A 72,089-nucleotide genomic window follows, 5' to 3' on the forward strand; every position below is an offset into this window, starting at 1 on the left:
AGCCAAACCTGTTGGCACCTTGATCATAGACTTCCCAGCCTCCAGAACTTGGAGAAATAATTTTCTCCTGTTTGTAAGCCACCTGGTTTATGGTCTTTTCTCATAGCAGCATGAACTGACTAAGAAAGGCAGAAAGGGAATAGGAAGGTAGTTTCAGACAGAGGGAGTAAAAACCTGACCTATTAAAAGGATCTGAAATAGCCCAGTCTGGCTGAATGTGAACTCTTAATGGAACAATGGTGAGAGATGTGTCTGCGAGACCTGGTCAGCCATGATGAGGAGCTTAGGCTCTGTCTTGATATAAACTGAAAAAAGTGTGGCTCTATGTTTCTTAGTTTCTGTATAGAGTTGCATTTGGAGAAGAGCAAGCCAACCAACAAATAATAATTTGATTTAAATCTTTATTGAGATCTCTTAAAGAATGCTAAGAGGAATCCATTTCATGCACATACCACTTCTCAGAAATCCCCCCTTTTCCTCCCTAATTGTCTCACTTCCCACAGCTCCCAAATCCCAAACTGTTTCTCCAGCCCTACTCACTTGGTTTCCTTCCTCTCTCTTTTGCCCCCTGCCCCTCGCCCCTAGCCAATGCTGTGTGAATCTAATGACTAAGTCAGCTTAAAACAACATTAACTCAGAGCTTAAAACATGAGCTTGATAAACCTTTCTCACCCTAACAGCAATTCCTGATTTTACGTGTGTCCAACCAGCCTTGCAAGGGTTGAGTAGGCAGAGCATCTTTGCATTTGGACTTTCTCGAGGCCATCACATATCCTCCTGATGCTTCTACCGTGATCCAGGCAGGGTAGAAATAAAGGTGATCTGAGAAGACCTAACCCAAAAGAAACAAAAATCAGAGCCCAGATCCCCCAGCTGAGCCATTAAACCAAAGGGGCTAGGAAGAGAGTAAATCCAGACATGAGGCCATTGGATAGAAATGGGAAATGACATGAAAGCGAAAACCACTTCAAAATGAAAAAGGTGGAGCCAGGAAAATTTCCCTGTAGTGAGGAGGGTAGCACCAGAATTTTTCCAAGGCAACTGCAGCCTCATGACCTGTGATGGAGGGAAAGAAGGCTGGTGATGGTAGCCAGCCAGCCTGCTGAGTGGCCCGTGATTGTACATTTCAATTCCTGCAGACAGAGAAACAAGGAGAGAGAAAAAAGAAGGGGAAAGGAGGTGAAAGAAGGGAAGGGAGGAAGGCAAGAGGGAAGCCGAAGCAGAAGCAGGAATAGAAACCAGAAAGAGAGAGGCAGCATGTCATTCCGGATTCTACCACAGCTCCATCACAAACTGAGTTCGGGGAACTCTCTCCAAGAGTCCTAACTCCTGATTTTTATCTCTAATAGGTTTTAGTAGGAACAGTTATGGAATGTTTTTTTCCTTTCTAAAAAATCCAAGCAGATTTTATGCTTTTAATAAGCTTTCCTGTTCCTGAACTGCTGTGGATAAACCATGATCCCAGAAGCCAGTTCCAGTTCTTAGTAGACAGGCAGGAAGCGTTCAGTGAGAGATGCTCCCCAAGCACCTCCGAGTCCAGAGGTGTCTTGTAGAAATCCCAGGCTGGACAGCCTTAGGGATATGTGGAACAGACAACCTGAAGGCCAGAACAATCGTGAGAGGGTGTGGACCACACCCCACCAGCCATCCAGCTATCTGTAGGAGCCAGATCCCAAACCGCTGAAGGTAACATTGGTCCTGGATGTGAAAGGATGTTTACTAAGACATGTGTACCCCAACTTCTCAGGCCTTAAGCCAGCCCGAGCTGCTGTGTGTGTGCACAGGTGAGTGCGCGCATACACACACCCTAATATACCCTCATCTGGGATTAGCAACTGGAACCTAGCCTGATAATGTATACACATGGGTGAATCTAGACACCAATGTGGCCTGAGTTGTCTGAGTAACTGGTCTAGGCTTTTCCACTAGTTCTATGGGCCCTGCTGACAGACCCTGAAAGAGCTGGGCCAGCCAGGCCATTTCCTGGACCCCAGTCTCTAAGAGCATGTCAACATTGCCAAGTGGTTAAATGGAAATAACTTCTCACAACAAGAGTATTCTTTTTTTAAAAAAATTTTATTTCCATAGGTTTCTGGGGGACAGGTGGTATTTGGTTACATAAGTAAGTTCTTCAGTGGTGAGCTGTGCAATTTTGGTGCACCCATCACCCGAGCAGTATACACTGCACCCAATTTGTAGTCTTTTATCCCTCACCCCCTTCCCACCCTTTCTCCCTGAGTCCTCAAAGTTCATTGTGTCATTCTTATGCTTTTGCATGCTCATAACTTAGCTCCCACTTATGAGTGAGAATATACTATGTTTGGTTTTCCATTCCTGAGTTACTTCACTTAGACTAACGGTCTACAATACCATCCAGGTTGCTGCAAATGCCATTGGTTCATTCCTTTTTACGGCTGAGTAGTGTTCCATCATTCACATATATATATATATATATATATATATATATATATATATATATATACACACACACACACACACACACACATTCATATATGTACACATTCATATATGTACACATTCATATATGTACACATTCATATATGTACACATTCATATATATACACACATTCATATATATACACATTCATATATATACACACATATATACACATACATACGTATACATATATATACACATATATACATATATCTACACACATACACACACACACACACCAGTTTATTCATTCCTTGATTGATAGACATTTGGGTTGGTTTCACAGTTTTGCAATTATGAATTGTGTTGCTATGAACAAGCATGTACAAGTATCTTTTTTGTATAGTGACTTCTTTTCATCTGGGCAGATACCCAGTAGTGGGATTGCTGGATCAAATGGTAGTTCTACTTTTAGTTCTTTAAGGAATCTCCCCACTGTTTTCCATAGTGGTTGTACTAGTTTACCCTCCCACTAGCAGTGTACAAGTCTTCCCTGATCACCACATCCATGCCAACATCTACTATTTTTTGATTTTTTGATGATGGCCATTATTTTTTTTTTTGAGTTGGAGTCTCACTCTGTCACCTAGGCTGGAGTGCAGTGGTGCAATCTCAGCTCACTGCAAGCTCCGCCTCCCGGGTTTATGCCATTCTCCTGCCTCAGCCTCCTGAGTAGCTGGGACTACAGGCGCCCGCCACCATGCCTGGCTAATTTTTGTATTTTTAGTAGAGACAGGGTTTCACTGTGTTAGCCAGGATGGTCTCGATCTCCTGACCTTGTGATCCACCTGTCTTGGCCTCCCAAAGTGCTGGGATTATAGGCATGAGACACTGCGCCTGGCTGATGATGGCCATTCTTGAAGGAGTAAGGTGGTATTGCATTGTGGTTTTGATTTGCATTGCCCTGATCATTAGTGATGTGTGATTTTCGGAAGATATACAAATGGCCAACAAACATATCAAGAAGAGTATTCTATAAGCTCAGCAGGAAGGCTTTGATAAATAGCTTGAGGGTAAAGGGTGAGGCCTTCCAAGGGACAAACTTGATCAACAATAAATAGCTGCTAAATCTCCTTTTAGAGAAGGTGGGTCCAATGAAACCCAGGGCTCTTGTTTTAGTGAGGGGGGCTTGAGTGTTGGGGGGTAAGAGCAAATTGCTCAGAGAAGCTGAGAGCTGGAAGTACTTTTTTCTTCCTCTGCCTCTCCCTGTCTGGAGTTTAAGCACTCTGTTATGGCCTTGGGTTGCCTTGGCCACCTTCTCTGATGACATTTATATGAACACATTGCATTTATTGAGAAGGCCAACTTTTGTTCTACCTCCTTTCAGGGGGCTTCCCCTCTCCCACCACCTCCACAAAGGGCTCATGAATGCAAGCCCCAACACCAACCAGTTTATTGGCCCTCTCCCCAAGCCCTTGCTGTTGGTGGTCTCCTCGCCTGTTCTTGGCCTCACTGTCCCAGGCTGGGTCTTGGCTCCTGGCTCACTGAGAGCTAGACTTTGCCAGCTCCCGTCCTTTTTGATTTGGGTGACCCTACTCTTCCTGAGTTTTTAAGCTTTGGATTCTTGAAGTTTTATGCTCTGACTATTTGGGTTTTGGGAAGCCTCTGTTGTTTCAGATGAGAGGACTCCACCATGGCTATGAATCATGGAACCTTCTAGAAATAACCGCTTCTCGGTCCTGTTGGGCCTTATACTTTATACTGGGATGTGCAGATCTGAGCATGGGAAAAATTGGGCTGTAGAAGCAAGGCATTTTTTTTTTTGGGTGAGAAGATCCTTTAAACTTGCTGGCAAGGGGTTGAAACAGCACCTCCACTTTCGAGCTCAGAGATAACCCTGTGAAGAACTCATAGTTATCATTGACTGAACACCTAACAATAGTCGGTTCTTGTTATTTGCAGGAGTTGTGTTCTGTAATGTTTCTGCTAATGTTGAATTAGCCAATAATGAACCATTGTTTCTAGAGGAAGTGCAGACCTGTGAGCCTCTAGTCACATGTTCCTCAACTGATCCATACATAACCTTGTCTTGTGTGTGTTTCTGTTTAAAGTCACCTTATTTGGTATGCATTGTTGATTCATTAACATTGAACTCATGGCCAATAGCACTAGAACTCATGCCTGAGTGAAGTTTACCTAACACACATATATTCTCCCTAAGGCACTTCACAGCCTTCCTGCACATAGGAATTCTAGAAAGTGCTTTAACATTACACTTGGTGGCCATTTTACATACTAGAATGACCAAAAAAAAAAAAAAAAAAAAAAAAAAAAGGACTAAATAGACCATGAAAAAGATACTTGTTAGGTGAGTGTGGTAGCTCACATCTGTAACCCCAGCACTTTGGAGAGCTGAGGTGGGTGGATTGCTTGAGCCCAGGACTTCGGGACCAGCCTGGACAACACAGTGAGACTTTGTTTCTACAAAAAATTAAACAATTAGCGAGGTGTGGTGGTGCATGCCTATAGTCCTAGTTATTCAGGATGCTGAGGTGGGAGGATGGCTTGAGCCCAGGAGGTTAAGGCTGCAGTGAGCCATGATTGTGCCACCACTGTACTCCAGCCTGGATGACAGAACCAGACCCTGTCTCAAAAATAAAAAAGGGCATTAGTTTATAGTATGAGAGCTGAAATGAGAAGGCAGAGCATCCCCTTGCTCCATCTCACCTGGGAATGTGCACATCAGGCTTCTCAAAATTGTCACTGCTCTGTGCATGCTTGCAAATGACCGCAAAAAGTGCTTCGGGCATTGATTTTGGGGTTATACATAAATTTAAGCGAGGAGGTGAATTTGCAAATATGGAATTGGTGAGTAATGAGGATTGATTTTATGTGCCAGGCGATGACGGGGAGGTGAGAACCGATGTGACCCGTATTCTGCAGATGTTCTTGGAACTTCTGCATCTGACCCTCCTTTGGGGCTTACTAGAATCCGAGGCCAGAGGGGAGCTTTCTGGCTTCCCAGTCTGTGTTCCAAATGAACCATTTCCAGGGGTTCAGCTCCTCTGAGGGTAGAGGAGTCACCTTCAGCAGGACTCACCTTCGTATTTAAGGTACAGGACACCAGCAGCAGCTCTGTTTGTACTGTACAAAGAATAGCCTCTTGTAATTTGGTTCTTTTTGAACAGTTGCTAATAATTTTGCACTCAATTTCCATTTAAATGGAAACATTAACCTCTGGAGCCTGGAAAGGAGCCTAGAAGGGGCTCATAAGTACAGCTCTTATCTCCATGGCTCAGAGTGTCCCAGGAGTCAATCCAAACATACTTCTAAATCACTCTCAATAGATGAGGGGTTCAATCCTGTTTTGAAAGACCTTTTCCCTCCCTCCCTCCCAGTACAAAGTTCACTTTCTTGTTTACTCACCTGATTCAATGTCTGGAAGTTCTTCCTTAAGTCTAACCTGAAGTTTTTCTGCTGGAACACAAGCCTTCTTTTTCCTGGATCACATGCAGAAGACATTGGAAACCTACCTCCTGAGCTGATAGTGAAGTTCCTAACAAGTTGGGCAAGTGACCCCAGGTGGAGGCTGGAACAAAGCCCAGGGATCATCGAAAATAACATTTTGTCAACCAGCAACAAGAAGAATCCAAATGATCCCACATGAGTCACAAAACATTTTCACAGATATTATTCTGTTTTATTTTTGTAATTCCTCTGTGAAAAAAGTACATCACTTACCTGATTCTACAGATGAGGAAACTGGAGAATAGAGTTAACCTACATCAATTACAGACTGGCAGGGCTGGAGCCCCAGAGCCCCTAGCCTGCGCTCTGCGATGATTATGAAATGCTGAGAGCTGGTCAGCTTCTATGTCAAGAAATTAATGATATCGATGATGTAACCTAGAATTCAGTCACTGGGTATCCCTAAATCCTCCAACTTCCTACTCTAAGATATCAATCAGAATTGGTCTTCACTGCCCCGTCACATGTGGCAGAGAACCCATGCTCCTCCCAGTCTTTGTCCTGGGTGGCCTGCACCCTAAGACCTTGAATGACTTTTTCTTTTTTTTAATTATTGGTTCTCGCCTTGCATTTTGTCTCCTGTGTTGGATCTCCCTGTTTTGCAGATATTATCTTCACTTACGGAGAGGACAAGCAGGGGTCTACAGATGTGAAGTGACACCTGCTTGCTGCGTGTGGTTGGGTAGCTGGGATGCTGCACAAATGTACTGTTGGGAGGGTGGAAATTCAGCCATGCACTGTTTGCCAGATCAGGAACTATGAGGTGCTGCATCCAACCAGAATATTCTCTTATTTCCTTGTGCAAAGGGGTGTCTTCTATTTGCACAAAGACACCTTATAGGCTAGAGGTGGGCCTCAGGAACGTATTCGAGGTCACACATCCACAAAGTCTGTAGCCAGAGTGGAAAGCCAGGTCAGCTTCCATCATCTGGTCTCATGTGCCCTTCTTTCTCCTAGTGCTCAGCTCCTGGAATGGGAGAGGGAGACATAGGGGTGGAGGGGAGAGGGGAAGAACTGCCTCCCTGTTCTCAACTTTCCAATCACCCTCTTCAGCCTACTTATCTTCTGTTTCCAATAATGAAGCAATCTCTTTGGTCAGCACCCCCCACCCCCATTCTTTTCTACCACTTGCAGTATGAGTTCTAAAAATAGCAATAATTAGACAAGTCTGCCCATCATTCCAGGTCTTTCTTGTCTTTGTTTAAATTCTGTTGGTTTTATCTCCTATAATTTCTGACTGATCTGGAGGAGCCTGAGCAGTGTGCAGTGATAACGTGTGCAGACTATGATTAAGTGTGGGTATGTGTGTGTGCATGTGTTCACATATGTATGCGTGCTTATATGTGTACATGCATGTATGTTGCATTGTGCACATGTGCAATGTGTTTGTGCATGTATGTATGTGTGTATGTGTATCCCTAGGTATGTGTATCCCTATGTGTGTGGATGTGTATCTCTCTATATATATCTGTAGTGGGCATGTGTGTGTGTGGTGCATTTACATGTGTGTAGTGGGTTTTGCGATCAGGAGGAGGCAGAAAGGAGTGTGGACCCATTATCTGTTGTTATGCATTGGTTGTCCCTCTGAGGATCCTTGACACACAGGGACCCTCTCCTGGATGTTGGTACCCAGTCAGGTACTTTCCGTTTGCTCCTCCAGATTCTCTCTCCAGCCTTCTCAGCTCTACTCTCTTTCCTGGGGCTGACTTGATGGATCACAGCAATGGTTCCTTGCATTCTAGATTTCTGTCGAGTTTGGCCAAGGAGGAGTGCAGGTGGTCAACTGGAGGAAAAGGGGCATGTAGGGTCAGGGCATTTATTCCCCTGGCCTCTTTCCTGCAGACTTGCCTTGGGCTGGTGGTCTTCCTTGATCACTGCCCCTCTCAAGGAAGCCCTCTCTGCAAGCTTATTTCTTTTGGGTTCTGGTCACTGCCCTTTCCTTTATTCCTCTGGATTAATGCATTCTCCCTTTCCCCCCATGCCCTGCCTACATTTCTGTAAACAGTCTTTCATTAAAACCTCCTCAAGTAGTCCTAATTTGAGTGTGCTATGTGTTTTCTGTTAGAATCCTGACTGATACAAAATTCTCTTGGTCACTGCCATTGGCTAGTTAGATTGTAACCCATATGGTGGTCTCCATTTGTCTCTGTCCTTCAATATCTGCGTCTGGCCCCTACCTCTGTGGAGGAAAAGGTTGGGCAATAAGCTTTACTATTTCTTCAGCTGAGCTATTTGGTACAGGCTGCTTGCTGCTTCTCTGACCAGTGGAGCTGCCATTCTGCTGGGAAGGAGGGCATCCTCTCTCTCCTGCCTGTTGCAAGTATTTCCTCACCTATTTTTCCTAAAGGGTACATCTACTGGATCAGTAAGATGGATTAAGAAGATTTTTACTCAGGAATCAAGTGTTATTACCCTGGTCATTTGTCTACCTCTCTCATTTCCACACTTAGGGCAAAGCCTTGCTGCCAAGCTCTCTGGGATCTTCCACACCGACGCTGCTGGGCCTTCGGTGGATTTCCAGCCTTGACCACAACGTTACTCCTTTCCTCCCTATTTTCTTTTAATGCTTTCTTCCTCTGATGTACTGCTTCCAATTATTTTTCTCCCTAGACATTACCTCTTCCTAAAGAAAGAGCAAAGCCCATGTTCATTTAGCACTTCCTTTTCTTTGGGTAGGTTTCAGTCTTGGTATTGTAGGGGAGGAAAAGCTTTTTCTATATACTCTTATGTCCTGTACCTGGGGATGGGCAAATTAAACTGACAAAAGACAGATCAGCAAGAGAAAAGAAAGAGCTTATTTATGCACACAAAGTGTGCACACATGGACGCCCAGTGATGAGTACTCAGAGATGTGTAACTCAAAGGGATGGTTAGAATTTGGAGCTTATATACCTAATTTAGGAGAAAAGGTAGGGAGAGCAAAGGCTTCTGTGGGAAGGACAAATAGGTTTCTTTAGGAAAGACAAATGGTTTTTAGGAGAACAAATAGGAGGTAAAGTTTAAGATAATGTTTGTTTATGCAGGTGTGGTGGTCTCTCTGTCTTCTTTATGGCCGTACAACTCCCCCGGAGAGGAGATTTATGGTAGATTTATTCTTGGTTTCTCTCCTGGGAATAGACTTGCCCCAAAGAGGGAATTTATGGCAGTTCTTATTTCTCAGAAGTATCTCTGTTGAGTCAGATAAGGGAAGCTCTGAGAAGTCATCTTTCTGTATCTGTTGAATCTCAAATATCTTCAGCTTAAAATAATGTTGATGCCAAGTCTGGGATTCTGAGTGAGTCCACACAGTGTACACTGCAGGTTAGTAGCTTTTCCCTTTGGTCTGCTGTCTACTGGCTCTGTATGGGAAGGATGGACCCTGGCCTCAGTAGCTACTGGTTCCACAGGTAGATGGGGAAGGAAGGGTGAATTCTGGGCCCACGAATGGGAGTAACGTGGTTGTGGTGGCAGTGCTGGGAGAAGAAGGTCCATTTTGAATAATGGCTTGTTCTTCCCTGCTAATGTCTTCTAAGTTAAACACGTCTCCCTACAATAGGGATTAACTTCCTTCCACAACCTTCACTTGGGAAATTATATTCTTCTTAGCAGCTTAATTTCATCTTTATTTCTTGTGAAAATTTTCTTCCTCCTGTTTTGCATTACATGGCAAAGCTCCTTTATATTTCATGATAATTAAGGGTATTTTTTCTAAATCCCTTCTTCCAAATTCTAGGGTGGAGAAATCCATTTTACTCCACTATAAGGGCTAGAGGGCAGAGGGCCTCTGAAGTGAGAACACTTTTGTGATGGTCAATTTTATGTGTCAACTTGACTAAGCTCAGTTGTGTAGTCAAACACCAGTCTAGCTATTGCTGTGAGGGAAGTTTTCGGATGTGAGTAACATTTAAATCAGCAGACTTTGAATAAAGCATATTATCTTCCACAATGTGGGTGGGTGTCATCTCATCAGCTGACAGGCCTTAAGAGCAAAGACTGAGGCTTCTGGAAGAGGAAACAATTTGGTCTTAAGATTGCAACGCAGAAACCCTTCCTGAGGTTCCAACCTGCTGCTGCCTGGAGGAATTCAGGCTCAGGCTGCAACATCAGCTTTTATCTATGTCTTCAGGCTGCTAACAAGTCCTACAACTGTGGACTTTATAGCCACCTGAATTGTGTGAGTCAATTCCTTAAAATAAATCTCTCTCTCTATCTATATCCTATTGGTCTGTTTCTCTGGAGAACACTGACTAATACCCTCTTACTCTCCATTGCCTTCCTCAAAAGAACTCACAGGGTGTGTGTTTCTGCCAAGTCACCTGTCCTAGGAACAGAGAGCTTTGGTTAAGTCTCAGGAACCCGGGAGAAGAGAAGGGGATAAAGTCGGCAGGTATGTGTGGATGAATTCATAACTAAACTTCACACTCCTAAAGATGTAACAACCGTTACCCAAGTAACTTGGAATACCTGGAGGGCAGAGCCACACCCTCTGTATCCTGTCTTGACTTTCAGGAGCCCTCAAATCAGAGTGAGTGTTGGTAGGGGAGAAAGTGGGTGAAAGCAGCAAAGATTGGTGAAGCGTCTGGAGCTGGCTGGAGGCTCGGAGGGGATGCACAGCAGAACGCTCAGGGCCTTTACCTACTGGGAGGAGTGCGACAGAGAGGAGCCCTGCAACTGTTGCTGACTGCAATCGGAAGTGATGAGCAATCTGGTAAAGAGCATTGGAGAGGGAGCTAGTAGTCTGGGTTCCTCACCCAGTCCTCACATGACATTTGGATCTTTTCTATCTCTCTCTCTCTGCAGGGGCTTACACAGCTCTGCACACCCAGCAGACACTGGCAACTGCTACCCAGCTCCAGCTACTTAGAACATGGGAATAGAAACTCTTGATTTGTGCTTTCTTGCATTATCACAGACCAAAGGAACTCAATGCAATTTTTTTAAAAAACCATCTGATTTAGCAAATCCCAAGTGACAGTCATCAGCTAGCCCTCCTCAGTTGGGATAAGGCCTTACTAGGTTCTGGTCAGAGAACAAATGAGACCCAGAGGAGAGAGAAGGTTTACAGTATGGCAGTTTGCCCACATCTGCAGCCTGGAAGGAGTTATGAAAATTCAGCAGGCTGGGAAGACATTGAGACTATCGATTTGTGCAGAGAGTTAGCAAAATGCTGTGCATACTTTATTATTAATGATGACTTTTTCACAAGTTCATGCCTCATTCTGGTGCATCCTCTTCTGTCCTGCTTTCTTCTGCACTCGGTGTGGAAGTCAATGGGGGTGTGGTTCCAAAGGAATGAAAGAGAGGATCAAATTAGCTTGAGACACAGCTCTTTGGTTGGCTGAGGCTAAGCCAGAACTAAAAAAAGGATGCTTTCCTTGGTCTAATCCCAACAAATCCACACTAACATTTTGTTACCAGTGGAGGGTGTCCAGGTTCTTGGCATCTTGAACAAAGAATTGGGCAAAACACACAAAGCAAGGAAAGAATGAAGCAACAAAAGCAGAGATTTATTGAAAATGAAAGTATGCTCCTCAGGGTGGGAGTGGGCCTGAGCATAGGGGCTCAAGAGCCCCGTTACGGATTTTTTGGGGGTTTAAAAACCCTCTATAGGTTTCCATTGGTTACTTAGTGTATGCCCTATGTAAATGAAGAGGATATTTCCTGTCATAGCTGAAGTGTTTCCATTTGATTTAGTTCTAGGAAATGCTTAGGTTTCCTGCCTTCCAGACCCTATTCTCCTTCCTTGATTTGATTTGGATTTGTTCCTCTCTAGGAATTCACCCATGTACACTGAGCACTTAGAACAGTGTCAGGCACATGGAAAATGCTCAAATGTTTGCTGAAGTAATGTCCGAGGTCTAGTGAGGAGTGCGGGAAGAGGCATGGGGAAGATGTGCGACTTGCTCCCTGTGTGTACCTTGGCCGGGTCTCTGAACTTTCTCAATCTCGTTTTCCTTTTCTGTGGGTGTGATGAGAATGACTAGCATCTAAATGCTAGTCATGAAAGATGAGAATGATGATGATAATGATAGCATCTAAACTACAGAACTCAATCTGTGGTAATTCTACTTTCTTTCCCTTTTCTTGGGAAGAGGGTAGAACATTAACTAATATCAAAATTGACCAAACAAGCTGTTGCCCTGTCTACACCATAAAATGTAAGCATCAGTAAATGTTAAATGAAATGCATGAAGGAAAAAATGAATAGGTGAGAAGGGGCCTTATAAATCTTGTAATGCAGGAGTTTGAAAATATTTTTCTTTTAAAGCAGGAGATGTCCCTTATTAAACAAAAGCTCACATGGAAGCCCAGGATATAAAACTAACAAAACCACATCCTGTTGTGATTGAAGTGGATGGGGGTGGGGTGGTGGAATGGCCCTGGGGCATTTCCAGTTCTCTGGTCTCTTTTTAGGGCTTCCCTCCCCCCGCCCAACTCCACCCCCCCCCCAACCACCACACCCTCTCTGGCCCTGGGCTCTGGTTTGCTAGTAAATATTTAACAACTGGCTCTGGGGTTGGGGAGCCCTGATTTGTCGCATTTTCAGATTTCCGTGGTGTGAATATTTCCACTGCTTTAAGCTACTGATGTGGCAAGACTGAAGGTAGAGTTGGGACTGCTGCTCAGAATTACATGCACCATTATACAGTTATTTCACCAAACCTACAATTGCTGTAAACAACCTCAAGGGTATTAAGAATTTGATGTAGTAAATTAATTGAGTGGTAAATTCTGAATACTTACTACCTTTGTTTTTAATATAATTTAATTATAAGTTTATATGCATGTAATTTAATTTTTTATAATGACTTCAATTAAGAACAGGAAAGCAAAATTTTCAAAAATTGAGCAACTGGCTTTTAGGAGCTAGTATCAGCTGGGTCCAGCACACCACTGCCTCTGGGACGTCTCTTTTGAAACCTTGGGTTCCAAAGAATACGCTTTGAATGATTGATGTATAATTCTTAACATTAGAAGGTAGGAAAAATGAGAGGTTATGAGGGTCATAGAACTAGTAGTTATTTTACGCTAGAGCTAGACATTATTCCTTTTCCTGTGGTAGAGAACCTACTCTTCTTGCCTTCTGAGACATGCAATTAAACTATATCTCACAACTCCTCTTCCATCTAGGTGAACCACTTGGTTGAACTCTGGCAAATGGGTTTTGACTATAAATGATGTGCACCACTTCTAGACTTGTCTAGTTACAAAACATCTTGTGTGATCCTCTGTGCTCTTTCCTGATCCCCAGCCATGTGGAAGAAGCCAAGTGAAGGGCTATGGGGATCTAGAAGACGGAGTCGTCACACAATGGAAGAATTGCAGATCTCTGAGTCACCATTTGGACAAGAACCTACTAGGACAGGTGCCTGAACAAGAACACTGGACTTTGTGTGAGTGAGAAACAAACATTTATTGTGTTAAGCCACCGAGATTTTGTGTTGGTTTTTATAGTAGCTGGTGTTGCTTACACTGACTAATACATCTTGAAAGTAAATGATGCAAAACAATTCTACTTATTCACAGGGGGTGGTATTTATAAGGGAAAAGAATAATAGGGTGGTGTCAGTGTTGGGTCCTGATAAGTAAGCAAAAACAAGGAAGGGGCCCCAGGTAGGGAAGAACAATTGTTCCGAGAGACTGTTAATCACAAACAACCTGCTAGCCCCACATCCTGTTCTCAAATACTTTGCTCAGCATGTAGCCCCAGCAGCATGACTTTGTCTGCATATAGACCCTCCAGCATGACTCTATAAAATTTCCCTCCAGCCACTGCCTCTTGGCAGACAGTCCCTTCTCTGCTGTGCTGCCCACTGCTTTCTTACAACGTTATCTTTTTACTTTCTCTAATAAATCTGCCTTTCTTTACCCACAACTGTCTTGAAAAATTATTTTGCTGTTCGTGATGCCAGCCCCAGCCAGTTGACCAACAAGAGTCAGTGGTAGGGGGAGGAATTAAGTCATCCAAAGGATGAAAAACTCTATGGAGTGTAATGAAAGAGCACAGGAGAGCAATCTAGCAGACTAATGAGTCTGGGGGATCTTGCATGAAATGACTGTGGGTGAGAATAATAACAATGATATTAACACAGATGATTGTAGTGGTCAGGACTCTTCAGGCACAAGTAACAGACACCAATTTGAGCCAGCTTATGCTTGGAAAAGGAACCTTATTTTAGGTACACAGGAGCATCTCATGGAGGCCAACGGCAGGAACACAGCTTCTGAAGGGTCTGGAATCAGGACCTGGGAATCACAGGGACCCTGCCACTGTTTCTTGTCTCCATCTTCATGTCTGCTTTGTGGCAGACCACCTTATCAGTGACCACCTCCTGCCCCATAGTGAGTGAAAGGTGGCTATCTCCCAGCTCCTAGATTCACTGTTAAAAGCTTAGCCAGCCACAGACTGAACTGCATCTCTCTTTGGCCTAATTCCACACATACCAAATTAGCTCTCTTTAGATCATAATTCCAGAGTCCATAAAGAGAGACTCTAGTTGGTCTAGCTTGGTCAGGTGTCCACCCTGGTCTAATGTGCTATGACGAGAAGGTCAAGTGTATACAGTATGAACATGGCTGAAAGGGGCCTTCCCTCTAGACAGAGGGAGCCAATTCCCCAAGAAAGTGAGGTCATTGTTGACTCAAGGTGGCTCCTGAATATTTCTGTAGGCAGAAACATCCCACCAGGAAGAGGGAGGAAGGGGCGGGGTTGTATATGCACAATTCTTCTCCCAAACTCACCCACCAGTCAGGTAACTGACTCCATCTCCTTGTGGAGGGGTTAGGGATAGAGGAGAGAAGGTCAGAGTGTTACTCTGGAGAGCTTCCTCCATCCAGAGGGAACCATCATGAATGGGATAGATGGGTACAACCTGCTATCAATAACGTTTAGAAAGTGTCAACCACAGTCCTGACACAGAGTGAACAGTCAGGGTAGGTCAGATCCCTTTCTCTCCCTGCCCCACCCCCAACATTCTCTCTTCTTATCACTTGATTTCTTGCCACTGACAGTGATAGTGCCACAGGGAGCCATATTGAAGCCTGAGGTGAAAGGGAAAATAAATGACAGTAATCTGGTCCTGTCTTGATTTTGTTCTTCATAAAGTACTTGCATTGATTTTGACCCTTAAAATATTGTATTAACATATTCTTTGCCTTGATTACTGAGTATTTGGCACCCTCTTACATTTTGTGCCCAAGTCAAGTGCCTTGCTCACTTCAGCCTGGTACCAGCCCCACTTGTCAGAGGCAGTTGAAAAGTACCCCAGGATACATTTCCTTCCACAACAACCAGCCCTTCCTGACTCTCTGATTTAAGGTTTAATTTAATATGGTTTTGAAAAATAAATTATTTTTTTCACTTATGTATACAGGTGACGCACGATATTTCCCTGACCCCTTTGCAAGACTAGTGACACGGGTACCTTGTGTACTTAGCCTGCAGCATTCAGCTCCTCATGGGAGGGAGTGCATGAGTGAACAAGGTGGGAACTAGAGTGCACAAGCACTGGAACCAGCAGGCTACTTCCACACTGGCAGGGGTGAACTCCACTCACCCAGACACACTGTGTTCCACCCCTCGTGGGAGGAAGCATGTAGATGAGCAGGTGCAGGAGCTTGGGAGAGTGTTTTTGGGCACTGGCAGGAGCAAACTCTGTGCGGGCCCAGCAGCAGCATCTAGTGGGGTGTTCACGATCCCTAAGTCCCCAGAGGGCATGTTACAGTGCTCTTTTAGCTCTGCCATCCATGGACAGCTTAAGTGTTAACAGCTCAGTTGGCCCTTTTGTATTTGCACACTTGGCTTCTGAGCTCTTCCAATGTCCAGGAAAAATGAGGTTGCACAAGCGAATTGAAGGATGGTAAATGCGGGGGATTTTATTGCTAATGAAAGTGGCTCTCAGCTAGAAGGGGAGCTGAAAAGGGGGTGGGGTGGGAAGGAAATCTCCTGAACTCCAGCCATCTTCAGCCAGATTCTTCTCCACAGTTACGCCATCAAGCTGTCCCTCTGCAGTCAAGCTGCTTCGCTCTAATGTCCAGCCATAGTCCCCAATGTCCAGCTGCTTCTCCTCTCTGCCAGCTGAGTCTGAAGTTTTTATAGGCACAGGATGGGGGGTGGGGTGGGCCATGGGTGGTTTAGGAAAAGGCAACATTCGAGCAGGAAAACAGGGATGTCAGTTCTGACTTTGGGCCATGGTTTCAGGCTGGAGGGTGGGGTTTTGTTGGGGACCTGCCCTTTTCTGCCTAGAATTTCTCTGCCTTCTGTCCTTATCACATGCGCAGTGTCATTGAAGTTATCCAAGAAACTAGTAATAGATGTTACTCCTACGAGGGAAAATGGCAATGAGAGGCAGGAAGGGATACATTTTGCCTTAGAAATGTATTTTTAATTTTTTAAGGAAAGCCTAATTAAGATGATTTCTCTACTACAAAAGCAATACTTGTTCACTATAAAAAATTAGAAAATACAGATAAAGCAGGAAACAGAAACTATAAACTGTAGGGGAGAAAACATTTCTTTTCTTTATCTTTTTTGGTTCTAAGTTGAGATACACTCCTGAAAACAAAAGTCAGACTAACAAAAGAAAAGCAAGCAGAAGTTTATTAACATGTGCTGTACCCATCACACAGAAGAGGCCTCAGTTCAAAACTCTTTTTCTCTCTCAAGGCAGTGGCTTCAGAGGCCTTGCTTAAATAGTATTTTAACAAAGAGCCATAAATTCTATTCAATGACAAGACAAAGAGGAGAGTATCTTCAGGCTTCCAAAAGGCAGGAAAATGTGGGAAGGTAGATTTACGGTAAGAGTAAAGTCAGCTCCCAGATCCTCTGGCGGCTGCTGTCTCTGAGCTCTGCTTCTGAGCTGATAAGCAAATGTAAGGAAGGGGCCTACCTGTGGGTGTGGAAGGCAGAGAGGAGGAGCAAAGCATGCCCTGCATTTCAATCTTTTTTAGCTCAACAGTCTCCAGCATTTTAGAGAGAAATATTTTGGTTTCCTTCAAAACATTAATAACTCACCATTCCACTAATACATACCTTGGTGTTTATCTTTTTTATTCATATATGTAGATTTTACAAAAATAGTATGGTTTTGAATAATATTTGCGGTCTTCTTTTTCCATTTAAAATACATTGCGTATCAATGTCTAAGTTAGTAAATACTTCTCTACATCATTATTTTTAAGGGTTCACATTTTGACTGTGTCACAGTATTTGACCAACTCCCTATTGCTGGACATTGAATCTTTTCCCCAGTTTTCATGATTATAAACAGTGCTGAGCCAAACATCCTAGCTGTGTAATCTTTTGGCACGAGTCTAATCGCTTCCCTAGGATGAATTCCTAGAACAGGACTTGTTGGGTCCAAGCGAATGCGCTCACGTAGAGGTTTTTTTAAAAAATACTTACTGCCAAGGTACCCTCTAAAAAGCCTGTGCTGGTTTATACTCTCACAATGTGTATAAGTCCCATTGTCAGTCAATTTAAAGCCCAAACCGGAGGGCTGAGCAGAAAGTGAGGCAGATACAACTAAACCTATACAACCTGAACATGACTGTAATACCCTCATCTTATGGTAAAATCAGTTGGCATCTTTAAAGATGCCTGTACTGGAATGCTGGAAAGGGAACAGAGAAGGATTTCAGACAAAGTGAGACAAGAAGCCTGAAACCCACAAGTAAAGTTACAAGGAAGATGATCTTCTCTTTCTTTCTCATAACAGCAGTGAGCTCTGATCCACTAGGGCGGATAAAGAGCCCCTTCCCCATTTATCCCAACTCTCATCACTGTCTAAGCTTTTTCTAGATTTCTAACCCTTTTTTCAAGTTTTAGACATTCAATTCCCTTGACTCCCTTAAGGAGCATTTAGACAATGAGAATCATCAAATGGTAATAATCTTCTTTTTGTGAGGGTTGAGGAAGACATTTCTTTTTAGGTTTGCTATCTGCTACTTTTCCTAAGTCTCGGGTATACACATCCCACAAATTATCATCACCATTATTGCCAAGAAGCCTCCTGCTAGTGAAGCACCCTTTCAGATGGCTTTCCTTTCTTAAAGACTCCTGGGAGGTAGCTTGCTTTTTGTCCCTTTTTGATAGCTGCCACAGCTGATTTTACATCTTGGGGGTTTCCTTCTCTAAGTAGAGGATATTTAAAAATTCTAATTATTGTTGTGATTATCTTACTTTGGTGGTTAAGACGAGCAAAGTGAAGATGTTTCACTTTGTGCATTCTATGTATGGAGATCTTTTCTGTAGACATTTTTTCCCCCTTGGGAAAAGACAGAAGTGAAGGCCTTTCCATTGTTCAAGGTTCAAACAATGGCTCCACATGTACCGTGAGCTCAAAACAGTGTTCTGTGGCTCATGTGACCCAACAGATGAATGTTTTGGTCTACTGAATATCCCAAGAAGTAAAATAATAGTTGGAGTTTGAGGAAGGGGCATAGAAAAGGCCCAGACCCAGGTCATGTGCTTGGGTGGCTAGACTCATCTGGTGTTAGGCTTGTCTAAACTTGTCAGAATGAACACGTGGGATCAAGTGCTTCTCTGGTCCCCATCGGCCTCTTACATCAGGTCAGTGTGAGTCTTTTATTTACTCAGGGGCCCAGAATAGACAATATAGCCTGGGAGACTGGTGCCTTTTCCATCTTACTTTTTGGTCCATCTGTGCAATAAATGGACTTCTTTTTAAATTGCTTCACGTCTTCATGTTTCAGAGTATTCAGCTCAGATAAACCAATGGAGTGGACCAAGAGACTGTAAATGATTGACATGAGTCCACTGAAGTCATCCTCCACCCAGCACCCTCTAAGATGATCTCAGAAGGAGGATGTGGTCTTTCTGGCTCCCTGTTTCCTTACTCTTTCTGAAGCATATAAATGTTTCTCACTTTCAGACTTTTTTTTTTTTTTTTTTTTTGAGACAGGGTCTCGCTCTGTCCCCAGGCTAGAGTGCAGTGGCGTGATCTCAGCTCACTGCAACCTCTGACTCCCTGGGTCAGGCGATTCTCCTGCCTCAGCCTCCTGAGTAGCTGGGACTACAGGTGTGTGCCACAACACCCAGCTAATTTTTGTATTTTTAGTAGAGACGGGGTTTCACCATGTTGGCCAGGATGGTCTCGATCTACTTTACGATATTTAAAAACCACTAGTTAACAGAAAGAAGCTGTGTAATAAAACTAGCAAACATGTGCCAGGTAAAATGAGGCAATTACCTGAAGCTCTCATGTGATCTACCTAGAAATGTGGATGGGGCTGGCCTGTTGTTCAGAATCCCTCCTTAGATTCCCTTCCTAGAGCACCAAGAGGAAGAAGCTCTAGCTCCATTTATTACCAAGTCTCTGGGGGTGGAGCCCCTCAACTCCCCCGTCTCCTAGGCCAGGAGTCCCTCCCCTTCCTCTCAGAGCCCTGGAGACCCATTTAGGCAGAGCATCAGATATACATCATTCTCAAGGGAAGAATGAGAAGACAGGGGATGGGTGTCTTTTTCCTAGTACTCAGAAAGCAGTAAGTGAGTGGATAGAATTTCTCTAGTTTAATTCGTTCTCTTAAGCCTTTGACACTAGATACCCCACTTATGGAAGCTAAAATCTAGTTTTAGATGGTATCTGATATTGTAAAAAAATTTTATGTTGAGCTATTTTAAGTTTAATATGTCCATGTTTCATGATGCTCCATAAAGAGCACCATGCCTGAGAGTTGTTTAGCCATAAAGAACAAGTTTGAGTAATGCTGAAACAGGTCATATGGATGCTTCTTAATTCAAGTGAGGCATTTACATCTTGGAAAGATGGTGGATTCATGTGAAGGTATGTACACATCTTCCACTTGCCTCTAAACAAAGCATAAGCTAAGCAGAGGGATGAGCCATTCAACACCCTGGCCCCTCTTCTTCTTGACCTTCTTATGTCCAGCCATGTTTTTTTCTGTGGTCCTCCTCATTCCTATGACCATACTGTCTTGCAGGCAACAGAAACTACACCACTTTGCAAATCTCAATTTCAAACACATTATTTTTCAACTTACCAATTGTTCTACCTTTCTTGCACTGATACCTCCTCTTTTACAAATCTTTGCCTTCTTGGAGACCCTTAATCCTTTGACCCCACTCATCCCTCATTTTCCACCAGCACCTGCTTAGCTTTACTTCCTTCCAAGTCCAGCTCAAATTCTATAGTTTTTCATGACAATTCCTTAACAAATACCTTCAGTTTCTGTGCTCTTCTCTCCTTTCATTAAACTTTTGTCTTGCAAAACTCCTGTTGGGCTTCTAAGTGCAACTTTCTTCTCCATGCCTGTTCCTGAGCAGCGGAACCCTAATGGAGAAAGCCACAAAACAAAGTTTTTTTAAAAGAAATTAATTCATGATTACACATTTCGGTTGGGGACTTATAGCTGCCTGGCAACTCTATTGTGTTCTAATAGACTTATTCTTCATTTCCCAACATAATCATTTCACATCTTTTCCTCCCTCTTCAAATTCCACATTCCCTTATCAGCACTCATTCTCCATGGGTGACCTCAATCCTTTCTGAATAAATAGAAGCTACTGGATGCTAATTCCCTACTGATCCTACAAATCCACCTGCATCAGCAACAATTTCCTCCTCCTCTCTTATTATTATGGAGAGAGGATTTCTTCTCCATTAAAAGTCAATTCTCAGATGCTCTGGTTCTGCCTCCTTCTACATTCTTAAAGACTGTATTTCTTGGTTATCCCCTGTCTCTACTGTGTCATTAATTTCTTCCACTGTACCGAATCATTTGCATCATAGAAACATGTTCTAGCATCTCCTGACTTCTGAAACATCAAGAACATAGTAACCTTCCCTCAACCCTGTGCAATTCACCCAGTGTTTCCTTTTTTTTTCTTTTTTTTTTTTTTTTTAGTGGGTAGGGGAGGGAGTTGTTTGTCTTGGTCTCATACCTCATATTTACAACTCAATTCATTCCCATCTGGCTGCTTCCACACTCTACTGAAACTGCTTTTCAAAAGGTCACTGATGACTTTCCAGTGGCCAAATCAGTCCTCCTCTTGACTTCTCAGCAGAAATTGACACTGTTGTTTGTATTTCCTTCTTGAAACATGAAACTCTTTGTGGATGCTGTGACTTCTTGGCTCTTGTGTTTGTTTTCTTTTTCTACCCCATGATCCACTTCTAGTTTTCTTTGCTGGGTTCTCCTCCTCCAAATGCTGGACTTCCTTGAGGCTAGATCATGAGACCTCCTTTTCCTTCTCTACATTCTCTTTCCAGGTATTCTCATTCTGGTGACTTTAAAATGCCACGTAGGTACTGACAATTGTCAGATTTGTCTCTCCAGCCCAGCCCTGTCATCTGAACTCCAGACTTCCATATCCAAATATCTACTTCACATCTCTTCTGGAATGTCCCACTGACATCTTGAGTTAATACATCCAAAAGAGAACTCTTCACTCCCACCTCTTCACTCAAAACCTCTTGCCTTGCCTGCTCTGTCTCAATAAATGTCACTGCCACTCATCCAATTACCTAAATTAGAACTCTAGAAATTGTTCTTGATTCTTTCCTTTCTCTAACTCCTACCTTTCTAATCCAACAGCAAATTCTGTCAATTATACCTCCAAAATAGATTCTGCATTCATTTCCCATTTTCTACTGCCTTCCCCAATCCACGCTTCCATCACTTTCCAACAGAATGATTGAAATACTCTTCTAACTAGGCTTCCTGTTTCAACTTTACCCCTTGTATTCCCCAAACAGCAATACAAATGACCATCCTAAAATATCTGTTAGGTCATGCCACCTACTTGTATAAAATCCTTCAATGCAATGTGAGTAAACCCAGCTCTTTCCCCTGCCTAATACAATACTATGCCATCTGTCCTTACTTTCACCCCTTTAGGAATGGGTTCCCAATTCTGTTTGTTCCAGTGAATCTGACTTTATTTAAACACTCTATAGATTCTTCCTCCTCTGGGTGTGGCCTACTGCTCCAGATGATCAGCCTGAAATGATCTTCCATGGTTTCTTTCCAATGAGAGCTTCTCACAGAGGCCTTCTCTAACTGTAGTATCTAAAGAACATACTGTCTTTCCATTATCTACCTAAGTCTTTTATTTCTTTGTTTCATTAGCATAATGCAGAAGGGTTTTTTAGTTGTTTGTTTTCTATAATCTTTACTAGAATTTACATTTTATGAGGACAGGGTCATGTCTTCTGTGTTTTCATCGTGTCCCTCTGGGATAGTGCCTAACCTTCAGGACTGTAATTGTAGAATGTATGGTTGAATAAATAATGAATGTTAAATAAAGATATTTATTATAACACCCAGCCTATTCAATACACTTAATGGATCTTAGTTTACCTTCTCCTCAGTTCATGTGCACCTCCTCCTTTCTGGGATATAACAGGGTAACCCATTATGAAACTAAACAGTTTAAACAAACTATTTCTGTGCAAGATGAGTGACCAGTTAAGGTTCTTATTTTTTAGGATTGGTCTTGCCTTCTTCAAATCCGACAGTCACTGTAGAGTAGGCAACAGGGTTTAAGAAGAAACAAGGGCTATGAAGAGAAGAGCCCAGGAATGAATCCCTGCAATCCTACTCTTGAGCTGCACAACCTTGGGCAAGACATAGCCCTCTCTAATCCTCCGTTTTTTTTTTTTTTTCATTTGTAAAACGCGGAGAGTGATATCTCTTTTGTCTACTTCAAAGGGTTATAGTGGCAACTAGGTGGGATAATGTAAGTAAAAGACTTCGTCAATTGTAAAGTGTTGAACTAATGATTTCCAAGAGTTTCACCAAACTCTTCTTGTCAGGAAGTCAACCACGACTTTCAGATCCCTCCAAGGAATGATTTAAAGGTGACTTTCTATAGTGCTTGACCTCTACTAGGCTGGGGCTAGTTTAAGTCCTGTGATCTCTTCCCACCCCACCTCCAGGTCCTACTTGTACCTTTCCCATAGAGAACATGTCAGCTGTTCTTTCTCCATAAGGCACAGTTCTGTCTGGTGGGACAGATAGCATGTGGGGCTCACCAGCCATTGCTGCAGAACCAGTGGATGATATTTCCTGTTTGGGTCGGTCAAGGCTAATGGTCTGGGGCAGCCAGCCACACCTGCTGTTCAGTATGCCCCTGCCACCCACAGGCCCTGCTAGAGGGGAACTGGAGCTGTGAAAACATAGCTCCCACTTCCACTAGCCTTGCCCTTTGTGGTAGCTGAACAGACACTCCAGCTGGCTTGGCTACTACCAATCTTAGCTTCCATGAGAAGAGAGTCTTTTGGCTCTTACAGAGCTCACTGCTCAGGAGTGAGCTGGGTCACGATGCTATACAAAGCAGTTTCCCCAGCTCCCCAGTTTGGGAGTGTTTGGCCCCAGGGTGTATTCTGGTGATCTCACCTGTAGGTTTTCAGACAACTTCACGGCCATGGGTGTCCCCCAGCCTTCCCCAGGGTTCAGGACTTGGCTCATGTCATCTTTCTGCTTTTAGTCCCACCCTGTCCTTCTCTCTCCTCTCTTGTCTTTCTCTGTTTTAACCTTCTGACACCCAGAAGGTGGGGATTGTTAATGGGTCCTCTTATTCATGAGTCTCCACATTCTGTCTTATAGATAACTGCAGTGGCTGCTCAGTGCAGGTGTTGAGTGCCAGGAAGGTTGTGTCTCTCAGGTGGGGCAAGAGCTCTTTGCTGCCCACACTGTGATGCAGTCGTGCCCCTATGTTCTCTCAGCTGAAGGCTCTTCTGCATTGTCCAAGAGACCAATTTTATATTCCTTATCCCGGCACTCAAGGTCCTTCCTAATGTGGCTCTAAGTGTTCTCTCTAGGCTTTCTTCCTCCCATGCCCCAAGTTCCTGCTGGGGCCTCTCTGCTCTACTCTGTTCACTAGATACATCTTCTTTCCCTGCTTCAGTCCTCCCACATTCCAAGGCTTACTCAAATGTTTCTTCATTGATTTGACCCATGCTGCTCTCTCATTGCTCTCAAGGCCAAGCGTCTCTCATCTATGCAGCACAGAGTGGCATCTTCTTTGCTGTTTTGCTTCATTATCCTTGTGTTCCTTGTGTATTATGTCTTTTTCTTTCCTATTAGATTTTAGGCTCCTTAAGGTTGGGATGGTATCTTTCCTTAGTGGTCAGGAGCATATTTTGAGACCAAGACAAATTTGAGTGCAAATTGCATCTCTTCCACTTATCAGTTATGTCATCTTTAGCAAGTTATTTAACTTCTCTGGGCCTCTGTTTTTTTATACAATGGAGATGATAATAGACCTTACCTTTTAAGGTAAAAAAATGAGAAAGGAAGAGATAATGTATGTAATGTATTTAGCACAATACCTGGCATATAATAAGTGTTCAATAAATGATAGTAATAGTTATTTTTTTTAAAGTCTTCTTTATCCCAAAGCACCCATCCCAGAGCCAAGTATATAGTTGATGCTTATCCAACAATTGTGGATTATCTAGCAATCTATATAGATTAATTCATACCAAGGGTTAAGAAGGAAGGAGCAGAACCATGAACAGGCTTGCCTAGGGTGCCATACAGTGTAGCTGATGTCAGTGCACAGGTCTAAGAATGCTGATGAGCTGTGGAATAGGTCAGTTATCCCTGGTTTGGCCTGGAGGAGGGTGTGGCATCTACTTCAGGCCTCTGCTGTCCTAGTTCCTGGTACTAGGAGGACTATATTGCAACTGTATCTCTGCATCCATTAATTGTAGCCATTTTACACCTACACAAGATGATCCCCTAAGATACCAAATTATGCTATCTCCTTGTCTTAAAAACGATCACAGGACCAGGCGCAGTGGCTCACGCCTGTAATCCCAACACTTTGGGAGGCTGAGGCAGGAGGATTACCTGAGGTCAGGAGTTTGAGACCAGCCTGGCCAACATGGTGAAACCCCGTCTCTACTAAAAATACAAAAAATTAGCCAGGCGTGGTGACAGGTGCCTGTAATCCCACCTACTTGGGAGGCTGAGGCAGAAGAATCACTTGAACCCAGGAGGCAGAGGTTGCAGTGAGCCGAGATTATGCCATTGCACTCCAGCCTGGGCAATGAGAGTGAAACTCCATCTCAAAACAAACAAAAATGACCACAGCACGAGGCCTCGGGATGATGGAGAGCTGACCCTTTTCTTACCTTGGTGTGCACCGTCTGTCTCTGTGGGTGTCCTCAAAGCTCCCAGGACCATGCCATGCTAGTAGCAGCTTCAGTCCCTCTGGGCGCAGCTGTAGAGGTGCCCTCGGGTCAGAGTACTGCAGATGGAACTCAGAAAACTTTGCAAAAGCAGGGGGGAAGAGGGGGCGGGCAGCTTCTGGGAGAGAGGGAGTCGGAGCCTGACAAATGGAGATACCTTGTGTGAGATCAGCAAAAGAGGAGACACAGACACTTGACCTGGTTTGGAATTATTGCAAATCTATCAGGCTCTGTGCAAATTGAGACCATAATTCAGATTGTTCATATCATCACCAGCATCCCCATTTCCATTAAGCCCTGCTGTTCATCTCTCCTGGGCCTAGCTCTGTCCAGCAGCTAATTGAAGGGGTCAAGCTAGCACTAAATCAACAATCCAGTCCAGATAGGTCAGCTCCCACCCCAGTCCTTCCAACTCAGAGGCTGTGGTTAACCTTGAACGGAATCTTATCTCCTCCTCAGCCTCAGGAGAAGCTTCAGTGGAAAGATGCTTGTTAACAGGGTGTGGTGGAAAGGGTACTGGACTGGAGGCCAGAAGAAGTGGGTTTGAACCCCAACTCTGCATCTCACTAGCTCTGTGACCTTGGGCAAGTTATAGAAACTGCTGAAACCTTGGGTTTCTCCTCTGTAAAATGAGAAAGATAAAGGGCATACCTGCTCTATCTACCTCAAAGTGTGGTATTAGGCAAATGCTGAAACATAGGCCAAGATGCTTTGAGGTTTATAGAACGCCATGCAAATGTGGGTGCTTGTGGGTGCTTCCCTGCATGGCCTCCAGGGGTTGTGCCCAGTGAATACCTAGCATCTGTCCAGCTTCTGTTCAGGCTGGTCTTGTCTCAGGTTTGAGGCTCTGTCTCCCTCAAGTAGGGATCATGTCCCCTCAAGTAGGAGACTCAGAGAAAGAGCATCAGGTACCAATAGGGCTGGCAGCAAATCTGCCAGGCTGAGCTCTGGGCCCTCTCCCCCGGCCCTACTCAGATGGAAAGGGAAGTGGAAAAGGACTTTTATTGAGCACCTACTTGACAGGCTCCTCACTGGCCATTCTTCCTGCACTCATACGCTCTCCTTACAAAATACTTTGAGGTAGCTATCATCATCTCCAGCTTTCAGAGGAAGAAAGTCAGTCATAAAGAAATTAACTCACTTGCCCGCGGTCACCTAACCAGTGAGTGGTGGGTCTGAATTGGATTCATTCTGTCTGCCTCAAAGCCTACCTCTTCCAACCTCACCTGCTGACTCTCAACAGACCTTTCTGTACTTTGTCCTGGGGCAGTCAGGGCCAGGGACCAAGTAGTCACCCTCAGGGAGCAGGACTCCTTGCCACAGAGGTAGGGGAATGCTAAGCACAGGTGAGGATTTCCGCCTCCTTTGGAGGCTGAGGGCAGCAAGGGGATTGCCCTGTACCTGTAAGCTCAGGTCTTGGTCCTGCCTGGGGTCAGCCCCCCATGCCTACCCTCTCCCACCTAAGCCCCCTATCTGTGGGTGCACCCATCTTGTTCCCCCTGCACACAGCCTAACTGGGCTCTGACCCATCAAGGAGCTAGGTGCACGGCACTGTGCTCTAGCCCTTGTCCTCTAGCCCCGGGCCACAGGGTGTGTCCCCATCACTCACCGGGGAGCCAGTGCCAGCCTCATGGCCTCCGAGCAACACAAACCACCCACTGTGGCTGGGGCTCCTTTCCCAGTCCAGGATAATCATTTCAAGGGAATGTTTTAAAGAGTCCTTTTCTAAATTAAACTAATAAATAGGATAGTAGCTGAGAGGCAAGAAAGGTCTCTGCTTAACATTGAAATAGAAATTAACCAGAAGGGGGAAAAATAATGTCCCGAGAGGTTATCAGGAGTCGATTTGAATCCTGTTCCCCTGTGGATGGAGTCATCTGAAGTCTAGCTGGGTCTGCCTGCTGTGAGGACCTCAGATGCTAAGGGGAAAATGAAGTCAGCTGCCACAGATGCCCCAACTCCCAGTTATGAGAAAAACTCTGGAAGGTGGACTTCATTTTTCATGTTTTATTCAAGATTTTTTTTTTCAGATATGTCTCGTGCTCAGGCTCTGAGATACCACAAAAGCATCCAAACCCAGCCTGTGACATTCACCCTCGTTCCTACCACCTCCCTTGCTGAGGAAGGTCCTTTGACTCTTCTTCCAGAGGAAAAGAATAAAAAATCAGAACCCAAATGGCTATGGAAAGGGCCCTCTCTACCCTTTCAGCTGGGACGGGTCATGGCCTTGTTCAGTGCCCACTGTGGGGGCTCTGGTTCCAGGACTGACTTAGGGCTACTTCAGCTTCTATCTGGCCATCTGACTGGGGTGGCATTTGACGGGAAGTGACATAGCCTCCTGCCACTAGCCGGGAAGGGCCATCAGGTGAACAGCTGCCTCTGGTTGTCTGAGACACCTCATTAAGGTGGCATTGGTAGCCACCCGCAGAGGCACAATTTGAGGTGTAGCTTACCCTGGTCTCGCCTCTGCCCATCCAGGCTGCTGGCTGCTTCCTCTGCTCCTGGGGAGTTGGCCCCAGCCCACCAGGACCTCCTCTCAGCTTAATGTTCTCCTCCTGTTCCCCTTCCATGTGCTGACTGAGTATGGGCCTCACCCGCAGCATACAAAGCTTTGTTGGTTGGTAGGCCAGACTCTCAGGGCCCCTCACCCTTCTGGCTGCTCAGGTGTGACCCCTGCTGGTGGGAGTTGAGCTGGCCTGGGGGAACTTTTCTGGGACTGGTCCCTGCAGCTTTGAGTCTGTTTCTGGCAGGAGCAGGCTCTGCTGTGTTTATGTACATTTGTTCAATCAGTGGACACCCGGGATTCCTGAGAAAGCTCCAAAGGCAGCTGTAGCCACAGTAGAGAGATAGCCATCCTGCCCTCTGCCAGGCTGGCCTCACGGGAATCATGTCACATAGGCCCCTCCAGGCCACAATCAGGGCTCCTTTAAGAAAGGCAGACTCTATACATCAAACCACAGCACCTTGTGCTCATCGAATCATGTGATAGGTAGAGAGGAATGCCCAGTCCTAGCCTTCCTATGGGACATTCCTTCTGATTGACACCAAGGCGTAATGACTGGTAGAAATTCAGTGCATTCATTATCTCCATGGGTACGTTTTTTAATGGAGAAGGGCCTGAAGCCAGCAATGATTTAACCTAACTCCAGAGCAAAGAGTTGGTTCCAGTGTCAAGCCTGCAATGGAGTGATGATTCTAGGATAGGGTTGGGCCAGAGCCTTTCTAAGAACACCAGTGGTAGCAGACGACACTACTTACGGAGTGCTTACTGCGTGCCAGGCATGCTCGTTTAAAATGATCTGCTAGTAAGCATCTTGCCGTCCTGCATTTGAATTCTGATCTGTCACCTGGTAGCTGCGGTCTTTGGGCAAGCCTCTTACCCTCTCTGAACCTTAAGTCCTTCTGGAGGTAAAAAGACATACTTCACAGAGGAATTGAGATGATTACATTTATCTGATCCTTGTATGTGCTAATCGCAAAGGCACAAGCCTCCTTGTCCAGTGATTAGCACATATTCAACATTCAATAAATGGTAGTAGCTCTTTCATTTCATCCATTTCCTTTTTTTTTTTTTTTTTTGTAAAATGAGCATGATTTTGTGAGGCTAAGTGAAAAAAATATAGGGTATTAGTGCTTTGCAAATTGGAAGGGGGATATGCGATGTGTTTATTATTGATGTGATTTCTCACCCTAGGCAGTAACACACTTCTCCCCTCACTGCAACCTTGGTCCCCAGCAGAGCAGCTCTCCTACCTTCTGAGTCTGGCCCCCATCTAGCAGATGAGAGGGAGAACACATCACGCTCAGGAGCCAGACAGGCCATGCAGCGGTACCATCCAATGTTGTTCCCTCCCAGAATCATCCCCAGATTCGCCTTTGACTCCTGTGATGGTGTCTCGTTGGATAAGCCAAACTGATTAGCCACGTCAGAAAGTTTTTTATTCCCAAAGTTCAGAGAGCACTCTCCACATTGCTTCTCTGTGCCTTTCTTTGTGAGAGGAAAGGAATTAGAGTGGATCGTATCAAGGTGAAGGTAAGTCCCATTCTCTCCCTGCTTCCCTGAGAGCCAGCCTGGACCTGCTCGGAGGAACACTATCTTCTTATAATTGCATTTCCTTTCTGTCCTTTAAAAGCTTTTGTGCACTACTCCTTCACCGATTCACAGTAATACACTATTTGGTCGGCCTTCTTTTCTCATTTCCTTTGCTTTATTTGGTGGCTGTTCTCGTTTTTTTTGCAGACTCTACTCAAATACATTTGATATAAAGGAAAAAACTTAGGATTTAGCATTGGGAAACTCAGTTCTGACACTAGCAGGGTGATTTTGGTAAAATCACTTAACTCCTTTGTGCCTCTGTTTCCTTCATTTGGTAAAATGGGATTAATAATCAAATTATATAATAGACATTAAACTGCCTTGTAAACAATAAGTGCCATATAAAACTAGTTACAAGTCTCACAGCCTCTGAGTCCTCTTCCTTCTTGGCCTGGGTCTTTTTCTTCCTAGCTACTCAATACAATGAAGACAGAGAAAAGCTAACATTTATTTAGAAACCGAATAACCAAAAAAAAAACAAAACCACTAAGTGCCAGGTGCATTTATATGTAGTATTCATTTAAGAAGTTTTGTGTTTGTTATGGAGATTTAAAAAACTTGCCTCAGTTTAATGTTATTGGTTCAACCGGATAACCAATAACCGGATAATGTTATTGGATTAACCGGAGGATTTGAATTCCAATCTGTCTTGATTCAAGAAGCGAGGCTTTTCTGCTTGCGGTAGGAGGCTAAATAACGGCCCCTTGCAAATATGTCCATATTTTCATTTCCGGGACCTGTGAATGTTACCTCATATGGCAGAAGGGAATTTGCAGATGTGATTAAATTACAGATCTTGGGATGGGAACTTTATTCTGGATTATTGTGTGGGACAGATGTCACCACAAGGGTCCTTGTAAAAGAGAAGGTGCTATGAAGACAGTAGCAGAGAGAGATGGAGAAAGTGACCACGAGCCAAGAAATGCAAGAAATATAGCTGTGGTAGCTTGAAAAGCAAGGAAATGGATTCTCATCTAGAGTTTCCAGAAGGAACCAGCCTTGCTGACACCTTGCCTTTAGGCCAGTGAAACTGATTTCCAATTTCTCGCTTCCAGAATTAGAATAAATCTATGTTGTTTTAAGCCCCCAAGTTTGTGGTAATTTGTTATTGCAGCTGCGGGAAACGAATACACCATTCTATCACGCTGTGCCCTTCACCATTTCATATTCTCTTTGCCACCTAAAAGGTCCAAATTATAGCCTTTCCCAAGCTCTCCCATGTCCTAGGGTGACAGACTGTTCTTCCCAGTCAAAGCAATTGGCTGGCAAATACTTAACAGATACCTACTAGGAGACCAACCCTGTGTAAGACATTAGTTATCTGTGGTGCAACTCTAAAATGCAGTAGCTCAAAACAGTAAACATTTTATTACCTCCCACAGTTCTGTGGGTCAGGAAGCCAAGTGGTTCCGGTTCAGAGTCTCTCATGGGGCCTCAGTCAAGATGCTAGCCGGGGCTGCACTTATCTGGAGGCTTGCCTGCGGCTGGAGGATCTACTTTCAAGATGGAAAAAAAAGGTTTAGGACTTAGCATTTTAAAATGTCTGACATTTCTTTCATTCTATAGTAAGTGATACACGCAGTTGTTGGCAGACCTCAAGGGCTATTCATTGGCAGAAGGCTTCGGTTCCTCACCATATGGGCCTCTCTATTGGGCTGAGTGTCCTCATGACATGGCGGCTACCTTCTCCCAGAGTAAAAGATCACACAGAGAGAGGGGGGCAGGAAGATAGGAAGCACCATGTTTTTATGACCTACTCTCAGGAGTCACATGCTGTCACTGCCACCACATTCTAATTGTTAGAATCAAATCACTAAGTCCAGCCCACATTCAAAAGGAGGAGAATTAGGCCCCACTTTTTAAAGAGACAAGGATTTGTGAACATATTTTAAAATCACCACCGGAGTTTATGGTAGAGATGACGGACCTGAATATTCCCACACTAGGAAACAACACAGGCCAGGCTCTAACAACAAGCAGAACTGAACTGTCTCTGGAGTGAGGATGCAGAAAGTGAAGGTGAGGACTCCAGTGGTCAGGGAAGTCCTCTGGGAGCCAGGCGTGGAAGAATGGGTAGGAAGTTAAGAAAAACAGACACCACCTCTAAAACACAATGAGAAGCAAATGGTGACAATGGGGAAGATGTAGTTGAAAAACAATGGGCCAGGCGTGGTGGCTCATGCCTGTAATCCCAGCACTTTGAGAGGCTGAGGCGGGTGGATCACGAGGTCAAGAAATCGAGATCATCCTGGCCAGCATGGTTGAAACCCCGTCTCTACTAAAAATACAAAAATTAGCTGGGTGTGGTGGCACGCGCCTGTAGTCCCACCTACTCAGGAGGCTGAGGCAGGTGACAGAACAAGACTCTGTCTCAAAGGAAAAAAAAAAAAGGAAAACAATGAACGTGGGCATCTGATAGACTTGGCTTGAACTTCATCTTTACTACTTCCTTGAACTCATGCTGATATTCATGTTTAAAGGTAACTGTTTAGGAAACTGCCTGTAGTGCATTCTATTGAATTGGTTGGGCCATTCTCAGTTAAATCTTCTCATCCTTATGAAAGAAGCTACTGGGAATTTAAGGTACAGAGATTGGTATAATTTCAGTCAAATTCTGTTTCTGAAGTGAGTAGTCTCGTACAGTTTACCTGACAGCATGGTAGTGATGGTAACAGCTTTGGTGAAGTTTAATTCCTGTCTCTGTATCTACAAGTTACCCTTCCACCAAAGGGGCATCTCTCTGATTTTTCCATATCTAGTCTGCCCACCTTGAGTAACTTTATTTTTTTTAAGATGACAATTTTGCATGGTTTTGAACACAGGGTCCAGATAGTAATCTGCACATTTTATCTTAATAGGCAGATCTTGTTATAAAGCACCTTCTCTAATCCCTCTAATCCTTAATTACCTTCAAGGCTATATTTAACATTTAACTCTACTGCAATCTCTCCATTGTTTCTGCACCAAACTCGGGAACACTGCTGCATGCTCATTTTCTTGACTTTGGACTACAATACCGTCTGAGTTTTCTGCTTTAGAGAAATGAATGAAAATTCAGACCTGGAGATGGTTGGAGCCAGGACATTGAGTGAAGTCTAATGGTTGTGTTCAGGGTGAGGTTTTGTGGAAAGCCCTTGCTGATGGGAATATAGGTTGCAGATTCACATCCCCTTACCCCATGCCTAACCCAGACCTTATGCAAGTTGGGGTCACCAGCCACTGGCAATGTTTCTATTTGGAGGACCACAGCAAGCTTTGTTGGATGACATTCTCTCTACCCGTGGTTTTGGAGTAAAGAAAGGTGAAAAGGCCCCTAGAATGTTTTCCTTTTCCATTCTCACCTCCAACTCCGGTAATCACCAGCACAGCAGGAATTTTTTTTTTTTTTTTTTTTTTTTTTTGAGGCAGAGTTTTGCTCTTGTTGCCCAGGCTGGAGTGCAATGGCGTGATCTTGGCTCACCAAAACCTCTGCCTCCTGGGTTCAAGCAATTCTCCTGCCTCAGCCTCCAGAGTAGCTGGGATTACAGGCATGTGCCACCATGCCCGGCTAACTCACGCCTATAATCCCAGCACTTTGGGAGGCCAAGGTGGGTGGATCACCTGAGGTTGGGAGTTCGAGACCAGCCTGACCAACATGGAGAAACCCCATCTCTACTACAAATACAAAATTAGCGGGAACTTTATCTGGAGATTTTAAGCCCTGGAAGTTCCATCATGCCACTTTAAAGGGCTCTGGACATCTGTTGGTTAAACACTTGAGATATCTGGTTTGTACTGACTCTCGTTGTCTCTCTGCTCTCCTTAGCTTAGATGCCTGGATGTAGTCGTGTATTCTGCAATGCAGAGTGATGCATTCTGTGATGCAGTCCCAAGATTCTTCCTGGGTTTTGTGGCAGATGCTGTCAAAGTCCCACCCATATCCCCTGGAACTTACCTGTGTTCCAGCCGGACTTCCATGGTGAGCACCTAGGATACTTTGCCTGTCAGCTTTCTCTGATTACCAGAGCCCACTCTGTCCCTTACAGCTGGCTGGAAGTGCCAGTGAGTGAGCAGACACAGACCCCAGTTTCCTTGATCCTCAAGGGAGACAGGCCTGATGCATGTGTTCTACACTGATCCTAGAGCTTCCCAGCAAGATTGAGCTCCAGTTGTTACAGCTGTAACCTGTATGCCACCTTACCCTATATTGGTTTTCCTTCCACTTCTCCCATCTCCCTTCCCCATTCCACTGCTGATGTTTCCTGGGATCGCCTCCCAAACAAACTACTTGCTAGAGGAACTCAAACCAAGACAGACTCCAATGACTGCATGCCAGCCAGCCACTGTGTGATGTACCCATGGCACTACCTGTGTCCTGGAGGGCCACACAGCATAATGATAAGATCACAGCTTCTGGAGCCCTCTGCCCAGGGTTCAAAGGCTCAGGGTGGCCATCTGGTAGTTGTGTGACCATGGACAATTTACTTAACACTCTTTGTGTCTTGTTTCCTCATTTGTAAGATAAAGTAATAGTCCCAGTCTCATAGCATTGTTGTGAATATTAATTGAAATATCCCATTAGCACTCATAATAATGTCTGGCATATAGTAAACCATGCATATAACAAGTATTACCATGATTATCTCCATCGATGGTACCACCCTTCCCACAGCTCTTCAGTTCAGCAATGTCAAGGTTGTTCTTAACACCTCTCTCTCCTGCAAGCTGCATAACCAAGTCTAGTCAAGCCTGTTTTCTCAATATTTCTCACATTCACCTGATACTCTCTGATATAGTTTGGAAATGTGTCTTCACCTGAATCTCATGGTGAATTGTAATTTCTAGTATTGGAGGTGGGAGGTGATAGGATCATGGGAGTGGATTTCTCTTGAATGGTTTAGTAGCATCTTCATGATAGCGAATGACTTCTCATGAGATCTGGTTGTTTAGAAGTGTGGTACCTCCCCAACCCCAAGTTGCTCCTGCTTTTGCCATGTGATGTGCCTGCTCCCTCTTTGCCTTCCACCATACTTGGAAGCTTTCGGAGGCCTCTCCAGAAGCGGATGCTGCTACACTTCCTGTACAGCTTGCAGAAACATGAGCCAATTAAACCTCTTTTCTTATAAATACCCAGTACCAGTTATTTATTTTTTTCTTTTTTCTTTCCTTCTTTCTTTCTTTCTTTTTTTTTTTTTTTGAGATGGTTCTCACTCTGTTATCTAGGCTGGAGTGCAGCAGTGTGATCTCGGCTCACTGCAGCCTTGACCTCCTACCTCAGCCTTCCGAGTAGTTGGGACTACAGGTGGATGCCATAACATCAGGCTAATTTTTGTATTTTTAGTAGAGACAAGGTTTCGCCATGTTGGCCAGGCTGGTCTTGAACTCCTGACCTCAAGTGATCTGCCCACCTCAGCCTCCCAAAGTGCTGGAATTACAGGAGTGAGCCACCACGCCTAGCTTCAGGTATTTCTTTACAGCAAAGCAAGAACGGCATAACATACTCTCCTTACCTTCTGCTGCTACCTGAGCTCTCTCCTGGATTGCAGTGACAGCCTCCTAGCTGATCTCTTTACCTCCACAGTGTTCTCTAATCAGTCATTCTCCACGCTGCAACCCGAGTGATCATTCTGAAAAGTAGATCTCCTCATGCCACTTTTCTTCCTAAACCCATTCAAAGACTTCCCGTTTCCCAGAGGAGAAATTCCAAGCACCTCCCCTTGACATAAAGGACCCCATTAGACCCTCCTTGACCTGACCCCTGCTGGTCCCTTCAGTCCTACCTCTACTTAGTCTACCTTGCACATACATCTAGTCACACTCAACTGCTTCCAGCTTCTCACACACACCAGGCCGTTTCACATGTTTGTGTCTTTGTTCCTCTTGGTTGTGCTGCCTGTAATACATTTTCCATCTTTATTCATTTGGACACAATTTATTTTCTGAACTCAGTTTAGATGTCTCCTCCTCCAAAAAGCCTTCCCTAGATGCCCAGGCTGGGTCTAGTGATCCTCCCCTCTGCACCTGTAACACTTTGTACCCTCTGAAATTGCCACTTACCACTCCATAAAAATATTAACTGTTTGTCTCTCCAGGTAGATGGAAAACTCATAAGACAGAATCTGAGTCTAATTTGTCTTTGTATCTCCAGAATCCAGCCCAGTATTTGGCATGTAATCTGTGTTCAATAGATATATTTTTGCAGTGAACTGATACGCACGGTGACATGGTTTGGATCTGTGTCCTCGCCAAATCTCATGTTGAAATATAATCCCCAGTGTTGGAAGTGGGGCCTGGTGGGAGGTGTTCGGATCATGGGGGCAGATCTCTCATGAGTGGCTTAGTGCCATCCTCTTGGTGATGATTGGGTTCACACGAGATCTAGCTGATAAAAAGTGTGTGGCACCTCCCACTCTCTCTCTTGCTCCTGCTCTGGCCATGTGATATGCCTAATCCTGTTTCTCTTTCCACCATGAGTTAAAGCTCCCTGAGGCCTCCCCAGAAGCCAAGCAGGTGCCAATGTCAGGGTTGTACAGCCTGCAGAGCTGTGAGCCAATTAAATGTCTTTTGTTTACAAATTACCCAGTCTCAAGTATTTCTTTATAGCAGTGCAAGAATGGATGAACACACAAGGAGACAGAAAAGCTTGCAGAGAGGGCAGTATATAGACAGGGCTTAAAAGTGGCTGCTAAAATGGGACTGGACCGGTGCCTGTGAGCTCAAACACAAGTTCACATACTCTCCTCAAGCAGGCCTAGCATCCACCCCCCTCCCTAGGGTTCCAGTTTGATTCTAAGTAGTTTTTGGCTCACAGCATCTTTTGTTGTTCTCTGCACTGCAGAGATATTTGCTATCACTTTGTTGTCAGACCCAGGAAACGTCTGGCTCCCAGAGGTCAGTGACTCATGGACTCACGGTAGACACACAGATTGTTTGTGAGCTAGGGCTTGCTGGAGAGTATTTGGATAAACAAGAGAAACCCAAATTAGGCTGTCTCTCTGCCTGCTGAGCGCACTGTTTATTGTTCCAGCCTCAGTGTTTGGAAATGTAAACCTCCGGCTGACTTTTCACTCCTCTGGCTTCACCACAGAGTTCAGAAATCCACTGTGGCCACAAAGGCTGTTTTGGAAGAGCTTTCTCTCTTTAGCTGTCTCTGCAGTTTTAGGATGCTGGAAGCCATTTGCTTTTCTGATTTCAGAACATTTTTCCTGGAGTGAGGGAGAGAAAGTCCAGGGTCTGATTGGTGAGGCTGCAGGGGTGGAACTGGATCACCTGGACCTGGGATGCCTGCAACTTGTGGGCTGGCTGGTTAAACCATGAGAGGGGACAGGCCCCCCTCTCTCAGGTATGGTCCTGGCCTTTAGTCCTGGTCTTTCCCACAACTAGGGCCCTTACCTGATTGTTGGTGCCAGCTCAGACCCTGGGAGTCTGGTATTATGGTTTCTCATTTCCAGAAATGTTTCTTTGGGGTCATTGGTGTCAGGTATGGGGAGATAAAGTATGGCTCCTTTTCTTAGGAATTCATAGTCTAGTTGGAAAGAGAGATAAAATAATGAGTAGTGGTCAATGCCCTAACAAGCCTAGGAGAAGATTCCTCGAGAGCACAAAGGGGACAGAGTAACTTAGCTTGTCTGGGGAGGTGGGTGACTTGGACCAAATCCTAAAGTAGGAGCAGGAATTCCCCAGGAGGGCAAACCCTCTATGGTGCCAACCATCCAGCTTACATTGGCACTCACTAAACAGCAGCTATCCACCCCCAGTAATACTCAGCAACGCTTACGAGGTGAGAATTTCCCTATTATTCCTTCACCTGCAACTCAAAGCATTCATAGTCCACCAAAATTACTTTCTCTTTCTTCACTATTTTAACTGCAGAGAAGATGCAGTCTGGATCAGAGTTTAAGTTGGTCCTCAGCTTTTAACACATCAGATCCATCATTAGTAAGGACTAGAATTTTACACAGAAGCTGCCAGGCCCAATAGTCTGATACAAAAGCTGCATTTTTTCTCCTGACTCCTGAAGGCTGGAACATCAGCAGGGCTGGAGATAGAAAACAGGAGCCCGACATTTTAAAAACCTTTGCAGCATGGTGGAGCTGCTCTTTAAATACCGAAATGCACATGCTTAAAGACTAGAAGCCGTGGCTGCATGCAGACTGTGACAGAAGGAGCTGGAAAAGCCAACCCGGGCTGTAATTAACAGGATCTGTAATTGTGGCATAAATAAGAGCCCAGGCACTGACAACTATTGTTATTGAAATGTCATGTTTTGAACGCAAAAATACAGTTAAAATGTAGGGAAGCTGAGTGATATTAATGTATGCAAATACACTTTAATTAAAGCTCAGCAACCACTGGCTTAAAGAACTTGATTTAAATACTTAAGCAAATATTATAATGGCTCCTATGACAGGTGACATAAATGGTAAATGACACTGCAAACACTACCAGGAAATATCTACTCCCAGACCTCTTTACGTGTATGATGTTGGCTGAAGAAAAGCAGAAGTTCCCAGCGTGGGAATTCTCCAAACTGATCTCTGGGATATCTGGGGTTTGTGGGAACTTAGGCCCTGGGTATTAAGGCCTCTTGAGGGCAAGTCTAAGAGGGTATGAATGGAGCAATGACCACACTTGACTGAAATGACCTGTTGACCAGCTGCCTCCTCTATCAGACCTTTAGCTATCTGAGGGTGGCACTTATGTTGATTATCCTCACTGATTCATAGTTCTTTTCCTAGCCCCTGGCTCTGTGCCCTGCACATGGTTATATAGTGCTCACTATATATTTGTCGAGATGAACTTTTCTGTATTTTTACCCCTGGAACAATATTTAGTGAGGAAATTTGACAACTGCTGATGGATCTCAAGGTCCATGCCCTCTCTGGCACCTTGACAATGCTGCTTCTTAAATGTACAGCCAGTCTCTATGTCTCTGTCTCTCCTCTGGCTGGAATCCCAGCAGTCTACCTTCTCGGCAAAGAGAACAAATCAGTGTTGCACCTTCCAGTGGAGGATGTGCGCTCATTAACGGATGTCTTAATTACATATAAATTGGTAAGGGCAGGTCTTGAGAGGTCTGGGTTCTTGCTGTGACATTCAGTATTGTGAAATTCAGAAATGCTTATGGAAAGTAGTACAGATTATTATTTTCTAGTAAGCAAGGATCATTTTAATGAGGGTAGAAGAAGTTCAAACAAATAAATGTTTAGAGTTGCTGGAAGATGTGGAAATAGAGACGCAATCTATACAATTTACTAATTTATCATGCTAAAGATATAAATATGCAGTGAGTCTTGTAAGATAAAAGATATATGGTAATTTTGTGTCATATTCAGAGTGGGATAAGAGAAACCATGCTTTGGAGAAGATAATCTTTTGTGATCACACCTTTTCTTCAGTGATTTTTTCAAAGACAAAATAATGTAGAGCTACATGAATGGTCCTAACCTACTGTAGATGGATTTGGTAGCTGTTAGTGGTCATTGTTAATGGTCATTAGCAGAGAGTTGATATAATTTATTGAGTACTTACCATACACTAGGCATTTAGCTGACACCACTTCATTTTATCTCCATAACAACTCGGCATGGTAGATATTATTATTCCCTTGTAATTAATTAAAAAACAAACTGTAGGTCAAAAGATTAGGTAACTTTTCAAGGTCTTATAGCTAGTACATAGTAAAGACAGGTTTAAAAAAAAAACAGCTCCACCTGATAAACTCTGTCTTCCAATTGGTTTGTTTAGACCACTTATAGTTAATGTAATTATTGATATGGTGGGATTGAGGTTTACCATTTTATTATTCATTTTTGTTTGTTCCTTCTATTTTCTGTTCCCTTATTACCTCTGTAATTACTTCTTTTGAATTATTTGAATTTTTTAAGTATTCCATTTTAACTTATCTGCTGGCTTTTTGACTATTTCTCTTTGAATTATTTTTAATGATTACTCTAAGGATTACAATATACATACCTAACCTTGCACAGTCTATTTAGAGTTAATATGTTATGACTCCAAGTAAAATGGAGAAAACTTAGAAACACACTGCTCTCTTTATCCTCTCATCCTCCCACTTTATGTTAAAGTTGTTATTAATATTTCTTTAGAGCACATCTGATGGTTATGAGTTTGCTCACTTTTTCATTTATCTGAGAATTTCTTTATTTCATCTTCATTTGTAATGAATATTTTTGCTCACTATAGAGTTCTAGACTGAGAATTATTTTTCTTTTAATGCTTTCAGAGTATAGTCCCATTGCCTTCTGGCCTTTACAGTTTCTAATGAGAAAACCATGGTATTTCAAATCACTGTCTCCTTATATATAATGTGATGTGTTTCTCTAGCTACTTTCAGAATATTTTTAATCTTTGATTTTGAGTAGTTTGACTATCATATGTCTGGCATATTCTTTAAATTTATCTTTTTTCAGACTTGCCGAGCTTTTGGAAACTGTAAATGTATGTTTTCCACCAAATTTGGGAAGATTTTACTCATAATTTCTTCAAGTATTCTTTCTCTTCTCCTCGTGGGACAATGATGCCCTCTTCATATTATCCCCCAAGTCCCTGAGGACGCTTCTGTTTGTTTTAATTTTTGTCTCTGTTTCTCAGAGACAATTTCTAATGCTATCTTCAAGTCCTATTGAGACTATCTAGTGAACCTTTTTAAATTTCAGATGTTTTACTTTTTAGTTTTAAATTTTCCACTTGGTTCTTTTTATGGTTTCGATATCTCTGCTGAAATATAGAAATTGACTGCTGAAAACGTATTTCATTCTTTTCAAGTTTTCTTCAAACCTCATACAAGATGGTTATAATATCTGCTTTAAAGTCTGTGTCTGATCATCTCTAGGTTAGCATTTTATGATTGTCTTTATCCCTTGAGATTTGTCACATTTTCCTGCTCCTTTGTATGCAAGTAATTTTGGATTACATCCTGGATAGTATAAATGCTATGTTGTGCATACTCTGTATTCTATTAAAATCCTCTAAAGAACCTTGATTTTTGTTGTTATTTTAGTCTGAACCAGTTGGGGTCAGATTGTAAGTTTTGTCTTACCTTCTGTGAGTAATGATACACATCTCCGTTCGGTTCTCAAAACCTTTGCTAGGCCGCTTTCTGTCTCATGCCTGCACAGCTCAGGGGTTCTTTGAACATGTGTGTGTTATAGATAGAATTAGACGATTTTATTCTCCAGGGTTTTCTTCTATGACATTTCTCTCACATTTTCCAGCCTCCAAGAGGACCTCCTTTTCCCAGTTTCTCTTACCAGAAAAATGGTGTTTCCATCAAAGTTTTGGCTGCAAGTGCCACCATGGGGTACTTCTCCATGTGTGCAGCTGTGCTCAGGTCAATGTGGTGAGAGAGAAAGCAGGGTAGGGAGCCTCAGGAAGTCACTCCCATATGGCTTGCTGCTCTAGGTGTTAACAAGCCTTCACAATCTGTTTGTTTTGTTTACTTTCAGAGTCTTAGGATAGTTGCTTTTTCTATTTTGTCTAGAGTTTTGAGTTGTAATTAGTGGGAGGGATTTACTGGGCTTACTCAACCTTGTAATGTCCTTACTGTAAATGCAGGGTTTGAACTCAAGACTGACCATAAGACTTCTGTTTTTGTTGTTTTTTGTTTTGCCATGCATCACACAACTTTTGCTTCTTATGCTCTTAAATACATGACCATCAAATTGGCCATAAAATTATCCATGAATCTGCCTCTGCCTTCCCCACAGCTGCACATGGTGTTTCTGATTCAGTGAAGAAGGTAAAGCCAGCAGAAGTGAGCAGTTAGTTTATCTTTATGGAAAAAAAAACCTTAATTACAGGATGATCTGCCCACTTAATCAACACTTGGCCTCTTCTGTGGAGAGAAACTCTTTCCCCCTACTCACTCCAAGTTAAATAAAATTGTCCTGACAATCCTTGATTAGTTTTTGTGTCTTGCCTATGGCCAGAGTCTGGGAGAACCTGAGGAAAAAAGAAAGAAAAAAGAGAAAGTAGAGAAACTGCAGAACAGAGTACAAACAAAACCTTCCTTTCAGATCTCGTTCTGTAAAAGGAGCACAAGAGATGCAAATGAGGTAAATTCCCCCAAGAGAAATGAATTTAATTATAGAACAATCCCTTCCACACCCCCTCCAAAATCTGAAAAATAATTAATACCAATATACTGAGACTCAAATGCACATGTGCGAAATATGGGGCTGTGGAAGACAGATGAGTGAGCACGAGAGAGGAGAGGGTCCTACATATTTATAGAGCGAGTTTCATGGCAAGGCTCCATTTTGTGTGTGAGTGTGTACTTGTGTGTGTGTGGGATTTTTTTTCCTCTCACAATTCCATATAGAATAGTTCTGAACTACACATATTTTACTGTTTCAATTAGCAAAGATTAGTATTTGTTTTTCTTTCTTTCTAAGCACCGAGGCAGTAATTATGCCCACGATGAGAGAGTTTTGTGGGGCACTTTCTCATTTGCAGGCACTCCCTGAACAAAATACAATAATAAGCCATAATGAAATAAAGTTGGTTCATTGGAGAGGACTGGCCTCTCCAAACAGACAGGCCATTAAAGGTAGATTGTGAAAGAGGATTAGCAAGCAACCGTCATAAATGTATCATCAGGCAAATTAGCAAAGCATTTACTACTCAATGGTGGGAGAAAGTCCTTTCCAATAACTTTCCCTAATGCCACCATAATTGGGGAAATATCTGCCTGCACAGCTGTGCGGCTCATTATCTGATCGCGTACTCAGCTCTGCTATACAGGACTAGGCACTTGCTGTAGAAAGGATTTCCATGGGGCCCTGATTAGGTGTGAGCATCCCAGATAGCTGTGCACTCCTTACCCCCATGGCTCTCAGGGCGCTACCAAGTTTATAGTGGAAAGTGGAAAGGAGTGTGGTTAAGAGTTATCTCCTTTAGGGGTATGTTTACAGAGCTTTCAGAAGCCAGCTTATTTGTTTTTTGAGATCTGGAGAATATAGCTTATCTGTGAGGAGTAAGGTTTGCGGATACACTTTTTTGTTAATCTGCAAATAGTTAAACAATTATTATTACCTGCAGATAATAATCTACATTCCTCTTTACATTCTATAAAGTACTTCCACAGGCATCCATTCATTTGATCTTTACAGCAATATTGGGGGTAGATGATGATTATTCTCATTTTACAGCCTGATAAGCTAAAGCTCCCACAGGAATAAGAAACTTGTTTGAGATTAAACAGTGAGTTAAATGGCAGAGTCTGGGATTTTTAACTTGCTCTTTCCATAACTGAAAACACACCTGTTAGCAGCATCCCATCCATTGCTCAGCTTGTCTGGCAGAGTGAAGATTTGTGCAGGTCATGTTGCCTCCACAGCCTGCAAGCTCCAGCCAGTCGATGACTGAACACTTCTCCCCTCCTGTACCACACCCAGCACCTACCCTGGTTCTTGTGTTTTCACGTAGAGGATCTGTCATGAATATGGATTGATTTAAGACTGGTATGTAGGATGGAAATCAGGGCCACCAATATTGAGTACAGTGCCTGTACATGGTAGGTTCTCTATATTTGAGGAATGAATGAATAAACATATTAAAAAGCAGCCACGGCCGGACGCGGTGGCTCAAGCCTGTAATCCCAGCACTTTGGGAGGCCAAGGCGGGCAGATCACAAGGTCAGGAGATTGAGACCATCCTGGCTAACATGGTGAAACCCCGTCTCTACTGAAAAATACAAAAAAATAGCCGGGTGTGGTGGCAGGCGCCTGTAGTCCCAGCTACTCGGGAGGCTGAGGCAGGAGAATGGCGTGAACCTGGGAGGCGGAGCTTGCAGTGAGCCGAGATCGCACCACTGCACTCCAGCCTGGGGGACAGAGCAAGACTCCGTCTCAAAAAAAAAAAAAAAAAGAAAAAAGAAAAAACGCAGCCATATGGGGCAAGTATGAAGTAAGAAGTGTGGGATGAGGTAGAAGGAAAAGTAAGAGTGAAGGTCAGCACAAGCAAGGGGGTCATACAACTTGAACACAAAGAGCTTCTGGGAGGAAGTTTCAGCATACGAAAATAGCTCAAGTTTCAGGCTCTCTGCATGGTGTGACTGGGGAAATTGAACAATGATGGATTCTTCCAATTAAGTAAAAGATGTTGGGAGTAGCTCCTCCATACCTGGTGTGGCCACCTGTAACTCCTTCAGTTTTGGACCTAGATGTCTTAGAAGTGATCTCAGATCAATGTTCTCATGTCCACTTCTGGTCTCCAGTATCTTGATGTCCTGAGTGCTAATTTGTCCGCTGGTGCAGTGACAGATTTAAAAACAAAGACCCCAAGAAATAAGGGCCATGGAAACTCCACTAGAAGGCACTTGGATTCCGTTCATTCTTTCCCCGTTTATGAAGAAAGGAGTCAAAGGCTGTTCCCCCAGGTATTCTAGGCTTTTTATTTACCCGAGTGAAACCTTAAATCTCTGAGGCATCCTGAACTTTGGTAATTTACTGGGAATAAGACCTTAAGAGGCCAAGAAATTTTCTACAGCTGCTGTGAACAGGTTTCATTTAAAAATACAAGAACTTCTTGGCCACATAGTATCAAAATAATGAGCATTGCCTACAAATTGCTAGCTTAACCAGATTTCCTGAATAACCTGGGGCCTCAGCCTAGGTGGGTCCACAACCCAGGACAATAGACCCAACCATGCCCCCTGCTCCTTGTTTCCACAGCTCTACAGCCCTCTCAGCTATTGTCTTATGCCTTCTTCTCAACCTCTGCCTACTGATTCCCAGTCACAGTCTTTTCCAGCGCTTTCCATTGTTCACTCTGGAGCCTTCATTCAGTCCTAATTCCCTATATTTTTGGGATCTTTTCTCTATCTTCTGGCCATAACTAAAATGTGGTTCCTCCCCTGAAGACGCTGCTGTCTTTCCACTACATGGATCCTGTGGTGGTTTGAATGTTTGTATTTTTCCAAAATTAATGTTGAAAATTAATTCTCAATGCAATAGTATTAAAAGGTGGAGCCTTTAAGAAGTGACTGGGTCATGAGGTTTCCACTCTTGTGGATGGGATTAGTGCCCTTATAAAAGGGCTTGAGAGTCTGTTTGGCCCTTTCTTTCCTTCCACAAGGTGAGGACAGAGCAAGAGGCACCATCTATAAAGTAGAGGGCAAGCACTCACTGGACCGAATTTGCTGGTGCCTTGATTTTAGACTTTCCAGAACTGTAAGAAATAAATTTCCATTATTTATAAATTTTCCAGTATATGGTATTTTGTTACAGCATCCCAAGACTGAGACCCCAGAGGAGGTGTTGACACTCTCTTGGCTTCATCCTTGCCATTTTTATTCCCTTATCTCAGGCAATAGCCTCAGTCCTTTGTGGCTGGGGTCATGGAACTAAATCACTTTTTATTCTTCCCAAGTGTTTTCGCTTACAGATTTTTACCATCACACAGTGTATTGACTATTTTCGTATTTTCTATATTCTAAATGCTCTGGCATTTGGGGCATTGATCCTGGAGAGACTGCTAGGGATAGCAAATGACTCCCCTGAGAACACACCTTTGATATACAAACCAACCAATCTAGGGCCCACACTTCCAACCATCTCCTTTATCAAACTCTCACATACTAAGACAATATTCTCCCTGTTTGAAATCATCCCAGGGCCAGGTACTGAACAACTCGGGACCACCCCTATGGCTGAGACCCTCAGAATTATTCAAACCATCCAATCCTAAGTGTACTCGGCGTGTCGACACTGCCTTGCCCATTCCTTCCCACAGAAACCCCAGGAGAGGCTCTGGTCATGCTCTTCCCTCTCCCTCTTCTGCCCCCTGACTGTTCCTAACCCTTCCCCATGTGGCCCTGCAAGGCGTGTTGTGTCTCCTCTTTCTAGGAATCTGCAGGTATAGATTTCCTTCTTCACAACAATCATTTCCACGTCTGCAGTCTTACCACACTGCATTAAAACAAATCCGAGTACATTTTTAAAACATACACACTCACCCATATTTCAGGTCTTTCCTAGTCCTCACTTCTACCTCATCTGCTGCCATCATCATGAGGAACTTTAAATCCTGTGAGAGAATGAATAGATGAATGAATGAATGTCTGACTTGGCTCTGACATGTACCAAACAAGCCGCTTCACCTGTCCTGTCTGAGACTGTTTTCTCATCTGTGGAACTGGAACGACACCACCCATGCTACAAAATGGAGACAAGGAATAGGTGAACAAATAGAAAAACCACCCAGAACCTGGAGCTAGGCATAGGCGGGGTTGAGTATTTGTTCCCTTTCTTCATTTCCCCTTCATTACTCAAGGACATTGGGTGGTGGGTGAGTCACTGGCAAGAATCTGAGAATTTTTATTGGCCTCAGTTTCCAACTGTCAGTCACTATATCCCCAACCCCCCACCTTTTTTTTTTTTTTGAGACAGAGTTTTGCTCTTGTCGCTGAGGCATGAGTGCAATGGCATGACCTTGGCTCACTGCAACCTCTGCCTCTCAGGTTCAAGCGATTCTCCTGCCTCAGCCTCCAGAGTAGCTGGGATTACAGGCACCCGCCACCACACCCACCTGTTTTTTTTGTATTTTAGTAGAGATGGGGTTTCACCGTGTTGGCCAGGATGGTCTCAAACTCCTGACCTCAGACAATTCGCGGGCCTCGGCCTCCCAAAGTGTTGAGATTACAGGCATGAGCCACCATGCCCAGCCTAATTTTTTGTATTTCTAGTAGAGATGGGGTTTCACCATGTTGGCCAGGCTGGTCTTTTTTTTTTTTTTTTTCTGTTTAGCTTTTCCTTTTTTATTGTTAAAGTACATGTATGAATTTACAGTGTTTGCATTTGTTTTTTTTCTTTATTTTTTATTTCATTATTATTACACTTTAAGTTTTAGGGTACATGTGCACAATGTGCAGGTTAGTTACATATGTATACATGTGCCGTGTTGGTGCGCTGCACCCATTAACTCGTCATTTAGCATTAGGTATATCTCCTAATGCTATCCCTCCCCCTTGCCCCACCCCACAACAGTCCCCAGAGTGTGATGTTCCCCTTCCTGTGTCCATGTGTTCTCATTGTTCAATTCCCACCTATGAGTGAGAACATGCGGTGTTTGGTTTTTTGTCCTTGCGATAGTTTACTGAGAATGATGATTTCCAATTTCATCCATGTCCCTACAAAGGACATGAACTCATTATTTTTTATGGCTGCATAGTATTCCATGGTGTATATGTGCCACATTTTCTTAATCCAGTCTATCGTTGTTGGACATTTGGGTTGGTTCCAAGTCTTTGCTATTGTAAATAGTGCCACAATAAACATACGTGTGCATGTGTCTTTATAGCAGCATGATTCATAATCCTTTGTGTGTATACCCAGTAATGGGATGGCTGGGTCAAATGGTATTTCTAGTTCTAGATCCCTGAGGAATTGCCACACTGACTTCCACAATGGTTGAGCTAGTTTACAGTCCCACCAACAGTGTAAAAGTGTTCCCATTTCTCCACATCCTTTCCAGCACCTGTTGTTTCCTGACTTTTTAATGATTGCCATTCTAACTGGTGTGAGATGGTATCTCATTGTGGTTTTGATTTGCATTTCTCTGATGGCCAGTGATGGTGAGCATTTTTTCATGTGTTTTTTGGCTGCATAAATGTCTTCTTTTGAGAAGTGTCTGTTCATATCCTTCGCCCACTTTTTGATGGGGTTGTTTGTTTTTTTCTTGTAAATTTGTTTGAGTTCATTGTAGATTCTGGATATTAGCCCTTTGTCAGATGAGTAGGTTGCAAAAATTTTCTCCCATTTTGTAGGTTGCCTGTTCACTCTGATGGTAGTTTCTTTTGCTGTGCAGAAGCTCTTTAGTTTAGTTAGATCCCATTTGTCAATTTTGGCTTTTATTGCCATTGCTTTTGGTGTTTTAGACATGAAGTCCTTGCCCACGGGCCAGGCTGGTCTTGAACTCCTGCTTTAGGCGATCCACCCACCTTGGCCTCCCAAAGCACTAGGATTACAAGTGTGAGCCACCGCAGTTGGCCAAAATCTTTTTTTTTTTTTTTTGAGACAAAGTCTCACTCTGTTGTCCAGGCTGGAGTGCAGTGGCACTATCTGGGCTCACTGCAACCTCCGCCTCTCAGGTTCAAGCGATTCTCCTGCTTCAGCCTCCCGAGTAGCTGGGATTATAGGCATGAACTACCATGCCTGGCTAATTTTTGTATTTTTAGTAGAGACAGGGTTTCACCATGTTGGCCAGGTCTCGAACTCCTGACCTCAGGTGATCTGCCCGCCTCAGCCTCCCAAAGTGCTGGGATTACAGGCGTGAGCCACTGCGACTGGCTATTTCTCCTCTTATGGTAGACTATCGGGAAGAAAAGAGGTAGTGAAAACAGACATTGGTGAAAAGAGATACTGATTTGGGGGGCTCAGAAGTCCAACCCAGATCCTCAGAAATTGTTACAGGTTTCCATAGCCTCCCCTGCCCTCATCTGAAGGATGTAGCAAGGAAGTCCTGCAGATATCCTCAGGCTTGTGACTTCCTAGATGGACTCCAGGTCACCTGGGCCTAGGCCAGGAGGGCCCACCGCTGGTAGGAAGCGTTTCTCCACTGATCTCAGAAGATCAGGAAGGATGAAAATACAATCTCCCCAGCACTCCCTTTCTTTGGAGCAGGATCATTTGTCAGCCAGAGTATAAAAGTTACAATGCAGGTCTCTCCTTTGATTGGGTGGGCCCACCACCCTCACAGGGACTTGGGGAGAGGAGGGTTGCCCCCCTGTCCTTCTTTGTGCTGTATGGTCCAGGTTCAGGTCCTTGACTGCTTAAGTATTTAGCCTTTGCCCCATTTCTGGTTGGGGAGCCAGCCCTGAATACATGACTGGGTGTTACAGCTGTTGATATGCCAGTGGCTGCAGCCATTGCTGAGAATGGCTTTGAATCCAACAGCCGCCCATCAATCAGCCAGTGGTACCATGTGCACAGTGCCACTCAGGTGGTTGTAAGGAATAGAGAAGAAAAGGAAGCATGGATATCATCCCTTCCTTCATCAGTTTCTAGTCTCAATGAGGAGGTAGATTTAGTAGACCGAAGAGCAATATGTTGCATATGTAAAGGCATGGTACATGCTCTCCATGTAAATCATGTTACATACTCTTCACGCAAATCATGGTACATGGTCTCCACGCAGTCGTATCTGGAGTAGAGGAGGCATATGAAGGAATTACAGAACAAAGATTCAGGCAGGGGCTGAGGAGGAGAGGGCCTTGAGGAGGAAAAGGACATTCCAGGGCTGAGCATGGTCTGGGAGAAGGGGCAACCATGCTCACTGAGAGTTTGCCACGAGTCAGGCATGGCACAAGTGCGTTCACACTCTTCTGCCAACCTCGTAAAGGCCTTAAGAGATGAGACTTCATTATTCTCATCCCTGCTTTCCAATGAGGAAGTAAAAGCACAGAGAAAACTACTTAAGGTCATGTGGCTAAGATGTAGCTGCAGGCAACTGGCTCCAGAGTCCACACTCAAAACCCTTCATATAATTACAGATCAGGGATCTCCATCTTGGCTGCAAATTTAAATCACCAAAGATGCTTTTACAGAAAACCAAGGCCGGGTCCCAATACTAGAGACTGATTTAGTTGGCGTAAGGTGAAGAGGAGGCATGGGTATTTTAATAAAGCACTCCGAATATTTCAAATGTGAAGCCAGGGTTGAGTATTACTGCTTGTGACATTATGTGAGCATTGGTTGTGAAGGTGAGTAGTGGGAGGCAAGTCAGGTGGGCTAGGTATGGGCAGGTGATAGAGACACATGAATGTCAGCAGAAAGAAGAGGAGGAGAAAAGGGAACTTATCCACATTAGGCATGCTTGCTGAGTGGCTGCTATAGGCCTGCCACCAGCCCTGGGTTATTCCATTTAATCACCCCAAGGTAAGTATTATTCTAATTTTACAAAGGAGGAGACTTAGTAGGAGATTACATAGCTTGTCCTTGTCTGATGGTAAGTAGCAAAACTAGGACTTAGATCCATGTCTGTTTAATAGTACCATAGGTACTATGTAACCTACTTGTATATAACCTATTACATCGGTTATAGAACCATAAGCTGTGTACCATATCACACATGATAATGAGTAACGAGAAACATTACAGGTTTTATTGCATGTGGTAGGTATTCAGATAGTCTATGTTATGCTGCAGTAATCAGCAACCCCTAATTATCAGGGCCTTAAATAATGAAGGTTAATTTTATATTTTATATCCACTGTGGGTTACCAGGGGTGTGTGCTCACCCTGGTCACTCAGGATCCAGGCTAATCCGAAATATTGATGGTCACTGTGCCAGACAGAAAGAGCTCTGGGGGGTCTCACATCAGCAATGAAATGTTCAAGCCCAGAACTGATGTCTATCGTGTCTTCTTACAACTCACTGAACAAAACTAGTCACATATGTGCCTATCATAGGTCTCTAAAGGGATAACCAGAAATATTCAGAAATGGTCTTAGTGACTGTCATGGGTAGCCCAAAGACAGTGGTGTTTTAGAAAGTTGGCCTGGAAGTGGTTCACAACAGGGATAAGATGGGGAGATTGGAGGCAGCAGCCTGGTTATGTGGATTGATCACTGATATTTCAGGGCAAAGGGTTCTTGCACTTGGTATCAATAGTGAGAGTGGAGCGAAAGGGATTTCTCTACCAGAGCTGACATAGGATTTGCTGATGTTGGATTTAGAGTGGCCCAAGAATCAAATGTGACTCAGGCAGGACCAACTAGGGCAAAATAATCAAGAGGCCACATTTCAGGCCTTACTGTTTCTAACCCTCTTGTTTTAGATCCTCCTCACCTGTAATGCTTTACTCTCAAGCATAACTCTAGAAAGTATCTGCGCTTTATAATGTGATGGCAGACTCTCTCATCTTCAAAATTTATTAGCTGAGAACTATTATTAAGACTTAAAGAGCGATTCTAAGGATGTTTGCATTTTAATAACGTTGAAGTCTTTGAAAACTAAGTTAATAAATCTCCAGTAATAGGCCTTGAGGCCACAAGTGAAGAAACAGTTATTTAATGAGAACTAACTATAGCCAGTCCCCGTTTGATGGACTGGGGCTGCAGCAATGAACAACTGACAAAGTCATTGCCCTCACAGAGCAAATATTCTCTAGTAGAGAGAGAAGATGACAAACAAATAAGTGACAGCAAAAATGGTTAAGTGCCATGGAGAAAAATAAAGCAAGATAAGGGAATGAGGAGGTGCTGGTGCACGTGTGTGTGTGTGTGTGTGTGTGTGTGAATGGGTGTGGGTGGGTGTGGGTGTGTGTAGGTGTGGGGCATCTTCCAATGATACTGCCGTTGCCGACAACATGAAATTCCTTTTAGAGAATGCCTTTCAAAGCTCAGTCTTTCATGGATGAAGATGTAGAAATTTCCTGTTTTGTCTCTGGCGTTTCTGGAAGCAAATCACATAAATTACCTGATTGATCCAGGCTGAGAATTCCAAACCAGCCAGTGGAGCAGCTTGGGATACCCTAGGAGGGTGCCTGCCGGGCACTTGGCCAGGGGACATCCCAGGCGACAGTGCAGCTTTCTGCTCAGCCCCACATCCTTTTCCTGTCTCCTCCCTGCCCTGACCCCCACTGGTGAAGAGACAGCAGGCTACCCAGTCTGATGGGACAACTGTCTAAACAGGTGCCTCACTCTGTCTCTCAGCAGCCTTGTCAGGCTGTCAGAGTGATTCACTCCCAGGGATAAAAGATAACAGCGGACTCGCCAGCATTCCAAATGGCCTAACATTTGCAGAAGCCCTGGCCTCGGGACCTGCCCACTGGTTGCCACTTCAACCTCAAATGAAAGCCAAATAAATAAGCCAAAGCACACATTTATTGGTCTCCTGGAGAAGGCCATTTCCCCATGGAGGAAATGCTCTTAGCACAGACATTTGAATCCCTATATTTTATTTTTAAAAAACAGTATCGCCACCCCAGCTAGGTCATGCATCTTCCCTTAGAGCTGAACAAAGGTAGTGAGCGGCTTCCCTTCTCTGCCTGTGCTTATCATTCTCCTGGGCTGGTGGCAAGGTCCACTGCTCAAACAGTTAATATTTTTTCTGACACAGCAGTGACTGTGTTTGGAATTTCAAATGGAAGGGATGTCAGGTTCTACATTTCAGAGGGAAACTTGGGAGATCAGCCAGGTCATTCATCTGCCAGATTCTGTGCTTGCAATAACGGAGTAGCGGGGAGGGGAGGAGGTAGAGGGAAAGAGAAACTTTCCAAGACAAAACCCAACAAGAAGAAAGCTAAATGCATTACGGCCTATTGGCAAGAACAATAAACGAGGCTTAGGTGACCTGCGATCTCCCCAGCTCTACTACTCACCGCGAACGAGTGAGTGACTTGAGGCAAGTCTGTGTTGTTCCTGTTTCTCCATTTCCTTATCTATTTAAACATGGTTTTATGTATAGGTTAGATGTAGGGGTCAAATGTTATAATAGATGTCAAATTTCTTCCACCAGATTAGGGGGGAAAGTGCTTTTCTGGTGTAAGGCATCATTATCAATACTTTTGTGGAATCTTACCATTCAAGAATTAGAGGCTCGATCGCCAAGGTTTAATTCCAAGGAAAATCTTTGGATTAGATGAGTAAATTCTTGGCAGAAAGAGATTATGATTTACATAGAATCATAGAATAATAGGAACCAAGAGATCTTAGAGGTCATTCTGTCCCATCTCCCATCCAAAGGCAAAATCCCTTCTATAAAACCCTCTGTGTTCCCACAGCAGCTTGTAACATTATACACAAAATCATTTGCTTTTGTGAGTGCTTTAGATCCACAGGCTATGTCTTTGCTTTTCCTTTTTAATACAAAGTTCCCTAGAACAAGAGGAGAGCACATAGTAGGTACTCGATAAATATTATGTTGAAGAAATGATGGTCTGAACATTCCTGGCAGATGCTGCTTCAAACCCTGCATTAAAAGTCCCAGCAATGGGGCACTCCCTGCTTGACGAAACAGCTTATTTCATTCTTGGCAGCTATGGTTATCAAAATATTCTTCCATACCAGAGCTGGAATAGAACTCCCCAAATTCTACCCTCCTTTGGTGCTGCCTTCTGGGTCTCTATGGAAGACTTTGCCTCATTAGCCCCACAACATTTCTTGCTTCCTAAAGCACTCTTCATTTAGGGCTTTTCTCTGAATGAACTATAATTTGTTAATGCCTATCTTAACTCATGATGCCCAGAATAGTCCAAATATGATCTTGCTGGCACATGACTCAGAGGAACAATGAGTACTAGTTTATTATTACTATGTCATTGACCTTGAAGGGCACTTTGTATCTGTTGGAGCTCATTCCATTTCTTTAAACCCACACAACAACCCTGTGAGATGAAGATCATTATCCCTGTTTTATTTATGAAGAAACTGAGGCTCAGTGAATTCATTCAACTTGCCTATGGACTCACTGACAGAAAGGGGCAGAGCTAGGGCTTGTTCTTAGCTCTATCAGGCAGTCTTCCATCCCATTCCTCTATTCATCAGTTACTTAGTAAATATCTACTGTGTGCCAGGCTCTGTACTTGGCTCTGGGGATGAAATGACCTTAATGTTGGTTCCCTCTAAAATACCAAGCTGCCCTCTGTGGCCCAAGAATATAATTCTTGTCTAGGAGAAAGCTGTGTTAACATAGCACTTTGCAAACACCGTCATTCTACCAATATCACATTATAATTGTGTGTGTATGTGTGTGCGCGCCATTTCCCCCCATTATGCTGGGCTTTGGTGTTCGTCTTGGTTCCCTCACCACCTTAGCATTAAAAAAGGTGTTCAGTATGGTGCCTGGCACATGGTAGGTGCTAAATAAATATTTGTTGAATGCATGAGATGCTTATTTGCTAAATCAAAAGTTATGTCTTCTGTGCCTAAAGGTAGAATTTCAGAAAGGAAAATCAGACACAAATGAGAGAAGAGGAGGATCCCTTTCCAGCTGGCCAGAAAATCAAATCATCCCTGGCCATTGCTTGGGTGGCCAACGTGCCTGAAACCACATTGTGTCCACTGGGACTATGACTTTCTCTGACCTGGGACATAATTCCATGAATGCGGCCTCTGAGGTTTTCTCAGCTCTCTGGGCAATTGTAGCACCCTTCTGAATCATACTGAGCTTGTGGCCCCTCTGAAACCCCCAGATGTTTTCTACTTAAACTGTTGTCAAGGCAGAGGACTTTCATAATGTGCACTGCCTCAGGGCCTAAATTTGTGATTTCGTGACTGTCTTTGTTAAATTTAACCTACCATGTCTAGCCTATTACTCTGAGTGTGGATTTTGCACTTGCTGCTTTAGTTGACTCTCCCGGTATTGTGTCACCCACAAACATGATTAGAGTGCTTTCTGATTCTTTTTTCATTCTAGTAATTGACAAAACCACTGGACAGGGGAGGGCCAAGGACAGAGTCCTGAGGCACATTGCCAGAGCTGGGTCTTCAGGGTAATCTTCAATCAACATTTTCTAAATAGCACTCTAAATAACTAAGACTTGACCTAACCCTATTATTATATTGGTGATATTTTTAGCTTGACTACAAGAGTGTTGTAGGAGTCATTGCCAAATTTCTTACTGAAATCTACAGACTTCCCAAAAGAAAATAAATTAATTTGGTTTGGAGATTTTGAATGAAATAAGCCATGGAGAATGGGATCACCACTTTATAAGGAAATCATCTCCTTAATGATCCAGTCTGGACTTCTGTTGAAATTCAACATTGAGCTTTTGTTTCTGGAGTTTCTGTTTACCCTTTTTGTGGGAGTCCAGAATAACAGTCTCCTGTTTTAGTCACTGGCCTGTGTAACAACCCAGTAAAACTATAGACCTTACATACAAAAATATGCTTATATTTTCAAGAACCTCAGGCAAAAAACTCTTGGTTAAGTCTATCAAAGAGAATTATCTTCAAATTGGAAAGGATAAAACAAGCCACAGATTGGATTATTGCACAGAAATATTCACTCTCCTCCATCACCCCTTGGGTGATAGTGTATTCCCCTACTCCATAGACATCAGGCTTGGCTGTGTGCCCTGACTTGGCCTCATGGCAGGTGGAGTAGACATTCCCGTCCTTTAATATGGGCTCCAATATGTGACTGCTTTGGCCAATGGATGATTAGTAGATAGGATAAAGCAGAGGCTCATGTGATTGGGCTTGGCCTTTCCTCTTCTGCTGTGGTCATGAGAAAAACGTTTTTGGAGTAGTTGATGGGTCCGTAGAGGATGAGAAACACATAGAACATTGTCTCCAGCTGACCCGCAGACCTGTGGCCAATTTCAGCCTAGACCACCTGACCCCAGCTGAGCCCAGATACGTGAGAAAGAAATCTCACGTGCTGTGGGTGTTTGGTTATGCAGCATTATTGTAGTAATACAGGGCACACCATTTGTATCCATTAGACTATCTGCCACAGTGCTGAGTGCTTAGCAGGTGCTGAATAAAAATCTTTTGCACTGAACCAAATTGAAAATGTGCCTGTTGTCTCTACGGCAGCTTCAGAGCAAGGCTTTTGCTGAAGGCCCCGACTTGTAACATAATCTTTCGAGCACAGGTCCGCAGCTCTGAATCTCAGTTCTTCTGATGTGGTTAAATATTTACATACACCCATGCCCACACGCATCTATTAACCGTCCATCAGGACATAGCCTACAGCTTCCTTTGCCTGGGAGGGCTGAGCTATTTTGAAACCAAACCGATTAAGAACAGCAAGGCCCTGAGGCTGAAAAAAGACCCAGCAACCACAGATCCTCAAAATGTACAGCTCTGGGACCAAACTGACACATGTGGGCAAGACATGGACTCGATTTGGACAAAGAAGTTCCTGTGTCTCATATGCAAATATATATCTGGCATGATTTTTCTGAGAGAAGGCATTTGAGTACTGTTGGTGATGACTGTGGCAGGAAGATAGAGATAGACTTAATGTCACCCCATGCATGAGGGCAACTGCCAGGTATATGGGGGCAGGGGGAGAGTACGTTTCTGTCCCGTAATAATTCTGCTAATACCTAATAATAATAACCAATAATACCTAGCAATACACTAACAATAATATCTAATACCTACCTAGCACTTATGTGCCAAGCCTTTTATGTGTATCATCTCATTAAATCCTTACAATAACCCTCTGAAATAGAAATGATTATTGCCATTATTTTACAATAATGGGGAAACAAGGACTCGGAGAAGTTAAGGGACTTGCCCAAGGTCACACAGCCAGTATGTGAAGAAGCTGGAGTTCAAAGCTAAGTCAGATCAAGTAGACAAAGGCAAATAATATACAATCCCTGCCCTCAGGGAACTCACATTTTAATTGGTAGATTAACTCATAAATTATAACTAAAGGGTATTTTTTAAACTTATAATTATTAGTCTGGGAGTGGGGCATAGGAAGAAATTGTGAAGTGGGGAAATAGGGAATCTTGGTAGCTGAAGCTTGTCTCCTGAGCTTTGATGGAGGAGAGTTTGCAAGTTTGAGGGAGGAGGGAGGGTGGGTTTGGATCATAAGTGGAGAATGGGATCAGGAGGAAGAAGATGGGGACAGGAGCCAGGAGGTGTTGCTGGGCTAGGCCAGGAGGAGAGGACCTAGTTCTGCTCCTTGTGGGAGCGGACCTGGAGGACATAAATGGGCCAGGTGAATTAGGTTGTGTGCTTCAGTGTGTGAGACACGCGAAAACCTCCATCTTCTTCCCTGTGAGATTTTTCTGTAAAGTCTACAAAGAAGTCGCAACATCTGAGTGTAGCTGATTACTTATGATAAAGTGAAGGAGCTGAGGTCAAGCCCAAGGGTGTGACAAGAGAATCGCACCCTGGAGTCAGAGTGGGGCTGCTCTGAACACACATGGGTATCTTTGGGCTCCGTAGGAAACGATGCACCCCTGACCTGATTCAGCCAGCACAGGGTGTGGTCAGTTAAGGACAGAACCTTTATGGGGAGAAAAAGGCTTCTTTTTTGCAGGTGAGTTTAGCCCCAGGGCAGGGAGCACAGCATGGCAAGCAGTGGGAGGGCTCAACTTCTGGCCCCTCACCCCCTCTGCTGGCTGTCTTTGGACAGGTATAAACTGCAGTAAGATCTGCAGGGGCCCAGACATTTGTCTGACACAGAAGGACAACAGACATCTGGGTTACAAGGTTGTGATGATGCTGAGAGGTGTGGAGTTGTGTAGAGGTGTGGAGTTGTGTAGAGGTGTGGCCAGGTGGCCTCCAGGCCTAGGAGAGGGAAATGCGTTCTGCCTGTCCAGGAGGGCTCTCAGGTTGAAAAGATCTGTTTAAGCCGAAGCCTGGGGAAAGAGTAGAATCTCATCAGAGAGATGCCAGAGAAAAGGCCCTTTCTGCCCCTGGAAAGCAAACATAAGTATGAATTTAGAACACTATAGGTGGCTGATATCATCATGAACTGCAAACATTAGCTCTCTACAAAAATTCTCCATAAGAAAGGAAGACCTCCATACTTCTCATGCATTGCAGCTTCAAAGCAAGTCTTCTACTTCTCCTTCTAGTTAAGCTATTGGTCTTAACTTCTCCTGCACAGAAGATGCCAGTGGACTCACTGATCATCCATAACTGGTGTGTGAGATGGGTAGGCAGGAGGAGAGGATTCCTGGAGATAAGGGTGGGAAGGAAGTTTGAGCAAAATGTAAAGGAGTTGTAAAGGGGTGCAGGTAAGGTTCCTATTACAAGGTTACTGGGGATAGTTAGTTATCATTAGCTCTCACACCAGTTGGTACATCTGTTGAGCTACCCTGTCTCCTAGCAAGGCACTCACAGAGCGGGACACAGGACAGGTGAGCTAGGATGTAAGGCTTGGAGAGGGGAATCCTCTTTAGGAGGACAAGGCTGGGTGGGGTGGCAGAGAGGAGTCCAGAAACACAATGGGCAACTAGTAGTCAGGGCATAGGGAGGGATGATAAGCTTCATTCACCTATTCTCATTTTCAAATACTATGTGGTAAACAGCTACCATGTGCCAGGTATGATGCTAGGCCTTGGAGTATACAAATGAATACTTCTTTTTCTCCTCTATCTACTTCAGTTTATTTTCTAGGTCTGGCCGTGATACATACTCACCACTTTGCCTATCTTGACTGTAGCAGAATTCATGATTCTGTTTTCAGAATTCAGAACTGACATGGTAGCATCTCTCTTTTCTCTCTGGAACACAGGGGGTCTGGAGTAGGAGAGTTCCCTAAGGAAGCAGGGACAGTCAGTGAGTGAAGAGAAAGAGGCTGGGCTGAATGGGAGTTGTGTCCAGTCAACTGGGAAGAACAATGGAATATGGTGATTGATAGCTTGCATTAGCTCTGAATTCTTAAGGAAAATGAAGCCTACAGCAGAGCTATAATAACATATATCATCTCTTCCCTGGGAAGGAGAAGCAGTTGTACCTTCCTACCTATTAATCACATCTTCCATTAATCAGGATAACTCACCATAATTGTGATTACAGTTGGGAATCAATTAATGTTCACCTTAAAGTGTAGAGAGGAGAGCAATTAACGTAATAGAGTTAGAGCATCAAAATGACACAAATGTTATTGACAATTATGAATCACATCTTGCAGTTTTCGGGTCCTCTGCTCTTTCATGGAGGGGTTTACAGTGGAGGAGGGGAAGCAGTATCAGATCTTCCAGGTGAAAAACGTGAGGTCTGGCTCTCCTCATTCCTATCCACTAAAGCAACATGCCAGTGGCTTCCAAGCCATCTTCTGCCTCCCTTTACTGCCTCCAGTTCCATTGGCTGCTCCATGGATACCATGCTTCTCTAGGCTACCCCTGTCTACATGACTAACTGACTACTAGCCTGAATTCTTAAGGAAAATGCAGCCTGCAGCTGATTAACAAGCCTCCAGGACAAAAAGGAACAGGCCCAAAGAAGAGCCAAATTTCCCTGTTGTTAGAAAGCCTGATGTATCTCGGGCTTGGCCTATCTTTTTTTTTTTTCCCAAAAGAAAAGTCTGTGGTCTTTCAGACATGGACCATTTGGGTGTTTGTTTGATGGGTGTCATCTGGAAGGGATTAATAATATGAAATAGATTTAACATAACCTAAACAGAAAAACAATTCATATTGAACTTTTTAAGGAAGCACTTCTTGCATCTGTTTATGCTCTTTTCTCCCTTGTAACAACCCTGAGAGGGAGGTAGGATGAGGTTTTTATTTTCTTTCTTTCGAGTTTTTCAGATGTGGAAAGCAAAGTCTAACTGAGTGAAGGACTTGCTAAGTTCACACAGTTACAGGCAGGCTGGAGCCCAGGTAGGCTGTCTTATCATTAGGCCTGCTGTACAAAAATTGTTTTAACACATCTTACCTGATGGGCGCTCAAGTCATATTCAACCTGAAACAATCTCCTTTTCTGGATGAAATGCTCCTTGGGAAACACTCCAGATGATGGTAAAAGATCCTGAGTTCAGTCCACCCCGGGCCTTTAATACACGTCTGCCAAAACTTGAGGAAATCTTGCAAAGGAAAATTTAGACTTGAAGAATTCAAATTCACCTGGAAGAGATCTCAGGGGTAATCAGATCCACTGGTTCATTTTCCAGATGAGGAAACTGAAGCCTGGAGTGGTAGGGGAAGTAAGGAGTGACTGGGGTCCATTTCCAGCTTTGGACAGAAACCTCATAGCCTCACTGGGCAAAGGGGATGGGATTGGGTTGTAATCTAAGAGAAATTGAAACTGCAATAACTGAAAAAGAAATATTTGCAGGCTTTACCCAAATGCTTTGTGTAGATTTGGTCTGTGTCCATATGTGGTTGTTGATTCAAATATTTTGAGTCCTGCCAAATTTCCCATTTATCTGGAAGATGAATTTATACATATTTGCTGATTCTTTAAGTAGCTAATCTTTCATTTTTTAAACTCTCTGAAAATTCCAGATTAGCATCTGAAAGTGAACATCTATAGATACGTGTCTGTCGGGGGAACAGCCATTGCAGGTAAACAGAAGCTCTGACAGAGGTGAAGTTCCGGGGTCTGGGCCTAGCCCCTTTTTTCTTCCCTACCCAGAAAAGGGCATTTCATACCCATTGCCCAGGGGCCAAGCCCTGGGGGCTGCCTGGACAGGGTGGCACAGCCCTACATGAGAATGGCTGTAGAGGCTGAGATTTCTGTTTGCTAGCTGAGGGCTTCTTCCCTCCACCTCAGCCATGCCCAAGGACCAGTCTGGCTACTGCAGCAGCCGGCATGGACCTCTCAGAATACAGCAGTGAGGCTGTTATCCGTAGTCTTCACACCGAGCCTTTGTATGTCTCAGAATGTCAGTTTTGATTCAATTGCCAAATAAACTTCAGAACATTGATGACCCACAAGCACTGAGTTTTTTCTTATTTCTCTTTTAATCTCTGTCAGAAAAGAGAAATTGCATATGGGGATATTCCAGGGTGATTGATCTATAATCCTACCTACAGGCCACCCTAAGATCTGCTGCCCTAATTAAGCATAGCTTCTCTTAAGATCAATGCCCAACATCCTGCACATTAGTCATTAGAACTTCAAAGGCCTCCATATCCACTAGATGGCAGTAGTCAGTTAATCATGTAGACGGGTAGCCTAGAGAAGCGTGGTCCCCATGGAGCAGCCAAGCTCTAGGATTTATAATCAAGTCCAGAACGTCTGAATATAAAGATACCCTCTCCCCTCCTCCATGCCCCAGGGATTACTCTTGCTCTTTTAATTATTCTTTAAAATAACAGCTGCTTTGGGCTAGGCCATTTATGACCCACACATGACTACGGCAGAAAAGACATAAGACCTCACCCAAAAGCTACAGCTGGGGGAGTGGTGTTTGAACTGTCCCTTGCTGAGTCAAGATGAAGTGCATTCAGCTGCTAGCTCCTACTGCTAGGAAAAGATTTCTCCATTGTCCTTTTAAGCCACAACTGTCCAGGCTTTGAGGCCTTCAAATCAGGGACCTCAGCCAGACCCTGAACCCCAAACCACAATTTACCACACAACTGTGCTGAGCTCTAACCAAGCACTAATATTAATTTATGGAACCACAAAGCTATTATTACAAAGTTTGTATTCTATTTATTTTTTTTCTGAAAATAAAAAAAAAACACCTATGGAAAAATAAGTCTGAACTGGAACCAAGCCTACATATTTCCTAGAACGATTGAATTGGGACTTGAGAATGTTCTGTGAACCTGAGTTGAACTGAATGTATATTTCATAGGCCTGGTGCCCTGGTTGAGACCCAGTTCTTTAAAAGACCCTTTATTTTAGCTGCAGGTGCTTCCAAGTCTGTGCTGGTCCCCAGTTTTGGAGAGTCTCAGAACTGGGTTGCCTGGTATGTGCCCCCAAGGCAGCCTTTCGTTTAGAGATACCCCCAGCTCCTTCTGTAAGCTCCTTATTAGGCTGTTTTCTCTCGTTGGTCTTGATCATTTCTGTAGCAGCCAGAGAGTCTGATGGTTGGATCCGAGATTTATGTAGGACACTTGGCTAAAATATAAACAGTGGTTTAGAGAAAGGGAATCTGCTTTGTGTCAACAGTAATGTGAGGCTGGGGGGCCTCCAGCAAGCTGAATTGGATGTTTATCCACTGAATAAAGTCACTACATCATCTGGCCCTGTCTGACCAGAGGCGCCCTGGCGGGAGAGCAGCAGACTCACTGCCAACTCTGTAATCTGTTTCTGAACTTGTGGGAGGCCTCTTGGGCTGCCTGTCTCTTCTTACCCCACCTCACCTGGGTGGGCAGATGGAAAGGGGACCACCGAATCAGATTTAGTAAGCATCAATTTCTACTTTTAGGTGAGTTGATCACTTTTTGGGGGGGGTGCTTCATTTAATGCATGTGACAGCCCTCCGAGGACTTTAGGTGGATCCAGGCTTTGTGGGGTTTGAAGCTTGTACAATTAGAGGGAGGTGGCTTTAAGAAAAAGAGAATAAAATTACAAACATAAAAGTGAATCTTGATTCAGAATGACACAAAATGAATCTCACACACGTAAAATCACTAGAGCCCTAGAAAGTCAGGTCTCTTTTGAGATCTCTTCAAGCAGTTTATCAGAAATGCTTATATAGAAACACTTCCACACATGCACACACACACACACACACACACCCCCTCCATCCCTGTCAGCCAGACTTCCCCTTCCCCCAGAACACTTCCACACAGAAACTCCCCGCGCTCCCAGGACCATGAGGTGAAGGGGGTGGGAGGCTTAAGCTTTGCCAGGCAAATCTGCTCTGCAAGTAGTGTGATGACCGCCATTTTGCTCTGATGATGCTGACTGACACATTATAGACTTGTGCAGGACACAGCCCTGATAAGGTGTGAAGCTGAAATTTGAAATCAGAACTTCTGCCTCTAAACCCTAATGTGCTTCCCACAGCAGGCTGCAGTCTCCCTCTATGCTGCCACACTGCTCTGAGACTCTGTTGGTCTAGCCTGAAATCCACTCTGCAGGGCCAGTTTTGGTCTGAGTGGCAAATCCTACAATCCTCTTCCTTATCCTGAGGCCAAGGAGAAGCCCTAAGGACAGGAGAGTGGCGGTCCTTTCTGGGGGAGACGAACCGTTCCTGCTGTTGCAACTCCTTTCCTTCGAATGCTCGCTCCATTCTTGGTTGTTGACTCCTGCACCTGAAAAGGGCTTCACATCTTCTGCAAGGGACTGGCTTTCTGAGGAATAGGCTCTGTGAGAGGGGCTCTCAGGAGAGGCTGTCTGAGGAAGTGACTCTGTTTGAGAGGAGCTCTTGGATGAAGGGACTCTCTGAGGAGGGGCTTTTTTGGGAGGGACTGTCTGAGGAACGGGCTTTCTGAGGGAGGTGCTTCCTGAGAGGGGCTCTCTAAGAGAGGGGCTGTCTTTGGGAGTGGCTCTCTGAAGGAGGTTCTCCCTGAGGGAGGCTGTCTTTGGAAGGGGATGTCTGAGGAAAGGGCTGTCTGAGGGGGCCTCTCTTTGAGGAGGACTGTCTGAGGGAGGGGCTGTCTGAGGGAGGTGCTCCCTGAGGGGGGCTCTCTAAGTGAGGAGCTGTCCTTGGGAGCAGCTCTCTGAAGGATGTTCTCGCTGAGGGAGGCTGTCTTTGAGAAGGACTGTCTGAAGGAGGGGCTCTCTTGGCCTGTCCTGTCCTGACAGACCCACAGGGCTAAGTGTGTCTTTGTTATGACTTTGTATCCAGGCCTCCCTTTTGAAGGCCTTTCTCTACTCTCACTTCTGATTGCCCTTCCTCTGAACCCTGTCTTCTTACTCCCTCCTCGCTTTCCCAATAAAATCTTTCCCTCTGAGCAAGGATCTATTGTTAGTCATTTGTGTCTTAGGGTGAATTTAAGTCATTTGGTTTCTTCCTCCAGGATGAGTTGTAATTCTCCATTAAGGAACAAAAGCCCTAACCCTTCAAAGGAATGGGAGGCAGGGGAGTAGATGAGGGATGTGACCTGACTTGGGGATGGGGATGGAGGGATTTCCCACAATTTTGAAATTATATCTCAGAGGCAGCTGTTATGCTTTTTTTTTTTTATTTGTAAGGAAAGAAAGACAGAAAATTTAAATGGATTGGCCATCTACCAAGGTCCTGTGCTAGATACTTTCAGAAATGTTACCTTATTTAATCCTCACAGCAACTGTGAGGTAGGTATTACAATACTCTTTTAGTGGATGACCTGGCTGAGGTTAGAGACAGTTACAGGGTCACCCAAAACAGAAGGAATAATTTTTTGGTAAGCGCCTGTCTTGTGCCTGGCTCTCCATTATTTCTTCTCCCAAGTGTCTCATTTATTCTTAAAGCACTGTCAAGCTTGTAGTATTAGCTCCTGTTTTTAAATGGGAAGGTTGAGAATCAGAGTAGTGAAGTGGCTTTTCCAAGGTTCCAGGAATGTGGGAAATTACCTTAATGCAATGTGGCCTCTACATACTCTACTAGATAAGTTCTGTCAGAGGTGTCAGAATAGGAGGATTCACGGGCCAAATTAAAGTGCTTAAACTCACAGTTTACTAAATCTGTTGAAAACCCAAAGCAACAGCAAGGGGAGAGGGATAGGGTAGGTTAGCTCATTTCAGATGGGAGCTGCCAGGTGGAAGCACCATACTCCTTGGATCCTGGGGTATATAAGCTTGTGTATCTTCCCTCTCTCTGCTGCATCAGCCTTCCCTGCTGATGGTGTGGTTATGAGGATCACAATTGAGATTTGAGCAAGAAGGCCAAATACACACCAAAGATCTCTTGGGCCAAAGCATAATTTTGCTCTCTGATAGGAGGAATATGGGGGCTAAAACAAGTATGCTTAGCTATAGCTACAGCTTGCCAATTAGCCTTCCGAACAGTCGAGAATGTATTTGCATTTCTTTCTTTCTTTTTTGAAACAGAGTCTCTCTCTGTCACCCAGGCTGCAGTGCAATCTTGGCTCACTGCAAACTGTGCCTCCAGGGTTCAAGCAATTCTCCTGCCTCAGCCTCCCAAGTAGCTGGGATTACAGGTGCCCGTCACCATGCCTGGCTAATTTTTTGTATTTTTAGTAGAGATGGGGTTTTGCCATGTTGGCCAGGCTGGTCTCAAATTCCTGACCTCAGGTGATCCAACAGCTCGGCCTCCCAAAATGTTGGGATTACAGGTGTGAGCCACAGCACCCGGCCTTATTTGCATTTCTTATACAGAGCACCTGGGGCCAAAACGAGACCATGTGGGTGTCAATCAATGGGTACCTAATTTAGAGTTGATAAAGCTTTTAGCCCAGAGATGGCATGATTATGACTTGTTATCTCTATGACTTTCTATCTATAGTTAGTAGATAACACTCTGATTTGTTTTATTATATGTCCCATTTACTGTATATATCTTTAGGATGTCTTACAGGTTACTAACTCAGTATCTATAATTAGCATATCTTATGAATTCTGCCTGTCTCACAAGCTGCTTACTCACTCATCATCTACACTTCACACATCCTATGGGTTTTGCCTATACCTCATAAGCTGCTTGTTTGCCTTCTATCTATGCTAGCTTTAGTTATCCATTGCTATATAGTAAAATACTCCAACACTTAGCAGCTTAAAATAACAATTCACATTTTCCATCTATCATAGTTTCTGTGGGTCAGGAATTTGGGAGCAGCTTGGCTGGGTCGTTCTGGCTCAGAGTCTCTCATGAGGTTGCAGTCACAATGTCACCCAGGGCTGCTGTCATCTGAAAGCTTAACTGGAATTGGGGGATTTGCTTCCAAGATGTCTTGGATGTCGCTGGCAAGTTGGAGCTGGTGATGGCGGTAGCACCACATGAACTGCTCTGCAGGGCTGCTTGAGTATCCTCATGGCATGGCAGCTCTCTTCCCCAAGGGCAAGTAGTCTAAGGGAGAGCAGTGTCTTTATGATCTAGCCTCCAAAGTCTCACACCATCATTTCTGCAGTATCCTATTGGTTATGCAGAACATCCCTGCCCACCCTGGGAAAGGAATATACCGGGGTCAAGGAGCTAGGACCACTGGGGTCATCTTGGCGGCTGGCTTCCACAATGAATCCAAAATTACCTGATGCTTGTATGTCCTTTTAAGTTTCATCCATCCAGTTTGCTTTCTTGATTCTATAACAGAATTGGCTATCCAAAAATAATGCAGCAAACTCACATTACAGTCCTGCAGCTAGTAGGTGGTAGAGAGGCCCATCTGCTTCCAAACCTTTTCACTTCCCCAGGCTGCCTCCTTGGGAGACTGGCTGTATCTCATGCCCTAAGCTCTGAGCAGATTTTGAAATATTAAATTACAGCTATTAATAACAAGAAAAGCAACTATAACAGCGATCATAATCATCATCATCATCACTGAAGCATGCTGCTCAGTAGAAACATTATGTACAAGGCCCTCACAGAGCTGCCTTAGGGGGAACTGAGAAGAGCTCTGGGCTAGTGGCTTAATAGGAGAAGGAGGTGGTTGTTTCCTGTAGAAGATACTTTCATCCCCTAGACATGGGACTCATGACTGAACAGCACCTAGAAGTCCTTTAAACTTAAGATGTGAGACACCATAGAGCCTCTTACATCTGGACACGCATCTCAATCTAACTTACATTTCAATTTACCATCCTCATAAATCCTGACCACTTCTTTTGGTTATAATATTGTCCAATGTGTTCAACTCTGTTTTGCCTCCATTTATGGTATTATATTTGCTTCTAATTAGTGGCATCTCCTTTCTGGGGCCATGCAGAAAGGTCATTATTAATTCATGCCTGATTTTCCTAGAGGTTCTGGTCTTGGCCTTTGCCAAGAACAGCAGTTGTTTTGTCCTTACTGATGCACATGTTCTATGATCAGTCACATAGAAAGGTTGCACTCAAGTTTTGTCTGACTTTGCTATGGCCTTCCAGGATTGCTTATAATGGGTTAAACTGTCCTAAAATTGCTCCAGTTATAAGCAATCTCGTTCTCATGTTAGTACATGGCATTTCTTCATGTCGCAGCTACGAGGGCTCTTCCTTTGGGTTGAGAAGCCCTTATATACCACTAGGTTGGGATATGCATAAAATTAGATTTTCATTTGTTTATAACTTCTTTTGAATCTTCCTCTCTCCCAAAGGAGAGGGAGTGGAATGAGTCTTTTCACATGTGGTTCATTTGAAGTTTTACCATTGTTGCCCTTAATTATTGGTACAGTTAATTAAAAAGAACAGTGGTTTTAGAGCCTCATTGTTTACTAGAGATGGCTAATTGATGTTTTACTTTCTGTGGTGGTTAATGTTATGTGTCAACTTGACTGGGCCATGTGGTGCCCAGACATTTGGTCAAACATTATTCTGGGTTTTTCTGTGAGGGTGTTTTTGGATGAGATTGACATTTAAATCAGTAGACTGAATAAAGCAGATTTTTCTTTCTAATGTGGATGAACCTCATTCAATAGACTGAAGCCTGAATAGAAGGCCTTTGAACTGAGAAGTTGGCTTTTTTTCTGCTTTTGGACTTGAGCTGAAACATTGACTTTCTTGGGTCTGAAGCCTACTGGCCCTCAGACACAAACTATACCATTAGCTTTCCAGGGTCTCAGACCTACTGGACTTTGGAATGGAACTAAACCATTGGCTCTCTTGGGTCTCCGGCTTGCCCACTCACCCCACAGATCTCAGGACTTGCCAGCCTTCATAATATGTGAGCCAATTCCTTATAACAAACACATCCTATTGGTCCCGTTTCTCTAGAAAACCCCGTATAACACACATACCTCTTATTTGATCCCTGATATCATCTCCATGATTAGGCAAATCGTAGCAGGTCCACTCCAGTGATATGCTGCCATTTATCTAACTGAGAGAACCTTCACTATTTCTTCCCACCCCAACCACTAGCAATGGTATATCTTTACTTGGTAATCTCTCCAGTACATGTTCACTGTCCTGTCCTTTGTCACCCTATATTTCAATGAAACCTTTTGTCTCTCAGTCTAACTCCCACTCTATTTCAGGAGTTGTCCTGAGGCAGCATATTGATGTGTCCTTGTTCAGGGACCATTTGATAATCTTCATGAGTGCATCTCACAAGGACAGATAAGGAGATGGCTTCTTGGAGGATGGCTTCTTTGGCAGTCTAAAGTCCAAGTTCCCGGCTCCGCTGTCTGGGCCCTTGTCAAGGTGCTGCGGATGGTGCTTTCAGGACTCTAGGCAAAAGTGCCACTGCAGGTGTCCTTTTATACGTAGGAGATTCAGCACCTACTGATGTTGTTTGATGGTACATTTTCATTTCTAATCTCAGCCTCTTGCAGATACCCAATCCCCCAGGTTTCACATATACCTTCTACCTTTGAGTGGAGGTCCAAGCAACAAGGGGTCTTGAATTGGAGCAGAGGCTGGTGCAGTGAGATCTGTTTTGATATCCTATTACTCTGACTGCACATTACACTGCAGCACCTTCTACGGCACCCATGTAGACACATATGCCTTCTGGAGCTTCTGGTAGTTTGTTTCTTCCAGGCTCCAGAAATGATCCCTGGACTTCTGAGCAAGCAAACTGCTGCTATCAGTCTTTATTTAGATGGTCTCCTGTGGAAAATCAACTTTTAGCTGCTTATAGAGATCTGATTAAAATCAAGCATCTCTGTGATGACCATCTATGTAAGAAAAATATCAAAACCACATGTACCCTAAATTTTGTTTACTTGAGTTCTGTTCTATCTGGAATAAAATAATCTTGCCCATGCCATAGGTGACTGTATTTAGGTGGATGTGGTATATCTGGACAGTGGCATCTCCTTGTAGATACCTTCTACTTCTATGTGGTGGTGATGAGCTCTCCACTAACTAGGAGTATGGTGACCTTAGGGATGCTGGTTCTAATTTCCCTTTACTTTATAGCTAGCCATGACTTTTAAGTGAGTGAGGAAGCCACCTGCCTGGGTTCATTGATGGCTCAGTGTGATACAAGTAACTGAATAGAGCATGGGGGCAACTCTGCATTATCCAGCCCTGAGAGATTTCCACATGAGTACATGAGACGGGTCCCTCATTCTAGTAGGATGAGCTAGGGGCTCTCTATATGGTTATTGCCAAGGTTATCTACTTGTACATTCCCTCCGTCTCCTGCTAAATGACTTTTGGATTATGGATAATGGCCTCATTCACTGGTCTTCTCAGTGGGGAGACATTTCTCATTAAGGCCAAACTGCTTTGGCTGAGGCACCTGTGGAAAGAGATTAAGCTGACTGGATAGGGTCAGCATCTAAATCTATTATGATGTTAATCACCAGAAAGGCTCTTCCTCTTGCTATGTGGATATCATGGCTCAAGTTGTTTTATTCTCAGTCCTGACCCTTGTGTCCCTAGCACAGGTAGGCAGTGGCAGTAACTGCCAGGGGTCCCCTCTTCCTAGTTGTTATGCAAATCCCTTTTCTTTTGCACCAGCTATCAGCAATATGGGCTTTTTGAGAGTCCCTTTTGCATGACTATATCAGTTAGATGTTGGCCTATTAACTATATGAGACTCTTTCCTTTTCGTCAGGGCAAAAAAATGTATACTGACCCTGGAGGACTGTTACTCTGGGGTTGAGATTCCTTTCTGTTTCGTTTGTTTGTTAAGGAGGCAGCAGCTCCCTCTGTTTTCAGAGATGTGGCATGTCACATCATGGCCCTGTTGCTTCTGCCCAATACTGAGCATGAGAGATGGACATTCAGTGGACTTTCTACCTTGCCTACCTCCCCCAGTGGGGGGTGGGGCAGTCAGGTGTCACTGAAATATGGAGTGGCCTTTCAAGAACCAACCATGTCCCCTTCCCGACTCTATCTTTTTCTCTCTGTGTCCCATCTTGCCCACATAGTAAAAGTCCTGAATGGCCACCCCCTTTGTGGCTTGGTTTCTTTAGCCACTGAGGTATGCAGGGTGTGGGCTGAAGAGTAGAGAATTGGGCTCATGTTTTTGTAATCTTGTCTTTGACCCACATTTGTATCTATAGCTATGACCTCTCAATAGCCTCCTGGTAGGAATCCTGAGCCTAGAAATGCTACCATAATTTCCCTACATGATACATATATTAACCTTTTCTGCTTCTTCCTTTTAGGGATATCTCTCCATATTCCACTCTACTCATCCTTCTGTTTTTTGCATTTTGAATATGAGATCGTGTATTTTAATTTTTCTATGATTTTTACGTTTTCTGCGAATTTAGTAAAGGGGGAGATCTTATCATGTGCTCAGTCTGCCATCATGAATGAACAGGAAGCCAGGTTCTGCTTTCAAACTCAATTCTCCTTTCTGCATTGTGTAGATCAACTTATCTCCCTACCCCCTACTCAGATCTGAGCTCCTGTTTATATATGCAAAGACTCATTGATGTGCTCTACTAAACAGTAGATTATATATTCCAACTCTTCTCTTTGGCAGCCTGGGATAATTGGCAGAAGGTTTAAAATTTCCATCTTTCCCTTCATCTTCCCCCATTAATCTCAGCCAGGGGAAGGAAGCTATATAGATTTATATCCTCTCTAATATAAATTATGTCCTCTTAAAAAGGCAGATATAATTGTTTTAAGTAATTTTTTTTCTCTATTGTAAGTAACAATTGTGGAGTGCTTATGTACCAATAATTATATAAAGTAAATTGACAAACATTAGTTCAGTTAATTCGTGCAACATCCTGAATGTCAGTGTTTCATCTATGTATACAAGTAAGAAAACAGGGACTGAGAGTGGATAAGTAGTTGACTGTCATCTCACACCTACTGAAGGGCAGAACTGGAATTCAAATTCGTGCTTTGTCTGATTTTAGAGTAAACTTTTTCTATAAAGACCCAGATAGTAAATATTTTAGGCTTTGCAGGCCATGTAAGGAAGGTCTCTTGCACATATCCTTTAATACATCTTTGAAAATGCAAAAACGATTCTCACCTGGTAGATTATCAGAAACAGGCCATACCAACAAACGTATGAAAAAAACCTCAGCATCACTGATTGTTAGAGAAATGCACATCAAAACCACAATGAGATACCATCTCATATCAGTCAGAATGGCTGTTACTAAAAAGTCAAAAAATAACAGATGCTGGTGAGGTTGTGAAGAAAAAGGAATGACTATACACTGTTGGTGGGACTGTAAATTAGTTCAACCATTGTGGAAAACAGTGTGGTGATTCCTCAAAAACCTAAAGACAGAAATACCATCTGACCCAGCAATCTCATTACTGGCTATATACCCAAAGGAATAGAAATTATTCTATTATAAAGACACATGTGGGCCGGGCACAGTGGCTCATGCCTGTAAACCCAGCACTTTGGAAGGCTGAGGCAGGTGAATCACGAGGTCAGGAGTTCGAGACCAGCCTGGCCAACATGGTGAAACCAAATAAATAAATAAATAAATAAATAAATAAATAAATAAATAAATAAATAAAATAATTAGCTGGGCATAGTGGCAGGCACCCGTAATCCCAACTACTTGGGAGGCTGAGGCAGGAGAATTGCTTGAACTTGGGAGGCAGAGGTTGCAGTGAGTCGAGATCATGCGACTGTACTCCAGCCTGGGTGACAGAGTGAGACTCCATCTCACCAAAAAAAAAAAAAAACAAACAAACACAGGCACAGGTATGTTCATTGCATCACTATTCACAATAGCGAAAACATGGAATCAACCTATATGCCCATCAATGATAGACTGAATAAAGAACGTGTGGTACATATACATCATGGAATACTATGTAGCCATAAAAAAGAATGAGATAATGTCCTTTGCAGGGACATGGATGAAGCTGGAGGCTATTACCCTTAGCAAACTAACACAGGAACAGAAAACCAAATACTATGTGTTCTCACTTATAAGTGGGAGCTAAATGATGAGAACACATGGACACATAGAGGGGAACAACACACAGTGGGGCCTGTCAGAGAGTGGAAGGAGGGAGACGATCAGGAAAAATAATTAATGGGTACTAGGTTTAATATCTGAATGATGAAATAATCTGTACAAAAAAGCCCCATGACACAAGTTCATCTGTGTAACAAACCTGCACATATACGCCTGAACTTAAAAGTTAAAAAAAAAAAAGAAGGAAGAAGAAGAAGAAAGAAGGAAGAAGGAAGAAGGAAGAAGAAGAAGAAGAGGAAGAAGAAGAAGAAGAAGAAAAAGAAAGAAAGAAAAAGAAGAAAGAAGAAGAAAAAGAAAGAAAGAAAAAGAAGAAAGAAGAAGACAAGAAACAGGCCCTGGGCCACATTTGACCTGTGGGCCATGGTTTGCCAACCCCTGTTCTAGAGCATCTGCTTTAACCACCATAGCCAGGAGGGGACGGCCAGACAGGGAACAATTCCACCTTGCTGTCCCCATGTCAGCACCATGAATGCCAGGCATGTTGCAGCAATGGTTTAGAGGCAGGCAAAGCCTGTTCTCTTCAAATAGCTAGAATGTCCCAGCTGTGTTTTTGTCCCTGCTTTCTGAAATGGGAATTAGGACAATAAGACTGATTTTTTTTTGCTTGTTTTTAATCCCCATGTCCCTATCTCCTGGCATTTGTCACACTGAATATTTGAGGCCCAGGTAAAGAAGCTGTGAATTCTGTGCCACTTTTCTCCTCCAAGGCTCCAGGAAACAACTGCTTTGCTGTTCCTTCTTGCTGAGAGACATATAACATAAGCCTGTTTGGGGAGAAAAGAAGAGGTCAAAAGGGTAATAACTAGAGTTGGGGTCTTTGCTTCCTCATTGTTCTCAATCAATAGACAGATAATTATTTAATGTTTGTTATGGAACATAAGGGAGCCCATTTGGTAGGCAGGTAATAGGTGAGAGCTTAGAGATGATAAAGACCTAACATAAGAGAGATTGACAATGGGATGACTTTAAGGAAATAACAGGGCTTGGCTGCAGGATAGGAAGCATGGACGGAAACCTATTGTGAGAGAGCCAGCCTGGGTGACTGAGAGGATGATGATGCCACTAAATAATAGAAAACATCGGGAAAATCTGGAGGGGGAGATGTCAAAGTCTGTACTGGATGAGTTAAGTTTGAGGCTATGTTCACATGGAATTTGACATACAGGTTCAGAACTAATGAAAATGGCAGACTAAAGTGTTCTGAATTTAGCCCCAGGACAACTTGGACCTACTGGAAAAATTTGTGCCGAGGTGTCTCTTTACAAAAGCTCTGTTTAGAAAAATTATTTTGGAGGAGGAAGAGGCCTTGTATATTGTGATGCAACATTTCCTGGCTATGATATGATGCGAGCTACAAGCTAAGGTCATGGCAGTAAGAAAAGAGTGACAGAGAGATCCAGAGATATTTTGCAGTGAGAACTGCATAAACTAGGAATTAAGATTGAATACGTGTTTCTTTAAACACACTATTTTCCCCAATATTTTATTTTGAAAAATTCTAAATGGACCATTGGAAAAAAATAGTACAATAAATGCCCATATTCTCTTCACATAAACTTACCACTAATTAACATTTTTGCCATATTTACTTGCTTTCTCTCTCTTTAAAGGAAAAAGATTTTCATTATATAACCACATTATAATGATCAC

The 72,089-nt window shown here is 43.7% G+C and overlaps 1 long non-coding RNA gene across 1 annotated transcript; it reads right to left on the reverse strand.

The window, feature by feature from the left end:
- Window positions 1-6,076: 6,076 nt before the first annotated feature.
- LOC134756477 (uncharacterized) lies at window positions 6,077-27,662 on the reverse strand. The gene is made up of 4 exons (XR_010129196.1): window positions 27,537-27,662; window positions 25,027-25,223; window positions 20,107-20,217; window positions 6,077-7,709 (listed from the first exon to the last, which is right to left on the reverse strand). It is a non-coding gene; the product is annotated as an uncharacterized lncRNA (long non-coding RNA).
- Between the last annotated feature and the right edge of the window lie 44,427 nt (window positions 27,663-72,089).

This window comes from Gorilla gorilla, chromosome 9 (assembly GCF_029281585.2).
Source record: "Gorilla gorilla gorilla isolate KB3781 chromosome 9, NHGRI_mGorGor1-v2.1_pri, whole genome shotgun sequence".
NCBI classification, from domain to species: Eukaryota; Metazoa; Chordata; class Mammalia; order Primates; family Hominidae; genus Gorilla; species Gorilla gorilla.